The 72,089-nt window shown below is 40.4% G+C and overlaps 2 protein-coding genes across 2 annotated transcripts; both read left to right on the forward strand.

Annotated features, from left to right (window-relative positions):
* The first annotated feature begins 19,780 nt into the window (after positions 1–19,780).
* On the forward strand, positions 19,781–20,614 carry LOC131649109 (uncharacterized). The gene has a single exon (XM_058918852.1). The coding sequence runs from the start codon at positions 19,781–19,783 to the stop codon at positions 20,612–20,614; it is 834 nt and encodes a 277-aa protein (XP_058774835.1).
* Positions 20,615–26,477: 5,863 nt separating this feature from the next.
* On the forward strand, positions 26,478–32,684 carry LOC131649110 (uncharacterized). Its single transcript, XM_058918853.1, has 6 exons — positions 26,478–27,510; positions 28,477–28,641; positions 28,795–28,998; positions 29,278–29,531; positions 29,652–30,764; positions 32,625–32,684. The coding sequence occupies exons 1-6, from the start codon at positions 26,478–26,480 to the stop codon at positions 32,682–32,684; spliced, it is 2,829 nt and encodes a 942-aa protein (XP_058774836.1).
* The last annotated feature ends 39,405 nt before the right edge of the window (positions 32,685–72,089 follow it).

The following is a 72,089-nucleotide window of genomic DNA, read 5'->3' on the forward strand; positions in this document are numbered from 1 at the left end:
TCGCGTGTCTGAGTCCAGAATTTCAGATTTGATATGAAGGTAACTGCCATAGAGGAAGCTCAAGACATCAGCATCATGAAGCTGGACGAACTTATTGGTTCTCTCCAAACCTTTGAGTCAAGCATCTGTGAGCCTGTTGAAAAGAAGAACAAAAGCATCGCGTTTGTCACCAACACAGGTGATAATTCAAAAGAAAGCAATGGTGAAAGTGATGAGAATTTATCAGATGCCATAGCCATGCTTGGAAAACAATTCAACAGACTTATTAAAAGAGTTGATCAGAAGTCCAGACCCAATGTCAAGAACACTTCCTATGACATCAGTCAGACATATGACTCAGGCAAAAGGTTCAAAGCTGAGGAGAAGCCCTATCTAGGGAAAGGGGTTCAGTGTCATGGATGTGAAGGATTTTGACACATTAGAGCTGAATGTCCTACCTACCACAAGGAGCAAAAGAAAGGACTGACTGTTACTTGGTCTGACGAAGACTCAGATTCAGAAAAAGAAACTGCAAAACATGTCACAGTTTCAACAAGAATCTATGAATCTGATGATGATTCCAGTGATGATGAGCTAACCTTTGGTGAACTTGCTGCCTCGTACAAGAAGTTGTGAAGGGAGAATGCTGAAGTGTACAAACAAGTGGAGAAGCAAGAGATAATCATAAGAGAGCTAGAAACTGAGAAGAACAAACATCTTGCAACCATAGACTCCCTCAGTAGTGAAGTAAGCATGTTGAAGCACAAACTTGATCAAATGACCAAGTCATTGAAAATGCTGAGCAATGGATCTGATACTCTAGAAGAAATTCTGGAATCTGCACAAAGAACAGAAGACATGTCTGGAGTGGGATTTGTGGCTAAATAGGAATTAATCTCTGGACTCAGGAGAACAGAATCCAAGACTTGTGTGACTAACCAGATGTCAATCCAAATGTCACAACATCAAGGAAACATAAGAAGGAGGTACTCAAAGAAAAGGTTCCAGAAATGGAGGTGTCATCACTGTGGAAGATTTGGTCACATAAAGCCGTTATGTTTCAGACTATTTGGATATCCAGACCAAACTCAACAAGTCAAACTTGATCATGATACTTGTAACAGGAAGCAATCTGGGATAGCTAAGAATGTTGCTCTAATAGCACACACCGCTCTAAGAATGCCCACCAAAGAAGATTGGTACCTTGACAGTGGCTGTTCAAACCATATGACTGGAAGCACGAACTCACTAGTAAACCTCAAACCTGAGGGATCCAACTATGTGACTCTTGGTGATGGAGATGTAAGAGAAATCAAAGGTGTTGGCATGATAGAAGGCCAAAGTGTTCCTAACCTACATAATTTTCTACTTGTACAAGGACTGGCCACAAACCTTATAAGCATCAGCCAACTGTGTGATGAAGGAATGTATGTCAGATTCACTAAAGAAGAGTACATTGTTACCAACAAAGAAAATGAAGGACTCATGAAAGGAGTCAGATCTGAAAATAATTGTTATCTATAGGAGCCAAAATATTCCAAGTCACTAACTACTTATCCCATGACCAAAAGAAAAAATGAAGAAAAAGATCAAGAAAGAACCATTAAATCAGAAGCTCCTATTCCCAGAACAAGAATCCTGATAGAAGAAATGGATGAGTCTGATGATGAGATCTACATTGAAGAACTCACCAGCGAAGAACTAGCTGCTGGATACTCTGAGATGTGTGTACTAAATGGAGAATTGAGCAAGAGATTGACAATGTATGAAAATGCTTATGCTCTGTTACAAGAAGAAACAGTAAAACTCATGATGAACATTGTTGATCTAGAAGGAGAGGTGCAAGACACAAAGAAGGGAAAGAAGGCAAAACAAGAGGCTCAGCACATTCTTATCTCAGACAAAAGGTGCTATCAATGTGGTAAGTTAGGTCACCTGAGATTCTCTTGCCCTGAAACTCAGGAATCTTCCTATAGAAGTACACCTCAACAGGAAAACCTGACTAAAGAGAAGCCATCGCAACAAAACCCGTGGGTGAAAGCTAATCACTCAAGCCATCATATAGCCGAAGAGAAGGCTGTAAAGAAAGCAGGAAACTCCAGAAAAAGGAAATCCAGGCAAAACAAACATCACAAAAAGGATGTGGGTTTCTCAGTTACAGACAAGAACAAAACAGTCATGAAGGATATTGTAGAAGGAAGTGAGTTGACTCACTCAGCAGATCATGTCAATGTCAATACAGATGTTTTAACATCAAAATTTGTTGAGACCTCAATTGTGCAAATTGAGACAAACAAAGCATCCAGGATTGATGAATGTTCTTCAGTAAATATTCAAAGAATCATTCAAAGGGAAATCACTGCTCCAAATACTGTCCCAAGGAAGGTATCCATCAATAGTCAGCTGCAAGTCATTCTCTGGTATGGTGTGACAAGTTGTTTTAGCCCAAAATTTGGCAAAGGGGGAGATTGAAGGTGTTTTCATGTTGGCTGCATTATTGGTAAAACATACCTGGTTGATATTGTTTTATGCAGGTTGCATTTGTGTGAAGCTAATACAGTTTTTGTAGTGAATGTCATGATCGATGTCATGACATCCGTGTGTGACAGCAGAAGCTGTTATTGTTTATTAAATGTGTTTCCAGTTTTATCCTAATTATCAGTTTAGGAAATATTTTATTGAGTGCTGCATATTTCGTCCATAAGATCCTGTTGACAGCACATTTTTTAACAGACAGTTGGCGTGTGAATTAGGTTAACTTTGTTAACCCTAATGTGTTTCTTAAAAAGCCTAAGGCCTCAAACTGCATATAGAGGGTTCAAGAAGAGAGGAACCAGAACATGACTAATTTTAGGGAGCAAGGAAGATCTACTCAACACTTGAGGCCCCGTAACCCTCCATCAAAGAAGAAGCAGGTTTATGGTAACCAATCAGCTCAACCGCCCTATTGTCACAAGTGTAATAGGAAGCACACCGGGGAGTGCACCAACCCTTCAGTGACTTGTTACGAGTGTGGCGAGCCAGGTCACATATCCAGATTCTGCCCCAAGAAGAGAGTTCCTGAGAAGACTGCAGGTCGTGTTTACACGTTGGATTCAAGGAAGGCTAAGGGAAACCACAACCTCATTGCGGGTACGTGTTATGTTAACAATCAACCTTTATGTGTTTTATTTGATTGTGGAGCCACTCATTCTTTTGTCTCTACCGAGTGTGTTTACTGGCTTGGTTTGGAGGTTATTCCATTGCCTGATCCCATGATTATTTCTTCGGAAACGGATGATACCGTGGAAGCTCGACTAGTTTGTAAAGACGGTTCGGTGTCTTTTAATGGTCGTGACTATCCAATTAATCTGATTTGCTTACCCCTCAAGAGGCTTGACGTTATCCTAGGGATGGATTGGTTGTCTCTTAACTCGGTGTACATTGGTTGCAAAGAGAAGGTCATATTCATTCCTGCAGAAGAGACTTCTTCCGATGATGCAATTACCAAGTTGATAGAAGGTACGATCAGCGCGGTTAATTATCTCTTTTCTCAAGAAAGATCCTTTCTTTTAGTTCTTTCCAAGGAACCTTCTTTAAGAGTTGAATTGTCGGAGATTCCGGTGGTGCGCGAATTTCCTGATGTATTTCCTAAGGATATCACTTCTCTTCCTCCAGAAAGGGAAGTAGAATTCTCGATTGATCTTGTTCCTGGAACAACCCCAGTTTCCATAACTCCATATAGGATGTCTCCTATTGAACTCAGAGAACTGAAGAGCCAATTGGAAGAGCTTCTTGCTAAGCATTTTATCCAACCTAGTGTTTCTCCATGGGGAGCTCCTATTCTTTTGGTAAAGAAGAAAGACGGAAGTATGCGCTTGTGCATCGATTATCGTCAGTTGAACAAAGTTACCATAAAGAACAAATATCCTTTACCACGGATTGATGACCTCCTAGATCAGTTGAAAGGAGCCAGTGTGTTCTCGAAGATTGATCTTAGGTCAGGGTACCATCAAATCCGAGTGAAGAGCTCAGATGTACCTAAGACTGCATTCAGGACTCGATATGGTCACTACGAGTTTTTAGTTATGCCATTTGGTGTGACTAATGCTCCGGCAGTTTTCATGGATTACATGAATCGAATCTTTCAACCATATCTGGACCAGTTTGTAGTAATCTTCATTGACGACATCCTGGTGTATTCCCGTACTCCCGAAGATCATGAAGAGCATTTGCGGATTGTGTTATCTACTCTTCGGGAGAAGCAATTGTATGCCAAGTTCAGTAAGTGTGAATTTTGGCTATCCGAAGTAAGTTTCGTCGGTCATGTCATCTCAGGAGGAGGCGTGGCAGTGGATCCCTCTAAAGTAGAAGCAGTGGTGAATTGGGATCGACCAAAGAGTGTGACTGAAGTCAGAAGCTTCCTGGGTTTGGCAGGTTATTACCGAAGATTTATTATGGGGTTTGCTAAGCTAGCCTTACCATTGACGAAGCTTACCCGTAAGGAAGTTGCTTTTGAATGGAATTCCGAATGTGAGCAGAGTTTTCAGAAGCTTAAGAAGAAGTTGACTACTGCACCCGTATTAGTGATTCCGGATCCAAACCGATCCTATGAAGTGTTCTGCGACGCTTCTAAGAAAGGTTTAGGCGGAGTATTGATGCAAGACGGACAGGTGGTAGCTTATGCGTCTCGGCAGTTGAGATCTCATGAAGAGAATTACCCGACCCACGATCTTGAGCTTGCTGCAATAGTTTTTGCACTCAAGGTGTGGTGACATTATCTATATGGCGTTCACTTTGAGATGTTTAGTGATCATAAAAGCTTGAGATATCTTTTCGACCAGAAGGAGTTGAATATGCGACAAAGGAGATGGATGGAGTACCTTAAGGATTTTGACTTTGAATTGAAATACCATCCAGGAAAGGCTAACAAAGTGGCAGATGCCTTAAGTAGGAAGGAATTTCGAGTTGCTGAACTGATGATGTTAGAGCATGGATTGTTGGAGAAGTTTCGAAATCTTAACCTTCAGTTTGAATGGACACCCAATGGTGTGTTGATTAGTAACTTGAACATCCAGAATGAGCTACGAGGAAGAATTCAGATATCACAGGGGTATGATGAGCAATTGCAAGCAAGCGGAGGCATGCTTGATTTTGTGAGGGCACCTGATGGAGTAATCTTGTTCAAGCAACGAATGTGTATACCGAACGATTCTGAGTTGAAGCGTTTGATTCTTGATGAAGCACACAAGAGTAGATTTTCTATTCATCTTGGATCGACCAAAATGTATCAGGACTTGAAGAAAGACTTTTGGTGGCCGAGAATGAAGAAGGAGATTGCAGAATATGTGGCACAATGTTCCGTTTGCCAACAAGTTAAGATTGAACATCAGAGGCCAGGAGGAATGTTACAGCCACTGGAGATACCGATGTGGAAATGGGATTCTATCTCCATGGATTTCATTGTGGGATTACCTCGTACTCGAGGCGGACATGATTCTATATGGGTAATAGTGGACAGGTTGACTAAGTCTGCTCACTTTTTACCTGTAAAGACCACTCACAAGGTGATTCATCTTGCAAGGCTTTTCATAGCAGAGATTGTACGGTTGCATGGCGTGCCATCTAGTATAGTGTCCGATCGTGATCCAAAGTTCACTTCGAGATTTTGGAAGATGTTTCATAAGGAATTGGGGACTAAACTAGATATGGGTACATCCAACCATCCTCAGTCCGATGGGCAGACAGAGAGGACAATCTAGACGATAGAAGATATGTTAAGAGCTTGCATTCTAGAAGAAGGTGGGAGTTGGAAGGATCATTTACCGTTGGTAGAGTTCGCATATAATAACAGTTACCATGCTAGTTTGGGTATGGCTCCCTATGAGGCTCTATATGGGAGAAAATGTCGATCGCCACTATGTTGGGCCGTAGTGGGGGAGAAAAGTATTCTTGGACCGGAGATTATACAAGAAACCACCGCGAAATTCAAAATGATCCAGGATAATCATAAGAAAGCCCAAGGCCGACAGAAGAACTATGTGGACAAACGGAGGAGACCTTTAGAATTTGAAGTTGGTGATCATGTGTATTTGAAGGTCACTCCAAGATTGAGGTTGGGAGGACCGTTCAAAACGCGAAAGCTCTGTCCGAGGTATGTGGGACCATATCAGATTATGAGCCGGGTAGGTGAAGTGGCTTATCAGTTAGCACTACCACCCTCACTATCCGGGCTGCATGACGTATTCCACGTATCTCAGCTCCGAAAGTTCGTGCCAGATACTTTCCATCCTATTCTTCCAGATTCTGTTGAAGTAGAACCAGATCTTTCCTATGATCCTCAACCTTGCCGTGTCTTAGAGCGAGCTAGCAAGTCTCAAAGGAGTAAGGAGATACCTATCGTGAAAGTGATGTGGGATGAGACGCGTCCTGAGGAAGCTACGTGGGAGCTTGAGTCAGAGATGCGGGAATCCTATCCTCACTTGTTTCGGTAAGTTTTTTTTTGAATTCGAGGACGAATTCTATTTAAGGAGGGGAGAATGTAATACCCGGTATTATAATTGTCCAATTACCAATTCCAAATTAAATTGAGATGAGTAATGGACAAATATAATACACATTCTTACTAATGAGTCACATAAATCATGCCAATTAGTAAGAATGAGGGCATTATGGACATTTCCCACTTAAATGAGAATAAGGACTTGTTTGGTTCTTGGTGATATTCTAACCATTTGAACAAAACCAGAATTTGATAGAAAGAAGAGAAAGAAACGTGGAAGAGGGAGGAAGAGAAGAAGAAGCCTCCAAACTTGATTCAACTCAGCTCCATCCTTGCATGCACTAAATCTGTCCAAGCTCTGTCTCTATCATCATCTTCTATTCTGCTCTCAGCTCCATTCTCATCATCTTCTCAATCTCTAAGGTGAGTCCTTAGATAGAAACTATGGGCTTTGCATGTTGGGGTTTTATTTGGGGTTTAGGGATTGTGTGATGATTAATGAATCAATGAAGCTGAATATGTTGTATTGCCTTAAATCCTTGCTTGTTGGTGATTCTGAATTTTGTGCATGTTTTAAATTTGTGGGATTTGTTAGTAATGCAGGGGATGAACTTAGAAGCATTTTGGGACTGTCATAGAATCCTTAAAAATGCAGAAAAATGATTCTGGTACAGTGTAACCGGTTACGGGTTTTGGTGTAACCGGTTACGCTGTTGAAAACTGGGAAATCTGGGCATTTTGCGTATCCGTAACCGGTTACGGGTTCTGGTGTAACCGGTTACACTGGGCGAAATAGGAAAAATCAGCAATCTTTGGAAATTCGTAACTCCCTCTTCGTGTACCCGTTTGACGCGTACCATATACTGTTAGAAAGCTAATTAAGTGTACTATCTAGGAAAATTAGCATTAATGTCTTAATGTCATTTTTTGATATATCTGATATGCCTATCGTTAAGTGCGACAGTTTGGAACATATGTCAGTTATGCATAGATGAGCTGAAATGACTTTACTACTCTTAATTACCATGTCATGTTGATATGTGTGTGCTATATTGTGTTGTGACATGAACGATCTGTTAATGCCCGTTGTTTCGGTTAAACAATTGGGATTGTGTGCTTGCGTGTTTTGGCGCTTGATATGTGTGTATGCTAGAATCGAAACGGGCCGGGGGCTAGGTTGCGTTACATCCCGGGTTTGTGACCAATGGGACAGCCCCGATCATGTGATCTTGGGCTCACACCTGAGCTACCGTTGTAGTGTGCTTGTGAGGGTCTTGAGGCATTTTCCCACTTGGCGTTAACACACTTGCGTTCTCGGTATGGTGGCGTTGTGCGGCCAAGTAGGCCTAGGCATGACAGGTAAACCATCTCTTGTGGTGCCATGTAGGCTACATCACTAGGCTTTCGCCCGATGGACCCATGTGTCAAGATGGCGTATTGTACTCGGCGTTAACACATGTGCGTGAAGATGGTTAATGGGACGATGACGCCAATTAGGCTAAGGTAATCTCGCGACCATTTAGGCTTTTGCGAACCCGTCTAATCATCTTGCGGTGTGCTTGTACAAGTCTCTTGACAATAGGCATGGGCGTGATTCATCGAGGGTGTGTTTTTATAACCTAGTCGAGGCATTAACGCGTTTCTGGATTCCCCGTATGTGGATGCGGGTTTTGCATACTTGGTTGCTTATACAATTGTATATTTGTATTATTCATCCAATGGTGGATGAATTGATCGTTTGCTCAGTATTTGTACCGGAAGTGAGAATAACCCCGAATCCATGGTGGATTCGCTCATTTTTGTATGATCCCTATAGATCCGAGCGGACTAATAGGATAGGCGGACTCACTGAGATTTAGTAATCTCATCCCATTCCAATTATTTCTTTTCAGGTGGCTCGAGGCAAGATCGCGGTAAGGGAAAGATGGATTAGATCTTTTGGCGATGCTTGGATGTTTCTTTTAGTTCCTTATCGTGCTTACTAGTTATTGTATTTTGGATATGTACTGATATGATGTACTTATATTTTAGCCATGATACATTCGGCTTATGTATTCGTGTACTTCTATCTCCGCTGCAAACATTATGTAATTGTTGTCTTATGAACCATATTTAATACTTTATGCATATTATTCTAGACATATATGTGTGGGGTGTTACAGTTGGTATCAGAGCAGGTCGATCCTCGACCTTGCTAAGACGCATCATAATGCAGTACAATTCTGCCTCATATGTGTATGATCAGTATGATTCCTTATGTCTTATTTATGGCATTGAGCCTGATCAACTTGATTCCATGCGTAGGACAGACATGGAGATGGCTGAGCAACGCAGAGGTCCCAGAAGGCCCAGAACTAGGAATGTGGAGCCCGACCAAGGAACCGGAGGTGCAGGCGTGCCTTGGCAACAGATGATGCAGCAAAATAAGATGATGGCCCAAATGATGCAAGGCATGCAGGGACAACAACCTCCTACCCAAGTTCCCGTTCCTCAGGCTGCAGCTGGACCAGACTTTCGTGCTTTCTTCAGGATGGATCCTCCGGAGTTTGTTGGCGGACTTGACTCTCTTTTGGCCCATGATTGGCTAGCTGGTATGGAAAGGGTGTTCCAAGCTATTCAGTGTACTGAAAAAGAAAAGGTGATCTTTGCTACTCAGAAGATGAAGGGACCGGCTCTTAGGTGGTGGAACACTGCATCTACCTATTTCACCATACAAGAGATTCCTAAGGATTGGCAACACTTCAAAGTAGCATTCTTGGAGAAGTATTTCCCTAATAGTGTGAGGACTCAGAAGGAGCGAGAATTCCAGAACTTCAAGCAAGGTGACATGTCCGTTTCGGAATATGCAGAGAAGTTCGAAGACTTGGCTGATTACTCCCGACAAGCTGTTTATGCTCCAGATGAACTATGGAAGATTGACCAGTTCATGATGGGTTTAAGGGATGACATTGCTCATAGTGTATCCCAAAGAGAGTTCACTACTTATGCTGAGTGTTTGAGGCAATGCTATGTTGCTGAAAACAGTTTGAAGAGGGTTCAAGAAGAGAGGAACCAGAACAGGACTAATTTTAGGGAGCAAGGAAGATCTACTCAACACTTGAGGCCTCGTAACCCTCCATCAAAGAAGAAGCAGGTTTATGGTAACCAATCAGCTCAACCGCCCTATTGTCACAAGTGTAATAGGAAGCACACCGGGGAGTGCACCAACCCTTCAGTGACTTGTTACGAGTGTGGCGAGCCAGGTCACATATCCAGATTCTGCCCCAAGAAGAGAGTTCCTGAGAAGACTGCAGGTCGTGTTTACACGTTGGATTCAAGGAAGGCTAAGGGAAACCACAACCTCATTGCGGGTACGTGTTATGTTAACAATCAACCTTTATGTGTTTTATTTGATTGTGGAGCCACTCATTCTTTTTTCTCTACCGAGTGTGTTTACCGGCTTGGTTTGGAGGTTATTCCATTGCCTGATCCCATGATTATTTCTTCGGCAACGGATGATACCGTGGAAGCTCGACTAGTTTGTAAAGACTGTTCGGTGTCTTTTAATGGTCGTGACTATCCAATTGATCTGATTTGCTTACCCCTCAAGAGGCTTGACGTTATCCTAGGGATGGATTGGTTGTCTCTTAACTCGGTGTACATTGGTTGCAAAGAGAAGGCCATATTCATTCCTGCAGAAGAGACTTCTTCCGATGATGCAATTACCAAGTTGATAGAAGGTACGATCAGCGCGGTTAGTTATCTCTTTTCTCAAGAAAGATCCTTTATTTTAGTTCTTTCCAAGGAACCTTCTTTGAGAGTTGAATTGTCGGAGATTCCGGTGGTGCGCGAATTTCCAGATGTATTTCCTGAGGATATCACTTCTCTTCCTCCAGAAAGGGAAGTAGAATTCTCGATTGATCTTGTTCCTGGAACAACCCCAGTTTCCATCACTCCATATAGGATGTCTCCTATTGAACTCAGAGAACTGAAGAGCCAATTGGAAGAGCTTCTTGCTAAGCATTTTATCCAACCTAGTGTTTCTCCATGGGGAGCTCCTGTTCTTTTGGTAAAGAAGAAAGACGGAAGTATGCGCTTGTGCATCGATTATCGTCAGTTGAACAAAGTTACCATAAAGAACAAATATCCTTTACCACAGATTGATGACCTCCTAGATCAGTTGAAAGGAGCCAGTGTGTTCTCGAAGATTGATCTTAGGTCAGGGTACCATCAAATTCGAGTGAAGAGCTCAGATGTACCTAAGACTGCATTCAGGACTCGATATGGTCACTACGAGTTTTTAGTTATGCCATTTGGTGTGACTAATGCTCCGACAGTTTTCATGGATTACATGAATCGAATCTTTCAACCATATCTGGACCAGTTTGTAGTAATCTTCATTGACGACATCCTGGTGTATTCCCGTACTCCCGAAGATCATGAAGAGCATTTGCGGATTGTGTTATCTACTCTTCGAGAGAAGCAATTGTATGCCAAGTTCAGTAAGTGTGAATTTTGGCTATCCGAAGTAAGTTTCCTCGGTCATGTCATCTCAGGAGGAGGCGTGGCAGTGGATCCCTCTAAAGTAGAAGCAGTGGTGAATTGGGATCGACCAAAGAGTGTGACTGAAGTCAGAAGCTTCCTGGTTTTGGCAGGTTATTACCGAAGATTTATTATGGGGTTTGCTAAGCTAGCCTTACCATTGACGAAGCTTACCCGTAAGGAAGTTGCTTTTGAATGGAATTCCGAATGTGAGCAGAGTTTTCAGAAGCTTAAGAAGAAGTTGACTACTGCACCCGTATTAGTGATTCCGGATCCAAACCGATCCTATGAAGTGTTCTGCGACGCTTCTAAGAAAGGTTTAGGCGGAGTATTGATGCAAGACGGACAGGTGGTAGCTTATGCGTCTCGGCAGTTGAGATCTCATGAAGAGAATTACCCGACCCACGATCTTGAGCTTGTTGCAATAGTTTTTGCACTCAAGGTGTGGCGACATTATCTATATGGCGTTCACTTTGAGATGTTTAGTGATCATAAAAGCTTGAGATATCTTTTCGACCAGAAGGAGTTGAATATGCGACAAAGGAGATGGATGGAGTACCTTAAGGATTTTGACTTTGAATTGAAATACCATCCAGGAAAGGCTAACAAAGTGGCAGATGCCTTAAGTAGGAAGGAATTTCGAGTTGCTGAACTGATGATGTTAGAGCATGGATTGTTGGAGAAGTTTCGAAATCTTAACCTTCAGTTTGAATGGACACCCAATGGTGTGTTGATTAGTAACTTGAACATCCAGAATGAGCTACAAGGAAGAATTCAGATATCACAGGGGTATGATGAGCAATTGCAAGCGAGCGGAGGCATGCTTGATTTTGTGAGGGCACCTGATGGAGTAATCTTGTTCAAGCAACGAATGTGTATACCGAACGATTCTGAGTTGAAGCGTTTGATTCTTGATGAAGCACACAAGAGTAGATTTTCTATTCATCCTGGATCGACCAAAATGTATCAGGACTTGAAGAAAGACTTTTGGTGGCCGGGAATGAAGAAGGAGATTGCAGAATATGTGGCACAATGTTCCGTTTGCCAACAAGTTAAGATTGAACATCAGAGGCCAGGAGGAATGTTACAGCCACTAGAGATACCGATGTGGAAATGGGATTCTATCTCCATGGATTTCATTGTGGGATTACCTCGTACTCGAGGCGGACATGATTCTATATGGGTAATAGTGGACAGGTTGACTAAGTCTGCTCACTTTTTACCTGTAAAGACCACTCACAAGGTGATTCATCTTGCAAGGATTTTCATAGCAGAGATTGTACGGTTGCATGGCGTGCCATCTAGTATAGTGTCCGATCGTGATCCAAAGTTCACTTCGAGATTTTGGAAGATGTTTCATAAGGAATTGGGGACTAAACTAGATATGAGTACATCCAACCATCCTCAGTCTGATGGGCAGACAGAGAGGACAATCCAGACGATAGAAGATATGTTAAGAGCTTGCATTCTAGAAGAAGGTGGGAGTTGGAAGGATCATTTACCGTTGGTAGAGTTCGCATATAATAACAGTTACCATGCTAGTTTGGGTATGGCTCCCTATGAGGCTCTATATGGGAGAAAATGTCGATCGCCACTATGTTGGGCCGAAGTGGGGGAGAAAAGTATTCTTGGACCGGAGATTATACAAGAAACCACCGCGAAAGTCAAAATGATCCAGGATAATCATAAGAAAGCCCAAGGCCGACAGAAGAACTATGTGGACAAACGGAGGAGACCTTTAGAATTTGAAGTTGGTGATCATGTGTATTTGAAGGTCACTCCAAGATTGAGGTTGGGAGGACCGTTCAAAACGCGAAAGCTCTGTCCGAGGTATGTGGGACCATATCAGATTATGAGCCGGGTAGGTGAAGTGGCTTATCAGTTAGCACTACCACCCTCACTATCCGGGCTGCATGACGTATTCCACGTATCTCAGCTCCGAAAGTTTGTGCCTGATACTTTCCATCCTATTCTTCCAGATTCTGTTGAAGTAGAACCAGATCTTTCCTATGATCCTCAACCTTGCCGTGTCTTAGAGCGAGCTAGCAAGTCTCTAAGGAGTAAGGAGATACCTATCGTGAAAGTGATGTGGGATGAGACGCGTCCTGAGGAAGCTACGTGGGAGCTTGAGTCAGAGATGCGGGAATCCTATCCTCACTTGTTTCGGTAAGTTTTTTTTTGAATTCGAGGACGAATTCTATTTAAGGAGGGGAGAATGTAATACCCGGTATTATAATTGTCCAATTACCAATTCCAAATTAAATTGAGATGAGTAATGGACAAATATAATACACATTCTTACTAATGAGTCACATAAATCATGCCAATTAGTAAGAATGAGGGCATTATGGACATTTCCCACTTAAATGAGAATAAGGACTTGTTTGGTTCTTGGTGATATTCTAACCATTTGAACAAAACCAGAATTTGATAGAAAGAAGAGAAAGAAACGTGGAAGAGGGAGGAAGAGAAGAAGAAGCCTCCAAACTTGATTCAACTCAGCTCCATCCTTGCATGCACTAAATCTGTCCAAGCTCTGTCTCTATCATCATCTTCTATTCTGCTCTCAGCTCCATTCTCATCATCTTCTCAATCTCTAAGGATAGTCCTTAGATAGAAACTATGGGCTTTGCATGTTGGGGTTTTATTTGGGGTTTAGGGATTGTGTGATGATTAATGAATCAATGAAGCTGAATATGTTGTATTGCCTTAAATCCTTGCTTGTTGGTGATTCTGAATTTTGTGCATGTTTTAAATTTGTGGGATTTGTTAGTAATGCAGGGGATGAACTTAGAAGCATTTTGGGACTGTCATAGAATCCTTAAAAATGCAGAAAAATGATTCTGGTACAGTGTAACCGGTTACGGGTTTTGGTGTAACCGGTTACGCTGTTGAAAACTGGGAAATCTGGGCATTTTGCGTATCCGTAACCGGTTACGGGTTCTGGTGTAACCGGTTACACTGGGCGAAATAGGAAAAATCAGCAATCTTTGGAAATTCGTAACTCCCTCTTCGTGTACCCGTTTGACGCGTACCATATACTGTTAGAAAGCTAATTAAGTGTACTATCTAGGAAAATTAGCATTAATGTCTTAATGTCATTTTTTGATATATCTGATATGCCTATCGTTAAGTGCGACAGTTTGGAACATATGTCAGTTATGCATAGATGAGCTGAAATGACTTTACTACTCTTAATTACCATGTCATGTTGATATGTGTGTGCTATATTGTGTTGTGACATGAACGATCTGTTAATGGCCGTTGTTTCGGTTAAACAATTGGGATTGTGTGCTTGCGTGTTTTGGCGCTTGATATGTGTGTATGCTAGAATCGAAACGGGCCGGGGGCTAGGTTGCGTTACATCCCGGGTTTGTGACCAATGGGACAGCCCCGATCATGTGATCTTGGGCTCACACCTGAGCTACCGTTGTAGTGTGCTTGTGAGGGTCTTGAGGCATTTTCCCACTTGGCGTTAACACACTTGCGTTCTCGGTATGGTGGCGTTGTGCGGCCAAGTAGGCCTAGGCATGACAGGTAAACCATCTCTAGTGGTGCCATGTAGGCTACATCACTAGGCTTTCGCCCGATGGACCCATGTGTCAAGATGGCGTATTGTACTCGGCGTTAACACATGTGCGTGAAGATGGTTAATGGGACGATGACGCCAATTAGGCTAAGGTAATCTCGCGACCATTTAGGCTTTTGCGAACCCGTCTAATCATCTTGCGGTGTGCTTGTACAAGTCTCTTGACAATAGGCATGGGCGTGATTCATCGAGGGTGTGTTTTTATAACCTAGTCGAGGCATTAACGCGTTTCTGGATCTTTTGGTAAAGAAGAAAGACGGAAGTATGCGCTTGTGCATCGATTATCGTCAGTTGAACAAAGTTACCATAAAGAACAAATATCCTTTACCACAGATTGATGACCTCCTAGATCAGTTGAAAGGAGCCAGTGTGTTCTCGAAGATTGATCTTAGGTCAGGGTACCATCAAATTCGAGTGAAGAGCTCAGATGTACCTAAGACTGCATTCAGGACTCGATATGGTCACTACGAGTTTTTAGTTATGCCATTTGGTGTGACTAATGCTCCGACAGTTTTCATGGATTACATGAATCGAATCTTTCAACCATATCTGGACCAGTTTGTAGTAATCTTCATTGACGACATCCTGGTGTATTCCCGTACTCCCGAAGATCATGAAGAGCATTTGCGGATTGTGTTATCTACTCTTCGAGAGAAGCAATTGTATGCCAAGTTCAGTAAGTGTGAATTTTGGCTATCCGAAGTAAGTTTCCTCGGTCATGTCATCTCAGGAGGAGGCGTGGCAGTGGATCCCTCTAAAGTATAAGCAGTGGTGAATTGGGATCGACCAAAGAGTGTGACTGAAGTCAGAAGCTTCCTGGTTTTGGCAGGTTATTACCGAAGATTTATTATGGGGTTTGCTAAGCTAGCCTTACCATTGACGAAGCTTACCCGTAAGGAAGTTGCTTTTGAATGGAATTCCGAATGTGAGCAGAGTTTTCAGAAGCTTAAGAAGAAGTTGACTACTGCACCCGTATTAGTGATTCCGGATCCAAACCAATCCTATGAAGTGTTCTGCGACGCTTCTAAGAAAGGTTTAGGCGGAGTATTGATGCAAGACGGACAGGTGGTAGCTTATGCGTCTCGGCAGTTGAGATCTCATGAAGAGAATTACCCGACCCACGATCTTGAGCTTGTTGCAATAGTTTTTGCACTCAAGGTGTGGCGACATTATCTATATGGCGTTCACTTTGAGATGTTTAGTGATCATAAAAGCTTGAGATATCTTTTCGACCAGAAGGAGTTGAATATGCGACAAAGGAGATGGATGGAGTACCTTAAGGATTTTGACTTTGAATTGAAATACCATCCAGGAAAGGCTAACAAAGTGGCAGATGCCTTAAGTAGGAAGGAATTTCGAGTTGCTGAACTGATGATGTTAGAGCATGGATTGTTGGAGAAGTTTCGAAATCTTAACCTTCAGTTTGAATGGACACCCAATGGTGTGTTGATTAGTAACTTGAACATCCAGAATGAGCTACAAGGAAGAATTCAAATATCACAGGGGTATGATGAGCAATTGCAAGCGAGCGGAGGCATGCTTGATTTTGTGAGGGCACCTGATGGAGTAATCTTGTTCAAGCAACGAATGTGTATACCGAACGATTCTGAGTTGAAGCGTTTGATTCTTGATAAAGCACAGAAGAGTAGATTTTCTATTCATCCTGGATCGACCAAAATGTATCAGGACTTGAAGAAAGACTTTTGGTGGCCGGGAATGAAGAAGGAGATTGCAGAATATGTGGCACAATGTTCCGTTTGCCAACAAGTTAAGATTGAACATCAGAGGCCAGGAGGAATGTTACAGCCACTGGAGATACCGATGTGGAAATGGGATTCTATCTCCATGGATTTCATTGTGGGATTACCTCGTACTCGAGGCGGACATGATTCTATATGGGTAATAGTGGACAGGTTGACTAAGTCTGCTCACTTTTTACCTGTAAAGACCACTCACAAGGTGATTCATCTTGCAAGGCTTTTCATAGCAGAGATTGTACGGTTGCATGGCGTGCCATCTAGTATAGTGTCCGATCGTGATCCAAAGTTCACTTCGAGATTTTGGAAGATGTTTCATAAGGAATTGGGGACTAAACTAGATATGAGTACATCCAACCATCCTCAGTCCGATGGGCAGACAGAGAGGACAATCCAGACGATAGAAGATATGTTAAGAGCTTGCATTCTAGAAGAAGGTGGGAGTTGGAAGGATCATTTACCGTTGGTAGAGCTCGCATATAATAACAGTTACCATGCTAGTTTGGGTATGGCTCCCTATGAGGCTCTATATGGGAGAAAATGTCGATCGCCACTATGTTGGGCCGAAGTGGGGGAGAAAAGTATTCTTGGACCGGAGATTATACAAGAAACCACCGCGAAAGTCAAAATGATCCAGGATAATCATAAGAAAGCCCAAGGCCGACAGAAGAACTATGCGGACAAACGGAGGAGACCTTTAGAATTTGAAGTTGGTGATCATGTGTATTTGAAGGTCCCTCCAAGATTGAGGTTGGGAGGACCGTTCAAAACGCGAAAGCTCTGTCCGAGGTATGTGGGACCATATCAGATTATGAGCCGGGTAGGTGAAGTGGCTTATCAGTTAGCACTACCACCCTCACTATCCGGGCTGCATGACGTATTCCACGTATCTCAGCTCCAAAAGTTCGTGCCTGATACTTTCCATCCTATTCTTCAGATTCTGTTGAAGTAGAACCAGATCTTTCCTATGATCCTCAACCTTGCCGTGTCTTAGAGCGAGCTAGCAAGTCTCAAAGGAGTAAGGAGATACCTATCGTGAAAGTGATGTGGGATGAGACGCGTCCTGAGGAAGCTACGTGGGAGCTTGAGTCAGAGATGCGGGAATCCTATCCTCACTTGTTTCGGTAAGTTTTTTTTTGAATTCGAGGACGAATTCTATTTAAGGAGGGGAGAATGTAATACCCGGTATTATAATTGTCCAATTACCAATTCCAAATTAAATTGAGATGAGTAATGGACAAATATAATACACATTCTTACTAATGAGTCACATAAATCATGCCAATTAGTAAGAATGAGGGCATTATGGACATTTCCCACTTAAATGAGAATAAGGACTTGTTTGGTTCTTGGTGATATTCTAACCATTTGAACAAAACCAGAATTTGATAGAAAGAAGAGAAAGAAACGTGGAAGAGGGAGGAAGAGAAGAAGAAGCCTCCAAACTTGATTCAACTCAGCTCCATCCTTGCATGCACTAAATCTGTCCAAGCTCTGTCTCTATCATCATCTTCTATTCTGCTCTCAGCTCCATTCTCATCATCTTCTCAATCTCTAAGGTGAGTCCTTAGATAGAAACTATGGGCTTTGCATGTTGGGGTTTTATTTGGGGTTTAGGGATTGTGTGATGATTAATGAATCAATGAAGCTGAATATGTTGTATTGCCTTAAATCCTTGCTTGTTGGTGATTCTGAATTTTGTGCATGTTTTAAATTTGTGGGATTTGTTAGTAATGCAGGGGATGAACTTAGAAGCATTTTGGGACTGTCATAGAATCCTTAAAAATGCAGAAAAATGATTCTGGTACAGTGTAACCGGTTACGGGTTTTGGTGTAACCGGTTACGCTGTTGAAAACTGGGAAATCTGGGCATTTTGCGTATCCGTATCCGGTTACGGGTTCTGGTGTAACCGGTTACACTGGGCGAAATAGGAAAAATCAGCAATCTTTGGAAATTCGTAACTCCCTCTTCGTGTACCCGTTTGACGCGTACCATATACTGTTAGAAAGCTAATTAAGTGTACTATCTAGGAAAATTAGCATTAATGTCTTAATGTCATTTTTTGATATATCTGATATGCCTATCGTTAAGTGCGACAGTTTGGAACATATGTCAGTTATGCATAGATGAGCTGAAATGACTTTACTACTCTTAATTACCATGTCATGTTGATATGTGTGTGCTATATTGTGTTGTGACATGAACGATCTGTTAATGCCCGTTGTTTCGGTTAAACAATTGGGATTGTGTGCTTGCGTGTTTTGGCGCTTGATATGTGTGTATGCTAGAATCGAAACGGGCCGGGGGCTAGGTTGCGTTACATCCCGGGTTTGTGACCAATGGGACAGCCCCGATCATGTGATCTTGGGCTCACACCTGAGCTACCGTTGTAGTGTGCTTGTGAGGGTCTTGAGGCATTTTCCCACTTGGCGTTAACACACTTGCGTTCTCGGTATGGTGGCGTTGTGCGGCCAAGTAGGCCTAGGCATGACAGGTAAACCATCTCTTGTGGTGCCATGTAGGCTACATCACTAGGCTTTCGCCCGATGGACCCATGTGTCAAGATGGCGTATTGTACTCGGCGTTAACACATGTGCGTGAAGATGGTTAATGGGACGATGACGCCAATTAGGCTAAGGTAATCTCGCGACCATTTAGGCTTTTGCGAACCCGTCTAATCATCTTGCGGTGTGCTTGTACAAGTCTCTTGACAATAGGCATGGGCGTGATTCATCGAGGGTGTGTTTTTATAACCTAGTCGAGGCATTAACGCGTTTCTGGATTCCCCGTATGTGGATGCGGGTTTTGCATACTTGGTTGCTTATACAATTGTATATTTGTATTATTCATCCAATGGTGGATGAATTGATCGTTTGCTCAGTATTTGTACCGGAAGTGAGAATAACCCCGAATCCATGGTGGATTCGCTCATTTTTGTATGATCCCTATAGATCCGAGCGGACTAATAGGATAGGCGGACTCACTGAGATTTAGTAATCTCATCCCATTCCAATTATTTCTTTTCAGGTGGCTCGAGGCAAGATCGCGGTAAGGGAAAGATGGATTAGATCTTTTGGCGATGCTTGGATGTTTCTTTTAGTTCCTTATCGTGCTTACTAGTTATTGTATTTTGGATATGTACTGATATGATGTACTTATATTTTAGCCATGATACATTCGGCTTATGTATTCGTGTACTTCTATCTCCGCTGCAAACATTATGTAATTGTTGTCTTATGAACCATATTTAATACTTTATGCATATTATTCTAGACATATATGTGTGGGGTGTTACAGTTGGTATCAGAGCAGGTCGATCCTCGACCTTGCTAAGACGCATCATAATGCAGTACAATTCTGCCTCATATGTGTATGATCAGTATGATTCCTTATGTCTTATTTATGGCATTGAGCCTGATCAACTTGATTCCATGCGTAGGACAGACATGGAGATGGCTGAGCAACGCAGAGGTCCCAGAAGGCCCAGAACTAGGAATGTGGAGCCCGACCAAGGAACCGGAGGTGCAGGCGTGCCTTGGCAACAGATGATGCAGCAAAATAAGATGATGGCCCAAATGATACAAGGCATGCAGGGACAACAACCTCCTACCCAAGTTCCCGTTCCTCAGGCTGCAGCTGGACCAGACTTTCGTGCTTTCTTCAGGATGGATCCTCCGGAGTTTGTTGGCGGACTTGACTCTCTTTTGGCCCATGATTGGCTAGCTGGTATGGAAAGGGTGTTCCAAGCTATTCAGTGTACTGAAAAAGAAAAGGTGATCTTTGCTACTCAGAAGATGAAGGGACCGGCTCTTAGGTGGTGGAACACTGCATCTACCTATTTCACCATACAAGAGATTCCTAAGGATTGGCAACACTTCAAAGTAGCATTCTTGGAGAAGTATTTCCCTAATAGTGTGAGGACTCAGAAGGAGCGAGAATTCCAGAACTTCAAGCAAGGTGACATGTCCGTTTCGGAATATGCAGAGAAGTTCGAAGACTTGGCTGATTACTCCCGACAAGCTGTTTATGCTCCAGATGAACTATGGAAGATTGACCAGTTCATGATGGGTTTAAGGGATGACATTGCTCATAGTGTATCCCAAAGAGAGTTCACTACTTATGCTGAGTGTTTGAGGCAATGCTATGTTGCTGAAAACAGTTTGAAGAGGGTTCAAGAAGAGAGGAACCAGAACAGGACTAATTTTAGGGAGCAAGGAAGATCTACTCAACACTTGAGGCCTCGTAACCCTCCATCAAAGAAGAAGCAGGTTTATGGTAACCAATAAGCTCAACCGCCCTATTGTCACAAGTGTAATAGGAAGCACACCGGGGAGTGCACCAACCCTTCAGTGACTTGTTACGAGTGTGGCGAGCCAGGTCACATATCCAGATTCTGCCCCAAGAAGAGAGTTCCTGAGAAGACTGCAGGTCGTGTTTACACGTTGGATTCAAGGAAGGCTAAGGGAAACCACAACCTCATTGCGGGTACGTGTTATGTTAACAATCAACCTTTATGTGTTTTATTTGATTGTGGAGCCACTCATTCTTTTTTCTCTACCGAGTGTGTTTACCGGCTTGGTTTGGAGGTTATTCCATTGCCTGATCCCATGATTATTTCTTCGGCAACGGATGATACCGTGGAAGCTCGACTAGTTTGTAAAGACTGTTCGGTGTCTTTTAATGGTCGTGACTATCCAATTGATCTGATTTGCTTACCCCTCAAGAGGCTTGACGTTATCCTAGGGATGGATTGGTTGTCTCTTAACTCGGTGTACATTGGTTGCAAAGAGAAGGCCATATTCATTCCTGCAGAAGAGACTTCTTCCGATGATGCAATTACCAAGTTGATAGAAGGTACGATCAGCGCGGTTAATTATCTCTTTTCTCAAGAAAGATCCTTTATTTTAGTTCTTTCCAAGGAACCTTCTTTGAGAGTTGAATTGTCGGAGATTCCGGTGGTGCGCGAATTTCCTGATGTATTTCCTGAGGATATCACTTCTCTTCCTCCAGAAAGGGAAGTAGAATTCTCGATTGATCTTGTTCCTGGAACAACCCCAGTTTCCATCACTCCATATAGGATGTCTCCTATTGAACTCAGAGAACTGAAGAGCCAATTGGAAGAGCTTCTTGCTAAGCATTTTATCCAACCTAGTGTTTCTCCATGGGGAGCTCCTGTTCTTTTGGTAAAGAAGAAAGACGGAAGTATGCGCTTGTGCATCGATTATCGTCAGTTGAACAAAGTTACCATAAAGAACAAATATCCTTTACCACAGATTGATGACCTCCTAGATCAGTTGAAAGGAGCCAGTGTGTTCTCGAAGATTGATCTTAGGTCAGGGTACCATCAAATTCGAGTGAAGAGCTCAGATGTACCTAAGACTGCATTCAGGACTCGATATGGTCACTACGAGTTTTTAGTTATGCCATTTGGTGTGACTAATGCTCCGACAGTTTTCATGGATTACATGAATCGAATCTTTCAACCATATCTGGACCAGTTTGTAGTAATCTTCATTGACGACATCCTGGTGTATTCCCGTACTCCCGAAGTCATGAAGAGCATTTGCGGATTGTGTTATCTACTCTTCGGGAGAAGCAATTGTATGCCAAGTTCAGTAAGTGTGAATTTTGGCTATCCGAAGTAAGTTTCCTCGGTCATGTCATCTCAGGAGGAGGCGTGGCAGTGGATCCCTCTAAAGTATAAGCAGTGGTGAATTGGGATCGACCAAAGAGTGTGACTGAAGTCAGAAGCTTCCTGGTTTTGGCAGGTTATTACCGAAGATTTATTATGGGGTTTGCTAAGCTAGCCTTACCATTGACGAAGCTTACCCGTAAGGAAGTTGCTTTTGAATGGAATTCCGAATGTGAGCAGAGTTTTCAGAAGCTTAAGAAGAAGTTGACTACTGCACCCGTATTAGTGATTCCGGATCCAAACCGATCCTATGAAGTGTTCTGCGACGCTTCTAAGAAAGGTTTAGGCGGAGTATTGATGCAAGACGGACAGGTGGTAGCTTATGCGTCTCGGCAGTTGAGATCTCATGAAGAGAATTACCCGACCCACGATCTTGAGCTTGTTGCAATAGTTTTTGCACTCAAGGTGTGGCGACATTATCTATATGGCGTTCACTTTGAGATGTTTAGTGATCATAAAAGCTTGAGATATCTTTTCGACCAGAAGGAGTTGAATATGCGACAAAGGAGATGGATGGAGTACCTTAAGGATTTTGACTTTGAATTGAAATACCATCCAGGAAAGGCTAACAAAGTGGCAGATGCCTTAAGTAGGAAGGAATTTCGAGTTGCTGAACTGATGATGTTAGAGCATGGATTGTTGGAGAAGTTTCGAAATCTTAACCTTCAGTTTGAATGGACACCCAATGGTGTGTTGATTAGTAACTTGAACATCCAGAATGAGCTACAAGGAAGAATTCAAATATCACAGGGGTATGATGAGCAATTGCAAGCGAGCGGAGGCATGCTTGATTTTGTGAGGGCACCTGATGGAGTAATCTTGTTCAAGCAACGAATGTGTATACCGAACGATTCTGAGTTGAAGCGTTTGATTCTTGATGAAGCACACAAGAGTAGATTTTCTATTCATCCTGGATCGACCAAAATGTATCAGGACTTGAAGAAAGACTTTTGGTGGCCGGGAATGAAGAAGGAGATTGCAGAATATGTGGCACAATGTTCCGTTTGCCAACAAGTTAAAATTGAACATCAGAGGCCAGGAGGAATGTTACAGCCACTGGAGATACCGATGTGGAAATGGGATTCTATCTCCATGGATTTCATTGTGGGATTACCTCGTACTCGAGGCGGACATGATTCTATATGGGTAATAGTGGACAGGTTGACTAAGTCTGCTCACTTTTTACCTGTAAAGACCACTCACAAGGTGATTCATCTTGCAAGGCTTTTCATAGCAGAGATTGTACGGTTGCATGGCGTGCCATCTAGTATAGTGTCCGATCGTGATCCAAAGTTCACTTCGAGATTTTGGAAGATGTTTCATAAGGAATTGGGGACTAAACTAGATATGAGTACATCCAACCATCCTCAGTCCGATGGGCAGACAGAGAGGACAATCCAGACGATAGAAGATATGTTAAGAGCTTGCATTCTAGAAGAAGGTGGGAGTTGGAAGGATCATTTACCGTTGGTAGAGCTCGCATATAATAACAGTTACCATGCTAGTTTGGGTATGGCTCCCTATGAGGCTCTATATGGGAGAAAATGTCGATCGCCACTATGTTGGGCCGAAGTGGGGGAGAAAAGTATTCTTGGACCGGAGATTATACAAGAAACCACCGCGAAAGTCAAAATGATCCAGGATAATCATAAGAAAGCCCAAGGCCGACAGAAGAACTATGCGGACAAACGGAGGAGACCTTTAGAATTTGAAGTTGGTGATCATGTGTATTTGAAGGTCCCTCCAAGATTGAGGTTGGGAGGACCGTTCAAAACGCGAAAGCTCTGTCCGAGGTATGTGGGACCATATCAGATTATGAGCCGGGTAGGTGAAGTGGCTTATCAGTTAGCACTACCACCCTCACTATCCGGGCTGCATGACGTATTCCACGTATCTCAGCTCCAAAAGTTCGTGCCTGATACTTTCCATCCTATTCTTCAGATTCTGTTGAAGTAGAACCAGATCTTTCCTATGATCCTCAACCTTGCCGTGTCTTAGAGCGAGCTAGCAAGTCTCAAAGGAGTAAGGAGATACCTATCGTGAAAGTGATGTGGGATGAGACGCGTCCTGAGGAAGCTACGTGGGAGCTTGAGTCAGAGATGCGGGAATCCTATCCTCACTTGTTTCGGTAAGTTTTTTTTTGAATTCGAGGACGAATTCTATTTAAGGAGGGGAGAATGTAATACCCGGTATTATAATTGTCCAATTACCAATTCCAAATTAAATTGAGATGAGTAATGGACAAATATAATACACATTCTTACTAATGAGTCACATAAATCATGCCAATTAGTAAGAATGAGGGCATTATGGACATTTCCCACTTAAATGAGAATAAGGACTTGTTTGGTTCTTGGTGATATTCTAACCATTTGAACAAAACCAGAATTTGATAGAAAGAAGAGAAAGAAACGTGGAAGAGGGAGGAAGAGAAGAAGAAGCCTCCAAACTTGATTCAACTCAGCTCCATCCTTGCATGCACTAAATCTGTCCAAGCTCTGTCTCTATCATCATCTTCTATTCTGCTCTCAGCTCCATTCTCATCATCTTCTCAATCTCTAAGGTGAGTCCTTAGATAGAAACTATGGGCTTTGCATGTTGGGGTTTTATTTGGGGTTTAGGGATTGTGTGATGATTAATGAATCAATGAAGCTGAATATGTTGTATTGCCTTAAATCCTTGCTTGTTGGTGATTCTGAATTTTGTGCATGTTTTAAATTTGTGGGATTTGTTAGTAATGCAGGGGATGAACTTAGAAGCATTTTGGGACTGTCATAGAATCCTTAAAAATGCAGAAAAATGATTCTGGTACAGTGTAACCGGTTACGGGTTTTGGTGTAACCGGTTACGCTGTTGAAAACTGGGAAATCTGGGCATTTTGCGTATCCGTAACCGGTTACGGGTTCTGGTGTAACCGGTTACACTGGGCGAAATAGGAAAAATCAGCAATCTTTGGAAATTCGTAACTCCCTCTTCGTGTACCCGTTTGACGCGTACCATATACTGTTAGAAAGCTAATTAAGTGTACTATCTAGGAAAATTAGCATTAATGTCTTAATGTCATTTTTTGATATATCTGATATGCCTATCGTTAAGTGCGACAGTTTGGAACATATGTCAGTTATGCATAGATGAGCTGAAATGACTTTACTACTCTTAATTACCATGTCATGTTGATATGTGTGTGCTATATTGTGTTGTGACATGAACGATCTGTTAATGCCCGTTGTTTCGGTTAAACAATTGGGATTGTGTGCTTGCGTGTTTTGGCGCTTGATATGTGTGTATGCTAGAATCGAAACGGGCCGGGGGCTAGGTTGCGTTACATCCCGGGTTTGTGACCAATGGGACAGCCCCGATCATGTGATCTTGGGCTCACACCTGAGCTACCGTTGTAGTGTGCTTGTGAGGGTCTTGAGGCATTTTCCCACTTGGCGTTAACACACTTGCGTTCTCGGTATGGTGGCGTTGTGCGGCCAAGTAGGCCTAGGCATGACAGGTAAACCATCTCTAGTGGTGCCATGTAGGCTACATCACTAGGCTTTCGCCCGATGGACCCATGTGTCAAGATGGCGTATTGTACTCGGCGTTAACACATGTGCGTGAAGATGGTTAATGGGACGATGACGCCAATTAGGCTAAGGTAATCTCGCGACCATTTAGGCTTTTGCGAACCCGTCTAATCATCTTGCGGTGTGCTTGTACAAGTCTCTTGACAATAGGCATGGGCGTGATTCATCGAGGGTGTGTTTTTATAACCTAGTCGAGGCATTAACGCGTTTCTGGATTCCCCGTATGTGGATGCGGGTTTTGCATACTTGGTTGCTTATACAATTGTATATTTGTATTATTCATCCAATGGTGGATGAATTGATCGTTTGCTCAGTATTTGTACCGGAAGTGAGAATAACCCCGAATCCATGGTGGATTCGCTCATTTTTGTATGATCCCTATAGATCCGAGCGGACTAATAGGATAGGCGGACTCACTGAGATTTAGTAATCTCATCCCATTCCAATTATTTCTTTTCAGGTGGCTCGAGGCAAGATCGCGGTAAGGGAAAGATGGATTAGATCTTTTGGCGATGCTTGGATGTTTCTTTTAGTTCCTTATCGTGCTTACTAGTTATTGTATTTTGGATATGTACTGATATGATGTACTTATATTTTAGCCATGATACATTCGGCTTATGTATTCGTGTACTTCTATCTCCGCTGCAAACATTATGTAATTGTTGTCTTATGAACCATATTTAATACTTTATGCATATTATTCTAGACATATATGTGTGGGGTGTTACAGTTGGTATCAGAGCAGGTCGATCCTCGACCTTGCTAAGACGCATCATAATGCAGTACAATTCTGCCTCATATGTGTATGATCAGTATGATTCCTTATGTCTTATTTATGGCATTGAGCCTGATCAACTTGATTCCATGCGTAGGACAGACATGGAGATGGCTGAGCAACGCAGAGGTCCCAGAAGGCCCAGAACTAGGAATGTGGAGCCCGACCAAGGAACCGGAGGTGCAGGCGTGCCTTGGCAACAGATGATGCAGCAAAATAAGATGATGGCCCAAATGATGCAAGGCATGCAGGGACAACAACCTCCTACCCAAGTTCCCGTTCCTCAGGCTGCAGCTGGACCAGACTTTCGTGCTTTCTTCAGGATGGATCCTCCGGAGTTTGTTGGCGGACTTGACTCTCTTTTGGCCCATGATTGGCTAGCTGGTATGGAAAGGGTGTTCCAAGCTATTCAGTGTACTGAAAAAGAAAAGGTGATCTTTGCTACTCAGAAGATGAAGGGACCGGCTCTTAGGTGGTGGAACACTGCATCTACCTATTTCACCATACAAGAGATTCCTAAGGATTGGCAACACTTCAAAGTAGCATTCTTGGAGAAGTATTTCCCTAATAGTGTGAGGACTCAGAAGGAGCGAGAATTCCAGAACTTCAAGCAAGGTGACATGTCCGTTTCGGAATATGCAGAGAAGTTCGAAGACTTGGCTGATTACTCCCGACAAGCTGTTTATGCTCCAGATGAACTATGGAAGATTGACCAGTTCATGATGGGTTTAAGGGATGACATTGCTCATAGTGTATCCCAAAGAGAGTTCACTACTTATGCTGAGTGTTTGAGGCAATGCTATGTTGCTGAAAACAGTTTGAAGAGGGTTCAAGAAGAGAGGAACCAGAACAGGACTAATTTTAGGGAGCAAGGAAGATCTACTCAACACTTGAGGCCTCGTAACCCTCCATCAAAGAAGAAGCAGGTTTATGGTAACCAATCAGCTCAACCGCCCTATTGTCACAAGTGTAATAGGAAGCACACCGGGGAGTGCACCAACCCTTCAGTGACTTGTTACGAGTGTGGCGAGCCAGGTCACATATCCAGATTCTGCCCCAAGAAGAGAGTTCCTGAGAAGACTGCAGGTCGTGTTTACACGTTGGATTCAAGGAAGGCTAAGGGAAACCACAACCTCATTGCGGGTACGTGTTATGTTAACAATCAACCTTTATGTGTTTTATTTGATTGTGGAGCCACTCATTCTTTTTTCTCTACCGAGTGTGTTTACCGGCTTGGTTTGGAGGTTATTCCATTGCCTGATCCCATGATTATTTCTTCGGCAACGGATGATACCGTGGAAGCTCGACTAGTTTGTAAAGACTGTTCGGTGTCTTTTAATGGTCGTGACTATCCAATTGATCTGATTTGCTTACCCCTCAAGAGGCTTGACGTTATCCTAGGGATGGATTGGTTGTCTCTTAACTCGGTGTACATTGGTTGCAAAGAGAAGGCCATATTCATTCCTGCAGAAGAGACTTCTTCCGATGATGCAATTACCAAGTTGATAGAAGGTACGATCAGCGCGGTTAATTATCTCTTTTCTCAAGAAAGATCCTTTATTTTAGTTCTTTCCAAGGAACCTTCTTTGAGAGTTGAATTGTCGGAGATTCCGGTGGTGCGCGAATTTCCTGATGTATTTCCTGAGGATATCACTTCTCTTCCTCCAGAAAGGGAAGTAGAATTCTCGATTGATCTTGTTCCTGGAACAACCCCAGTTTCCATCACTCCATATAGGATGTCTCCTATTGAACTCAGAGAACTGAAGAGCCAATTGGAAGAGCTTCTTGCTAAGCATTTTATCCAACCTAGTGTTTCTCCATGGGGAGCTCCTGTTCTTTTGGTAAAGAAGAAAGACGGAAGTATGCGCTTGTGCATCGATTATCGTCAGTTGAACAAAGTTACCATAAAGAACAAATATCCTTTACCACAGATTGATGACCTCCTAGATCAGTTGAAAGGAGCCAGTGTGTTCTCGAAGATTGATCTTAGGTCAGGGTACCATCAAATTCGAGTGAAGAGCTCAGATGTACCTAAGACTGCATTCAGGACTCGATATGGTCACTACGAGTTTTTAGTTATGCCATTTGGTGTGACTAATGCTCCGACAGTTTTCATGGATTACATGAATCGAATCTTTCAACCATATCTGGACCAGTTTGTAGTAATCTTCATTGACGACATCCTGGTGTATTCCCGTACTCCCGAAGATCATGAAGAGCATTTGCGGATTGTGTTATCTACTCTTCGGGAGAAGCAATTGTATGCCAAGTTCAGTAAGTGTGAATTTTGGCTATCCGAAGTAAGTTTCCTCGGTCATGTCATCTCAGGAGGAGGCGTGGCAGTGGATCCCTCTAAAGTATAAGCAGTGGTGAATTGGGATCGACCAAAGAGTGTGACTGAAGTCAGAAGCTTCCTGGTTTTGGCAGGTTATTACCGAAGATTTATTATGGGGTTTGCTAAGCTAGCCTTACCATTGACGAAGCTTACCCGTAAGGAAGTTGCTTTTGAATGGAATTCCGAATGTGAGCAGAGTTTTCAGAAGCTTAAGAAGAAGTTGACTACTGCACCCGTATTAGTGATTCCGGATCCAAACCGATCCTATGAAGTGTTCTGCGACGCTTCTAAGAAAGGTTTAGGCGGAGTATTGATGCAAGACGGACAGGTGGTAGCTTATGCGTCTCGGCAGTTGAGATCTCATGAAGAGAATTACCCGACCCACGATCTTGAGCTTGTTGCAATAGTTTTTGCACTCAAGGTGTGGCGACATTATCTATATGGCGTTCACTTTGAGATGTTTAGTGATCATAAAAGCTTGAGATATCTTTTCGACCAGAAGGAGTTGAATATGCGACAAAGGAGATGGATGGAGTACCTTAAGGATTTTGACTTTGAATTGAAATACCATCCAGGAAAGGCTAACAAAGTGGCAGATGCCTTAAGTAGGAAGGAATTTCGAGTTGCTGAACTGATGATGTTAGAGCATGGATTGTTGGAGAAGTTTCGAAATCTTAACCTTCAGTTTGAATGGACACCCAATGGTGTGTTGATTAGTAACTTGAACATCCAGAATGAGCTACAAGGAAGAATTCAGATATCACAGGGGTATGATGAGCAATTGCAAGCGAGCGGAGGCATGCTTGATTTTGTGAGGGCACCTGATGGAGTAATCTTGTTCAAGCAACGAATGTGTATACCGAACGATTCTGAGTTGAAGCGTTTGATTCTTGATGAAGCACACAAGAGTAGATTTTCTATTCATCCTGGATCGACCAAAATGTATCAGGACTTGAAGAAAGACTTTTGGTGGCCGGGAATGAAGAAGGAGATTGCAGAATATGTGGCACAATGTTCCGTTTGCCAACAAGTTAAGATTGAACATCAGAGGCCAGGAGGAATGTTACAGCCACTGGAGATACCGATGTGGAAATGGGATTCTATCTCCATGGATTTCATTGTGGGATTACCTCGTACTCGAGGCGGACATGATTCTATATGGGTAATAGTGGACAGGTTGACTAAGTCTGCTCACTTTTTACCTGTAAAGACCACTCACAAGGTGATTCATCTTGCAAGGCTTTTCATAGCAGAGATTGTACGGTTGCATGGCGTGCCATCTAGTATAGTGTCCGATCGTGATCCAAAGTTCACTTCGAGATTTTGGAAGATGTTTCATAAGGAATTGGGGACTAAACTAGATATGAGTACATCCAACCATCCTCAGTCTGATGGGCAGACAGAGAGGACAATCCAGACGATAGAAGATATGTTAAGAGCTTGCATTCTAGAAGAAGGTGGGAGTTGGAAGGATCATTTACCGTTGGTAGAGTTCGCATATAATAACAGTTACCATGCTAGTTTGGGTATGGCTCCCTATGAGGCTCTATATGGGAGAAAATGTCGATCGCCACTATGTTGGGCCGAAGTGGGGGAGAAAAGTATTCTTGGACCGGAGATTATACAAGAAACCACCGCGAAAGTCAAAATGATCCAGGATAATCATAAGAAAGCCCAAGGCCGACAGAAGAACTATGCGGACAAACGGAGGAGACCTTTAGAATTTGAAGTTGGTGATCATGTGTATTTGAAGGTCCCTCCAAGATTGAGGTTGGGAGGACCGTTCAAAACGCGAAAGCTCTGTCCGAGGTATGTGGGACCATATCAGATTATGAGCCGGGTAGGTGAAGTGGCTTATCAGTTAGCACTACCACCCTCACTATCCGGGCTGCATGACGTATTCCACGTATCTCAGCTCCGAAAGTTCGTGCCCGATACTTTCCATCCTATTCTTCCAGATTCTGTTGAAGTAGAACCAGATCTTTCCTATGATCCTCAACCTTGCCGTGTCTTAGAGCGAGCTAGCAAGTCTCAAAGGAGTAAGGAGATACCTATCGTGAAAGTGATGTGGGATGAGACGCGTCCTGAGGAAGCTACGTGGGAGCAGGGCCGGTCCTTTGAATTTGGGTGCCCTGGGCGAATTAAAAGAGTGGTGTCCCAAAAATTGTTTTTAACAATAAATACATAAGGACAAAAGAAATAATTGGATAAAAACACATTTTCATTTGACATTGTGCTAAAATGAATACAAGTATGGATCTTTGAATCAATGTTTATACTACATAAAAACATAAATCACTATAAAGAGACTTATTCTTCTTCTTCTTCTTGATCCGATCTTTTTTTCTATAAAAAAGTTTATCAAACCTTTAAAATTATTTAAATATCGTCCTCTTAGTATTTTTTTTATTGCAAAATCATTAATAATTTGCTCATACTCAAGGTTCTTCAAAAAATTATTTTCAATTGAAATCAACGCAAGACTATTTAATCTATCTTGTGACATAGTAAATCTCAAATAAGATTTTAATAATTTTAATTCAGAAAAACTTCTTTCAGCAGATGCAACACTGACAGGAATAGTCAATATTATTCTATAAGTTATGCGTGCATTAGGAAAAAAATTAAAAGTATTTAAGGAACTCAATATCATATAGCTTGATTTTGATTCAATTGTTAAAACTTTTCTAATAACTTTAAATTCTTCAAACAAAATTCCACCATCAAGATCAAGAGAATCGTCATGTTTTAAACAAGTTTCACGATGTTTACAACATGCTTTCAAGTCTCTACCAGATAATGATCTAAGCCTTTCAATACTAAACAAGAATTCAAAAATATTTTCATATGTGCTATACTGCTCAAATCTTCTATCAAGTGAATCAATTGTTTGATCTACAATATATAAGAAATAATTATTTCGGAAAGACTCTTCAGCAAACTCAAGATTCAGTTGCGTGAGTTGAGACGAATTTTCCTCATAGTGTTTTTTTAGGGGATTTTCATCATAATATTAATTGATTTTATTTTAGGGGAATTAATTGATTTTATTCTACTTTATATTTTATTTATGGGAAATTACATTCTTTTATTAATTTCGACATTGTAGTGCCTCTATAATTTTGTTATTCAGTATTTTTCAAATATAAAATTCTAGCAAGTATTTTTATATTAGGGGTAAAAAAAAAATTTTGGTGCCCCTAAAATTATGGGGCCCTGGGCTCCCGCCCCACGAGCCCGTGCTCAGGGCCACCCCTGCGTGGGAGCTTGAGTCAGAGATGCGGGAATCCTATCCTTACTTGTTTCGGTAAGTTTTTTTTTGAATTCGAGGACGAATTCTATTTAAGGAGGGGAGAATGTAATACCCGGTATTATAATTGTCCAATTACCAATTCCAAATTAAATTGAGATGAGTAATGGACAAATATAATACACATTCTTACTAATGAGTCACATAAATCATGCCAATTAGTAAGAATGAGGGCATTATGGACATTTCCCACTTAAATGAGAATAAGGACTTGTTTGGTTCTTGGTGATATTCTAACCATTTGAACAAAACCAGAATTTGATAGAAAGAAGAGAAAGAAACGTGGAAGAGGGAGGAAGAGAAGAAGAAGCCTCCAAACTTGATTCAACTCAGCTCCATCCTTGCATGCACTAAATATGTCCAAGCTCTGTCTCTATCATCATCTTCTATTCTGCTCTCAGCTCCATTCTCATCATCTTCTCAATCTCTAAGGTGAGTCCTTAGATAGAAACTATGGGCTTTGCATGTTGGGGTTTTATTTGGGGTTTAGGGATTGTGTGATGATTAATGAATCAATGAAGCTGAATATGTTGTATTGCCTTAAATCCTTGCTTGTTGGTGATTCTGAATTTTGTGCATGTTTTAAATTTGTGGGATTTGTTAGTAATGCAGGGGATGAACTTAGAAGCATTTTGGGACTGTCATAGAATCCTTAAAAATGCAGAAAAATGATTCTGGTACAGTGTAACCGGTTACGGGTTTTGGTGTAACCGGTTACGCTGTTGAAAACTGGGAAATCTGGGCATTTTGCGTATCCGTAACCGGTTACGGGTTCTGGTGTAACCGGTTACACTGGGCGAAATAGGAAAAATCAGCAATCTTTGGAAATTCGTAACTCCCTCTTCGTGTACCCGTTTGACGCGTACCATATACTGTTAGAAAGCTAATTAAGGGTACTATCTAGGAAAATTAGCATAAATGTCTTAATGTCATTTTTTGATATATCTGATATGCCTATCGTTAAGTGCGACAGTTTGGAACATATGTCAGTTATGCATAGATGAGCTGAAATGACTTTACTACTCTTAATTACCATGTCATGTTGATATGTGTGTGCTATATTGTGTTGTGACATGAACGATCTGTTAATGCCCGTTGTTTCGGTTAAACAATTGGGATTGTGTGCTTGCGTGTTTTGGCGCTTGATATGTGTGTATGCTAGAATCGAAACGGGCCGGGGGCTAGGTTGCGTTACATCCCGGGTTTGTGACCAATGGGACAGCCCCGATCATGTGATCTTGGGCTCACACCTGAGCTACCGTTGTAGTGTGCTTGTGAGGGTCTTGAGGCATTTTCCCACTTGGCGTTAACACACTTGCGTTCTCGGTATGGTGGCGTTGTGCGGCCAAGTAGGCCTAGGCATGACAGGTAAACCATCTCTAGTGGTGCCATGTAGGCTACATCACTAGGCTTTCGCCCGATGGACCCATGTGTCAAGATGGCGTATTGTACTCGGCGTTAACACATGTGCGTGAAGATGGTTAATGGGACGATGACGCCAATTAGGCTAAGGTAATCTCGCGACCATTTAGGCTTTTGCGAACCCGTCTAATCATCTTGCGGTGTGCTTGTACAAGTCTCTTGACAATAGGCATGGGCGTGATTCATCGAGGGTGTGTTTTTATAACCTAGTCGAGGCATTAACGCGTTTCTGGATTCCCCGTATGTGGATGCGGGTTTTGCATACTTGGTTGCTTATACAATTGTATATTTGTATTATTCATCCAATGGTGGATGAATTGATCGTTTGCTCAGTATTTGTACCGGAAGTGAGAATAACCCCGAATCCATGGTGGATTCGCTCATTTTTGTATGATCCCTATAGATCCGAGCGGACTAATAGGATAGGCGGACTCACTGAGATTTAGTAATCTCATCCCATTCCAATTATTTCTTTTCAGGTGGCTCGAGGAAAGATCGCGGTAAGGGAAAGATGGATTAGATCTTTTGGCGATGCTTGGATGTTTCTTTTAGTTCCTTATCGTGCTTACTAGTTATTGTATTTTGGATATGTACTGATATGATGTACTTATATTTTAGCCATGATACATTCGGCTTATGTATTCGTGTACTTCTATCTCCGCTGCAAACATTATGTAATTGTTGTCTTATGAACCATATTTAATACTTTATGCATATTATTCTAGACATATATGTGTGGGGTGTTACAGTTGGTATCAGAGCAGGTCGATCCTCGACCTTGCTAAGACGCATCATAATGCAGTACAATTCTGCCTCATATGTGTATGATCAGTATGATTCCTTATGTCTTATTTATGGCATTGAGCCTGATCAACTTGATTCCATGCGTAGGACAGACATGGAGATGGCTGAGCAACGCAGAGGTCCCAGAAGGCCCAGAACTAGGAATTTGGAGCCCGACCAAGGAACCGGAGGTGCAGGCATGCCTTGGCAACAGATGATGCAGCAAAATAAGATGATGGCCCAAATGATGCAAGGAATGCAGGGACAACAACCTCCTACCCAAGTTCCCGTTCCTCAGGCTGCAGCTGGACCAGACTTTCGTGCTTTCTTCAGGATGGATCCTCCGGAGTTTGTTGGCAGACTTGACTCTCTTTTGGCCCATGATTGGCTAGCTGGTATGGAAAGGGTGTTCCAAGCTATTCAGTGTACTGAAAAAGAAAAGGTGATCTTTGCTACTCAGAAGATGAAGGGACCGGCTCTTAGGTGGTGGAACACTGCATCTACCTATTTCACCATACAAGAGATTCCTAAGGATTGGCAACACTTCAAAGTAGCATTCTTGGAGAAGTATTTCCCTAATAGTGTGAGGACTCAGAAGGAGCGAGAATTCCAGAACTTCAAGCAAGGTGACATGTCCGTTTCGGAATATGCAGAGAAGTTCGAAGACTTGGCTGATTACTCCCGACAAGCTGTTTATGCTCCAGATGAACTATGGAAGATTGACCAGTTCATGATGGGTTTAAGGGATGACATTGCTCATAGTGTATCCCAAAGAGAGTTCACTACTTATGCTGAGTGTTTGAGGCAATGCTATGTTGCTGAAAACAGTTTGAAGAGGGTTCAAGAAGAGAGGAACCAGAACAGGACTAATTTTAGGGAGCAAGGAAGATCTACTCAACACTTGAGGCCTCGTAACCCTCCATCAAAGAAGAAGCAGGTTTATGGTAACCAATCAGCTCAACCGCCCTATTGTCACAAGTGTAATAGGAAGCACACCGGGGAGTGCACCAACCCTTCAGTGACTTGTTACGAGTGTGGCGAGCCAGGTCACATATCCAGATTCTGCCCCAAGAAGAGAGTTCCTGAGAAGACTGCAGGTCGTGTTTACACGTTGGATTCAAGGAAGGCTAAGGGAAACCACAACCTCATTGCGGGTACGTGTTATGTTAACAATCAACCTTTATGTGTTTTATTTGATTGTGGAGCCACTCATTCTTTTTTCTCTACCGAGTGTGTTTACCGGCTTGGTTTGGAGGTTATTCCATTGCCTGATCCCATGATTATTTCTTCGGCAACGGATGATACCGTGGAAGCTCGACTAGTTTGTAAAGACTGTTCGGTGTCTTTTAATGGTCGTGACTATCCAATTGATCTGATTTGCTTACCCCTCAAGAGGCTTGACGTTATCCTAGGGATGGATTGGTTGTCTCTTAACTCGGTGTACATTGGTTGCAAAGAGAAGGCCATATTCATTCCTGCAGAAGAGACTTCTTCCGATGATGCAATTACCAAGTTGATAGAAGGTACGATCAGCGCGGTTAATTATCTCTTTTCTCAAGAAAGATCCTTTATTTTAGTTCTTTCCAAGGAACCTTCTTTGAGAGTTGAATTGTCGGAGATTCCGGTGGTGCGCGAATTTCCTGATGTATTTCCTGAGGATATCACTTCTCTTCCTCCAGAAAGGGAAGTAGAATTCTCGATTGATCTTGTTCCTGGAACAACCCCAGTTTCCATCACTCCATATAGGATGTCTCCTATTGAACTCAGAGAACTGAAGAGCCAATTGGAAGAGCTTCTTGCTAAGCATTTTATCCAACCTAGTGTTTCTCCATGGGGAGCTCCTGTTCTTTTGGTAAAGAAGAAAGACGGAAGTATGCGCTTGTGCATCGATTATCGTCAGTTGAACAAAGTTACCATAAAGAACAAATATCCTTTACCACAGATTGATGACCTCCTAGATCAGTTGAAAGGAGCCAGTGTGTTCTCGAAGATTGATCTTAGGTCAGGGTACCATCAAATTCGAGTGAAGAGCTCAGATGTACCTAAGACTGCATTCAGGACTCGATATGGTCACTACGAGTTTTTAGTTATGCCATTTGGTGTGACTAATGCTCCGACAGTTTTCATGGATTACATGAATCGAATCTTTCAACCATATCTGGACCAGTTTGTAGTAATCTTCATTGACGACATCCTGGTGTATTCCCGTACTCCCGAAGATCATGAAGAGCATTTGCGGATTGTGTTATCTACTCTTCGGGAGAAGCAATTGTATGCCAAGTTCAGTAAGTGTGAATTTTGGCTATCCGAAGTAAGTTTCCTCGGTCATGTCATCTCAGGAGGAGGCGTGGCAGTGGATCCCTCTAAAGTATAAGCAGTGGTGAATTGGGATCGACCAAAGAGTGTGACTGAAGTCAGAAGCTTCCTGGTTTTGGCAGGTTATTACCGAAGATTTATTATGGGGTTTGCTAAGCTAGCCTTACCATTGACGAAGCTTACCCGTAGGGAAGTTGCTTTTGAATGGAATTCCGAATGTGAGCAGAGTTTTCAGAAGCTTAAGAAGAAGTTGACTACTGCACCCGTATTAGTGATTCCGGATCCAAACCGATCCTATGAAGTGTTCTGCGACGCTTCTAAGAAAGGTTTAGGCGGAGTATTGATGCAAGACGGACAGGTGGTAGCTTATGCGTCTCGGCAGTTGAGATCTCATGAAGAGAATTACCCGACCCACGATCTTGAGCTTGTTGCAATAGTTTTTGCACTCAAGGTGTGGCGACATTATCTATATGGCGTTCACTTTGAGATGTTTAGTGATCATAAAAGCTTGAGATATCTTTTCGACCAGAAGGAGTTGAATATGCGACAAAGGAGATGGATGGAGTACCTTAAGGATTTTGACTTTGAATTGAAATACCATCCAGGAAAGGCTAACAAAGTGGCAGATGCCTTAAGTAGGAAGGAATTCGAGTTGCTGAACTGATGATGTTAGAGCATGGATTGTTGGAGAAGTTTCGAAATCTTAACCTTCAGTTTGAATGGACACCCAATGGTGTGTTGATTAGTAACTTGAACATCCAGAATGAGCTACAAGGAAGAATTCAGATATCACAGGGGTATGATGAGCAATTGCAAGCAAGCGGAGGCATGCTTGATTTTGTGAGGGCACCTGATGGAGTAATCTTGTTCAAGCAACGAATGTGTATACCGAACGATTCTGAGTTGAAGCGTTTGATTCTTGATGAAGCACACAAGAGTAGATTTTCTATTCATCCTGGATCGACCAAAATGTATCAGGACTTAAAGAAAGACTTTTGGTGGCCGGGAATGAAGAAGGAGATTGCAGAATATGTGGCACAATGTTCCGTTTGCCAACAAGTTAAAATTGAACATCAGAGGCCAGGAGGAATGTTACAGCCACTGGAGATACCGATGTGGAAATGGGATTCTATCTCCATGGATTTCATTGTGGGATTACCTCGTACTCGAGGCGGACATGATTCTATATGGGTAATAGTGGACAGGTTGACTAAGTCTGCTCACTTTTTACCTGTAAAGACCACTCACAAGGTGATTCATCTTGCAAGGCTTTTCATAGCAGAGATTGTACGGTTGCATGGCGTGCCATCTAGTATAGTGTCCGATCGTGATCCAAAGTTCACTTCGAGATTTTGGAAGATGTTTCATAAGGAATTGGGGACTAAACTAGATATGAGTACATCCAACCATCCTCAGTCCGATGGGCAGACAGAGAGGACAATCCAGACGATAGAAGATATGTTAAGAGCTTGCATTCTAGAAGAAGGTGGGAGTTGGAAGGATCATTTACCGTTGGTAGAGTTCGCATATAATAACAGTTACCATGCTAGTTTGGGTATGGCTCCCTATGAGGCTCTATATGGGAGAAAATGTCGATCGCCACTATGTTGGGCCGAAGTGGGGGAGAAAAGTATTCTTGGACCGGAGATTATACAAGAAACCACCGCGAAAGTCAAAATGATCCAGGATAATCATAAGAAAGCCCAAGGCCGACAGAAGAACTATGCGGACAAACGGAGGAGACCTTTAGAATTTGAAGTTGGTGATCATGTGTATTTGAAGGTCACTCCAAGATTGAGGTTGGGAGGACCGTTCAAAACGCGAAAGCTCTGTCCGAGGTATGTGGGACCATATCAGATTATGAGCCGGGTAGGTGAAGTGGCTTATCAGTTAGCACTACCACCCTCACTATCCGGGCTGCATGACGTATTCCACGTATCTCAGCTCCGAAAGTTCGTGCCCGATACTTTCCATCCTATTCTTCCAGATTCTGTTGAAGTAGAACCAGATCTTTCCTATGATCCTCAACCTTGCCGTGTCTTAGAGCGAGCTAGCAAGTCTCTAAGGAGTAAGGAGATACCTATCGTGAAAGTGATGTGGGATGCGACGCGTCCTGAGGAAGCTACGTGGGAGCTTGAGTCAGAGATGCGGGAATCCTATCCTCACTTGTTTCGGTAAGTTTTTTTTTGAATTCGAGGACGAATTCTATTTAAGGAGGGGAGAATGTAATACCCGATATTATAATTGTCCAATTACCAATTCCAAATTAAATTGAGATGAGTAATGGACAAATATAATACACATTCTTACTAATGAGTCACATAAATCATGCCAATTAGTAAGAATGAGGGCATTATGGACATTTCCCACTTAAATGAGAATAAGGACTTGTTTGGTTCTTGGTGATATTCTAACCATTTGAACAAAACCAGAATTTGATAGAAAGAAGAGAAAGAAACGTGGAAGAGGGAGGAAGAGAAGAAGAAGCCTCCAAACTTGATTCAACTCAGCTCCATCCTTGCATGCACTAAATCTGTCCAAGCTCTATCTCTATCATCATCTTCTATTCTGCTCTCAGCTCCATTCTCATCATCTTCTCAATCTCTAAGGTGAGTCCTTAGATAGAAACTATGGGCTTTGCATGTTGGGGTTTTATTTGGGGTTTAGGGATTGTGTGATGATTAATGAATCAATGAAGCTGAATATGTTGTATTTCCTTAAATCCTTGCTTGTTGGTGATTCTGAATTTTGTGCATGTTTTAAATTCGTGGGATTTGTTAGTAATGCAGGGGATGAACTTAGAAGCATTTTGGGACTGTCATAGAATCCTTAAAAATGCAGAAAAATGATTCTGGTACAGTGTAACTGGTTACGGGTTTTGGTGTAACCGGTTACGCTGTTGAAAACTGGGAAATCTGGGCATTTTGCGTATCCGTAACCTGTTACGGGTTCTGGTGTAACCGGTTACACTGTGCGAAATAGGAAAAATCAACAATCTTTGGAAATTCGTAACTCCCTCTTCGTGTACCCGTTTGACGCGTACCATATACTGTTAGAAAGCTAATTAAGTGTACTATCTAGGAAAATTAGCATTAATGTCTTAACGTCATTTTTTGATATATCTGATATGCCTATCGTTAAGTGTGTTAGTTACCAAATGGTGTTAATATCTTGGGTAATTTTTGGTAATTTTCAAGTCTTTTGTGATTAATAATAGTATTTAATTATCATTTGGTATATATATATATATATTCTTATATTTATATTATTGTCGAATAGTTCTTATCTTTGCAATTTGTGTTGGATTTTATAGTTTTCGTTAGATAAATGGAAGCTTGGACCATGGAAAAAGGCTTTGAAGAAATTCCAAGACCAAAAACCAAGGATTGCTGGAAAAAGGTACCGCGCTAAGCGAGGTGTAGGCCCGCTAAGCTCGGTTTTGAAGAAAAGAAGGAAGTTCTGGCAGAAACTGCCGTGCTAAGCGAGGTCTGGAGCCCTCTTAGCGCGGTTGGGCGGTTTAGCTAATTTTGAGTAGCGCGCTTAGCCGGCTGCACCGCGCTAAGCGCGGTCTGCGTAACTCAGTTTTGTTGTTTAAGGGCCAGAAGTGTTTTGAAAGGATATATCACATTCCTAAGACCAAAAAGAGCATATTTTACTGTAGCAAGTCAAGAATTGGAGATTCGAAGCTTTGATCGTCGATTAATCGCCGTAGATGCTTGTTGATCTTCATCCTTTCCTTCTTGAGCAAGCTACCATTCTCATGGATAGCTAAATCTCTTTGGTATCAAGATAAGATGTAATCTTCCTAGCCTTTTGTATGTTTTTCTTGTGAATATATTATGTATGAACAAGTGAAGATCAATATAGATGGTTTAGTTTGTTTATTAAAGCTTTTCTTTGGTATAAGTGTTTGAGACATCAATATTTGTATCTAGACCTAACTTTATCATCTATCAAACTATAAATTGCAGACATGGATTTAGCGTTTGATGTTTACTTAGTATCGGTTTTAAAAACGTTATTTGTATTGTTTAAACGGTGGAGAAATCGTCGGTTAAACAATACGGTAAATCTAACTATATCATCTATATAGATGGTTTAGTTTGTTTATTAAAGCTTTTCTTTGGTATAAGTGTTTGAGACATCAATATTTGTATCTAGACCTAACTTTATCATCTATCAAACTATAAATTGCAGACATGGATTTAGCGTTTGATGTTTACTTAGTATCGGTTTTAAAAACGTTATTTGTATTGTTTAAACGGTGGAGAAATCATCGGTTAAACAATACGGTAAATCTAACTATATCGTTGCGGACACGGACGATATAGGCGTCGATACGTAATTATATTGATCGTTACCGAGTTCATATACGTATATTTATAAGGAGACATACAAATTTAGGTCGATGAAATCAAATCTTGATACATTTTCTTTAACTTAGAACTTTCATTAATTTACTCTTTGCTACTAAAGTGATTGAATGATCTTTTGCAAACCCAAAACTAAAGTAACATTAACTCAAGACAAAATAGGCTATAGAACGGCGGTGATATCGCAATAATCCCTGTGGATACGATATAAACGAAAAGTACACCACAATACTCTTTCAACAAAATGGCGTCGTTGCCGGGGATTATTGTTTAGATATTGCAAGCATTGCAATAGTTTGTTTTGTATTGAGTCTTATAATTAATATCTTGTTTATAAATTTATTTTCCTTGTGTTTGTTAATTTTCTTGGTTAGTTTTTCAGATTACAGTTTATGCGAGGACGTATACCTGCAGATCAACTCCTTTTTGATCCTGAGATTGAGAGGACTGCACGTAGAGAGAATAGCAAAACTCGTAGGAGGAGACAACTAGCTAGGGAAAGAAGACAACAACAAGAGGCATCTTCTTCTTCGACTCCGGTTGAAAACTTAGTTGAGGAAGAAATGGCTGCGGATCCTAATGTTCCAGCTCGAGGGCCTTGTGTTAATAGCCCTCGACTCAATGCACAATTTGCTCGTGATCAAGCCAATGGAAGAAACTCCGAGATGAAAACGGGGTTACTTCAATTACTTTATCAGAATCCTTTCACAGGAGCAGATCACGAGGATCCTTTTACTCATCTAACAAAGTTCTATGAGATCGCCGGAACCATTGGTGTTCCGGAGGCCGAAGAAGAACAGGTTTTCAGGAGACTGTTTCCTCATTCCTTGATAGGAAAAGCTAAGGAATGGTACCTTGATCAACCAAACAATGTCATGACAAATTGGAACGAGTTAGAAGAAAAGTTTTTGGATCGGTTCTTTCCTCACAATAGGTTCATGGAAGCGAAAACTTCTATAGCGGTGTTCTCCCAAGGTCCGAGTGAATCTCTCAATGAAGCTTGGGAGAGGTTCAAGTCTATGGTTAGAAAATGTAAAGGGCATGGGTTTGATGAATTGTCTCAAATCCGTATCTTTAGAAATGGACTCCAACCTCAACCAAAAACTCGTTTAGATGCGACCGCGGGTGGTTCGTTGATGTCAAAAACAGCTGCTGAAGCAATTGCTATCATTGATAGGATGGATTTAAATGATCATCAAGGGCAACACAACCGTAGTGCATCGCAAAGAAAACCAGGAGTTCTTGAATTGAATACTGGTGATATCGCAATAATCCCTGTGGATACGATATAAACGAAAAGTACACCACAATACTCTTTCAACAAAATGCAATACTTGCTCAAAACAAGTTATTGACTCAACAAGTAGAATTGCTCACTCAACAAATGTCAAAACTCCCTCAACAAATCAAAGAGATACATGGAATCCCTCCTAAAAATCAACAAGTGATGTGTTGTGAATTGTGTAGGGGTGACCATCAAACTGGTTTTTGTCCTCCACCGGATGAAGAGGTGAATTATGTGTCTAATCCTAATCAAGGTTATGGTGGGAGACAACAACAACAACCTTACAACAATAACCAAGGTTACCAACAAAGAGGTAATCAAGGTTATCAAGGATGGAGGCCGGATGCGGGTCCATCAAATCGTCCAAGTCCTTATCAAGGTGGTTACAACCAACAACTTTAACAACCTCAACAAACAAAGCTTTCAATAGAGGACACTCTTAGCCAATTCATGCAATTGCAAATTGCAAGCCAAAAGAGTACGGATGCCGCAATAAAGAACGTTGAAACTCAAGTCGGGCAATTGTCAAAGCAACTTGCCGATCAAAACAAAGGTCCTTTTCCAACTACTACACAAGAAAATCCTCGTGAGCATTGTAAGTCAATTCTAACTCGTAGCGGTAGAAATATTGATATGGTTGTGGGAGAGATAGTTGAGGAAGAAATTGTTGAAAGTGAAAAAGATAGGGTGATTGAAGTAGAAAAAAATGTTGAGGGTGATTTAGTTGAAAATAAGAAAGAGAAAGAATTAGTGGAAAAAGAAACTCTTGAGAAAGTAGTAGAAAAAGAGAGAAAAAATTGAGTGTGAGTGATAAGGGAAAGAAGAAGGATGATTCTATACAAGTGAAGAAATTACCTTACCCTCCCGGTCCGTCAAAGAAAGAAGATGCAAAGCACTATGCTCGGTTCTTGGACATCTTTAGCAAGTTGCAAATCAATGTTCCTTTTTTCGAAGCATTAGAGAAAATGCCGATGTACTCTAAATTTATCAAAGACATCATCACTAAGAAGAGAAGATTCTTGGATCCGGAGGTAGTCACGGTGAGCTCTTGTTGTAATGCGTTAATTCAACGCACTACACCGATTAAATCAAATGATCCTGGACGGGTAACCTTGCCGGTGTCTATTGGAAATGTTCAAATAGGCAAAGGATTGGTGGATACCGGTTCTATCATTAATTTGATCCCATTGTCTATGGTGAGAAGGTTAGGAATTAATGACTAGAAGTTGACTAGAATGACACTATCATTAGCAGATAAGTCCACAGCTCATCCTCATGGAGTTGCGGAAGACTTGCTTGTCAAGGTTGACAAATTTTGGTTTCCTGTTGACTTTGTCGTCATAGACATGGAAGAAGATCCTGATATACCTTTGATCTTAGGAAGGCCTTTTATGAAGACAGCCCAAATGATGATAGATATTGATGATGGCTTAATGAAATTAAGGTACCAAGATGAAGAATTATGTCTTGATCTCTTTGAAGCCATGAAGCATCTGAGTGATGATGATGATTGTTTTAGAATCGATGCTACCGAAAGGGCTATTATGAAAGTGGAGAATCAAATGCACTTGTCGAATCCTCTTGAGAAGACTTTAATGGAAGCTCTTGAAGTTCTCACCAAAGATCAAGAGAAAGAAATTGAAGATTGCTTGAGAAATTTAGAGGTTTTTGATGAGATGAATCCATTTGAAACTCAAATTGAAGAGTTGAAAGATGAACCTAAAGTTGAAGAGCAAAAGGTGGAGTTGAATGTGTTACCTTCTCACTTGAAATACGTGTTTCTAGGTGACAATTCTACTAAGCCGGTTATCATTAATAGTGGTTTGTCTAGCAAGGAAGAGCATCGATTGAAGGAAGTTTTGATTAAGAATCAAGAAGCAATAGGATGGGTTTTATCCGACTTGAAGGGTATTAGTCCGGCCTATTGTATGCATAAGATTATGTTAGAAGATGATTTTCGGCCCGTGGCACAACCTCAAAGGCGATTGAATCCAGCCATGAAAGAAGTTGTTAGAAAAGAGGTTGTGAAGTTATTAGAGGCGGGGATGATTTATCCCATATCCGATAGCAAATGGGTGAGCCCGGTGCATGTGATTCCTAAGAAGGGTGGATTGACGGTTGTGAGAAATGAGAAGAACGAGTTGATTCCTTCGAGAACGGTGACCGGGTGGCGTATGTGTATTGATTATCGGAGGTTGAACCAAGCAACAAGAAAAGATCACTTTCCATTACCTTTTATGGATCAAATGTTAGAAAGGTTAGCCGGAAGAAACTTCTATTGTTTTTTGGATGGTTATTCAGGATACAATCAAATATCAGTGAATCCGGCGGACCACGAGAAAATGCCTTTACATGTCCTTTTGGCGTTTTTGCATACCGAAGAATGCCATTTGGACTATGTAATGCTCCTGCAACATTTCAAAGGTGCATGCAAGCTATCTTTTCTGATTTGATCGAGAAAAGCATCGAGGTGTTCATGGATGATTTTTCTGTGTACGGGTCGTCATTTGACTTGTGCTTGAAAAACCTTGATGAGGTGATGGAAAGATGTATTGAAACAAATTTGGTTCTCAACTGGGAGAAGTGCACTTTCATGGTAACTGATGGGATAGTCCTTGGCCACAAGGTATCTTCAAAGGGGCATGAGGTCGATCCGGCAAAAATCGAAGTTATTGAAAAGCTTCCCCCTCCGGTGAATGTGAAAGGCATAAGGAGCTTCTTGGGACATGCTGGGTTTTATCGAAGATTCATCAAGGATTTCTCCAAGGTCGCAAAGCCTTTGAGTAATTTGCTCAACAAAGGTATGGAATTTAATTTTGATGAATCATGTCTAAAAGCTTTCCTAGAACTCAAAGAAAATTTGACCACCACACCCATAATTGTCGCTCCTAATTGGTCGTTTGAGTTTGAACTCATGTGCGATGCTAGTGACTATGCGGTTGGTGCGGTCTTAGGCCAAAGGAAGAACAAACATTTCCATGCTATACATTATGCGAGCAAAGTTTTAAATGAGGCACAGGTAAACTATGCCACTACCGAAAAAGAATTGCTCGCAATTGTATTTGCATTGGAGAAGTTTCGTTCTTACCTTATTGGTTCTAAAGTGGTGTGTTACACTGATCATGCCGCAATCAAATATCTTCTCACCAAGCCTGATTCAAAACAGGGGCTTATTAGGTGGATTCTTTTGCTTCAAGAATTTGATCTTGAAGTGAGAGATAAGAAAGGTACTGAAAATTTGATTGCGGATCATTTATCTTGGTTAGGGAATACCGAGGTGATAAACAATGAAAAAGAAGTGAGGGAAGAATTCCCTGATGAAAAACTGTACATGATACAAGAAGTTAGACCCTGGTTCGCAGATATGGCTAATCACAAAGCATCTGGCTGGATACCAGAGGATCTAACTTGGAATCAAAGAAAAAAGTTTTTGAACGATGCCAATTTTTATGTTTGGGATGAGCCTCACTTGTTTAAGTTGAGTAGTGACAATCTTTTGAGAAGATGTGTCGCGGATGAGGAAACAAAAAGCATTTTGTGGCATTGCCACAATTCGCCGTATGGTGGTTATTTCAATGGTTTGCGTACGGCCACAAAAGTCCTTCAATCGGGATTTTGGTGGCCTACTTTGTTCAAAGATGCTTACCACCATGTTGCCTCATGCGACAGTTGTCAAAGAACTGGTGGAAGAGGGAAAAGAGAGGAAATGCCCCTCCAAAGTATTGTAGAAGTAGAAGTATTTGATTGTTGGGGCATTGACTTTGTTGGACCATTCCCTTCCTCTATGTCAAATGAATACATCTTGGTAGCTGTGGATTACGTGTCTAAGTGGGTTAAAGCAATTGCTTCACCCAAAGCGGATGGTAAGACCGTGATCAAATTTCTGAAGAAAAATATATTTTCGCGGTTTGGCTCGCCAAGAGTGTTAATTAGTGATGGTGGATCTCATTTCTGTAATGCCCCGCTTGAGAAAGTGTTGGAGCAATATGGAGTAAAGCACAAGGTAGCTACTCCATATCATCCACAAACTAATGGGCAAGTTGAGAGGACCAATAGAGAGATTAAGAGAATTCTTGAAAAAACTGTTTCTAGCTCTAGGAAGGATTGGTCGATGAAGCTTGATGAAACCTTGTGGGCATATCAGACCGCTTTCAAAGCACCGATCGGTCATACACCATTCCAAATGGTGTATGGTAAAAGTTGTCACCTTCCCGTAGAATTAGAACATAAGGCATATTGGGCCTTGAAACTTTTAAATTTTGACCAAAAGTTGTGTGGGGAGAGAAGAAAAATCCAACTAAATGAGTTGGAAGAGATGAGATTGCATGCCTACAAGTCTAATTCAATTTACAAGGAAAAGACCAAATTCTATCATGATAGTAAGATTAGAATTAAGGACTTTAAGGTAGGGCAATTAGTGTTACTCTTCAATTCCCGGTTAAGACTTTTTCCGGGAAAGTTGAAGTCGAAATGGTCCGGACCGTTTTTGGTCAAAGATGTGAGAAGCCAAGGGGCTATTGTGATAGAGGACCAAAAATCAAAGCAAGAATGGATAGTTAACGGTCAGAGGTTGAAGGTTTATCGAGGAAGCGATTTTAATCGTGAAACTTGTGTTTTATCGTTTGGTGATCCTTGATTGCCTTTGACCGTCGAGCTGACCGACGTTAAACAAAGCGCTTATTGGGAGGCACCCCAATTTGTAAATATTCAGCTTGTTTTATGTATTTTTTTTACCGTTTATGTTTTTTGCGTTCTGGTCGAGCCAAAATCAGTCTACCGGTAAAGTTACACTTGCTGGTAGAAGAAAATTTTTTCTGTGTTCTGTCAGGGGCGCTTAGCGCGCTTTTGAGAATTTGGAACCCCAAGTTCCATTAGCTTTCGCGCTTAGCGCGCTTCAGAGCCCGCTTATCGCGGGTTGGTTTTCAAAAAAAAAAAATATTTTCACGTTTAGGCCCTTTTGTCTTAAGACCCGGCCCAGAACGAGTTTAGAGAGGAGAAGTTAGGGTTTTGAAGCATTTTGCCTCATTTCCACCATTTTTCTTCTCTTAAACTTCTTTTTGCTTTTGCTCTTCATTTTGTTTTTGATCCTAAGTGTTTCTTTCACCATTTCCTTTGCTAGTTCTTCATCATCACCAAGGTAATTTCTCCATTTCCTTTGCTATTTCATTATGTTTGTTTTATATATATATTAAGGTTTAAATTGATTTTAGGAATATATGATGTGGTTAGGGTTAGTAAGTTGAAAACTTAGTGGTAGAATCTAATTTCTAGTACCTTGCATGAGTTGAAAATCAATTTTGGGTGCTGGAAATGTTAGGAGAGAACCCTGGTTCGCAGGGAATTTTTTCTGCAAATCGCAGAGCCCGCTTAGCGCGGTAGGCGCGCTTAGCGCGATCTGGGAGTTTCAGAAAAATTCCCTATTCTGCCTGCTTTTGTTTGATGCAGGGGGAGTGATCCTTTGCTGTGATACTTACCTTGGCTGTTTATTTTTTTTTATTATTGTGTTAACATTGAGGTTTTGTGTTGCCATTTCCTTGATTATTTCAGATGGGACCAAAATTCTTAGGCTCTAAGAAGCGAAAGACCGGAACCGAAGGTGGCAGCTCTTCTCAAGCACCTAGGGCTATTCCGTTTAATCAAAACTGATTTAAGAGTCATGTCCAATAGGAAAGGTACAAGAAACTAGAGGTTAGGACATGGTGACCAGAGCGAATTGTTAGAATCAATCCTGAGGGAACCTATGGGTGGTGTTATAACACCCTTGAGGAGTATGGTTGGCTTAAACTTTGTGAGCCTGCACCTAAGTTTCACTTGGAGATTGTGAGAGAGTTTTATGCTAATGCCGTGCCAAATGAGGAATTTCCGGTTGAAGGTGTGGCCTATGAGTTCAAAACTTGGGTGCATGGAAAGGAAATCGACTTTTCTCGTCAGACAATCCATGAATTTCTTGGAACTCCATTGCCTTTTGAGGATGATGAGCTGTGTGGTTATCATGTGCAATTGGCACGGGGAAATTTTGATTGGGAGCATCTGAGGGAGGTTTTGTGTATGAGTGGGCATTCTTATGATCTTAATCCTTCAGGGCAGCCCCAAAAGTTCTCTAGAAAAGTGTTGACTACTAATGCTCAGATTCTCATGTCAGTGGTCCTTCATAATTTGAGGCCTAGGAGTCACACTTCTTCTTTTCCTGCTGAGTCTGCTTCTTTGGTTGCTCAGATGATAGAGCATGAGTCGATTGATATTACTTGCATTATTGCGAATGAGCTGAAGAGGGTTGCTTTGAGTGGAACTCGGCATGGTGATCGTGCTCCCTGCAAGTTGATCTTTCCTGGTCTGATCATGAATCTATGCAAGAAGGCTAGAGTGCAGATTCCTTCTGAGGGTCTTGTGTCTATTGACACTTTTATTGATGATACTTTTATTGAGCATTATTGTTTATCCAGGTTGACTGCTGTTCCTGTTGCTGCTGCTCGCCCTGCTCGCCGCCGTAGTGATCCTGATAGAGAGGAGAACTTGGCATTTCATATGGCGCATCAAAGAGCTTTCATGTTTTTGCATGACTCTATGTCTCAGTTGAGGTTGCAGATGATGGAGCCCAATGTGGCTCATCCGTGGAGTTCTCGCCAAGACTTGGTTGATTATGCTAATTGGCTTGAGGTCAGTCCATTTCTTGAGGAGGAGGAAGGTGGCGAGGATGAGAATGTGGAAGAAAATCTCCAGGATGAGGATGAGTAGTTTTTCTTTTGGTTGATGCTTAGTATTACTATTAGTATGTTTAGTGCTAGTTTTTATTTTTATTTTGACTTAGCTTTGTTATGTTTTGTTCCATCCTTTTAAAGGATGAGGTATTTTGAACCTTAGGCATTACTATGCCTTTTTGGATATTTTGACACCTTTTGGTGTTTGTTTTTAATTTATTAAGTTTTTAGTTTAATTGCTTTATATTTCTATATACTTTTGTAATTTTGTTTTAAATTTTTGTTGTTGTCCTTGTGAAAGTGTTTCCTTGAGGAAGCAAGTTTTGTACAACCAATTGGGGCGGTGATGATATAATGTGAAATTAGTACGTGCAAGGTACATTTTTATCGTTTCTTTAATATACCATGAATTAGATGCTTTTAATTATACACATTAGATGTCACATTTTCTTTAACAAAAATAGTTCAATAATGAATCATTGTAGTACTAAAATTAGTGTGAGGAGCCTTTCCATTGTATATATATTTATATTATTGTGGATACCAACAATGTGCGCTTAACTCGTGTTTATTATGTTTAATCTTGCGTTTTTTATTTAATTGTGTAAAGCATGAAAGTGATCAAAGCATTTTGTTTCGCATTACGAGTATAACTTCTCTGCCAAATATAACCTACCCGGTGAGTGTGTGAGTATTTGATAACCTCTTTGAGCCTTTTTGCCAAGATTCAATCGGTATCATTTCCTTGTTTATATTTGCCGATTTTTGATCTGAATCTTGATGACTTTCTTTTAACCTTGAAGAGTACCATGAAATGTGGTTAGGAATGATTCCTTTTCGCCTTAGAATAGAGAGCATTCGTGATTATGTGGTGGTAATATTCAAGTTGGGGAGAATAAAAAATTTTGGTTGTATTGGTGATGAGAAGAAAATATGTGATTGCTTAAGAGAGAAAGAGAAAAAGAAAAAGAAAAAGAAAAAAGAAAAAAGAAAAAGAAAAGAGCTTTGTATATAGCTAGTTTCCTTTAAATTAAAAAGATGAACTCTTGAGCAATAAATTTGTGTGATTGGTTGATAAGGATATGTGGATGTAATTGTATTTGAATGCTCTCTTAGGTATTGACCCTTTCGTTTCAATGGCCTTGAGAAATGACACTTCCTTGTTAACCAAGCCAAACTACAACCCTAAAGTCTTTGTGATTCTTGCTTTTACGCTTTTTATATAAATGTTGTGTAGATGAATGCATAATTAATTCTGGATGATCTAAAGTGATTGAATGATCTTTTTCTACTAAAGTGATTGAATGATCTTTTGCAAACCCAAAACTAAAGTAACATTAACTCAAGACAAAATAGGCTATAGAACGGCGGTGATATCGCAATAATCCCTGTGGATACGATATAAACGAAAAGTACACCACAATACTCTTTCAACAAAGTGCGACAGTTTGGAACATATGTCAGTTATGCATAGATGAGCTAAAATGACTTTACTACTCCTAATTACCATGTCATGTTGATATGTGTGTGCTATATTGTGCTGTGACATGAACGATCTGTTAATGCCCGTTGTTTCGGTTAAACAATTGGGATTGCGTGCTTGCGTGTTTTGGCGCTTTATATGTGTGTATGCTAGAATCGAAACGGGCCGGGGGCTAGGTTGCGTTACATCCCGGGTTTGTGACCAATGGGACAGCCCCGATCATGTGATCTTGGGCTCACACCTGAGCTACCGTTGCAGTGTGCTTGTGAGGGTCTTGAGGCATTTTCCCACTTGGCGTTAACACACTTGCGTGCTCGGTATGGTGGCGTTGTGCGGCCAAGTAGGCCTAGGCATGACAGGTAAACCATCTCTAGTGGTGCCATGTAGGCTACATCACTAGGCTTTCGCCCGATGGACCCATGTGTTAAGATGGCGTATTGTACTCGGCGTTAACACATGTGCGTGAAGATGGTTAATGGGACGATGACGCCAATTAGGCTAAGGTCATCTCGCGGCCATTTAGGCTTGTGCGAACCCGTCTAATCATCTTGCGGTGTGCTTGTACAAGTCTCTTGACAATAGGCATGGGCGTGATTCATCGAGGGTGTGTTTTTAAAACCTAGTCGAGGCATTAACGCGTTTCTGGATTCCCCGTATGTGGATGCGGGTTTTGAATACTTGGTTGCTTATACAATTGTATATTTGTATTATTCATCCAATGGTGGATGAATTGATCGTTTGCTCCGTATTTGTACCGGAAGTGAGAATAACCCCGAATCCATGGTGGATTCGCTCATTTTTGTATGATCCCTATAGATCCGAGCGGACTAATAGGATAGGCGGACTCACTGAGATTTAGTAATCTCATCCCATTCCAATTATTTCTTTTCAGGTGGCTCGAGGCAAGATCGCGGTAAGGGAAAGATGGATTAGATCTTTTGGCGATGCTTGGATGTTTCTTTTAGTTCCTTATCGTGCTTACTAGTTATTGTAATTTGGATATGTACTGATATGATGTACTTATATTTTGGCCATGATACATTCGGCTTATGTATTCGTGTATGTTATACCCCAAAATTTGCCCGCATCTTTTTCAGAAAGAAGGCAACAGACTTCTGTCTAAAAATTGGGAGTTTCATATAATCTTGGATTTTATTTCATAAATATCCTGATTTCATGAATACTCGATTTTTAGAATTTTTTCTTATACGGTATTTTGGTTCGCTGTTGAATTTATTCTTACATAAACGCCAAGTACTGTTTATCACTTCACACACGCTGTTTATTTGAGATTTATTTGCAGATAAATAGTACTGACGCAATTGGTACAAAATTAAATTTTTGCAGGCGCAGAGTCCGGGGATTCAGACTGTACTGGTAACAAGCAAATTATTATTAGGTTTTTGTTTCCCACTAATTTTTGTACTATATTCTATTATTTTCAAAATCTTTTCCTTTCTTTTCAAATCTCTTTCTTTCAAAATCAAATCCTAACTTTATTCTACACATCTCTCTTTTTCAAACCCTACCACACACTTTCTTTCAAATCCTACTACCACTCAAATTTTCCTTTTTGTACGGAATCACTTCATTCCCCAACGTCTCTATCCTTCTTTTCACTCTATAAATACCTCTCATTTTTTCCATAAATTCTCACATCAAATTTCAACTCATCCCTCAAATTTCTACCTCCTATTTATTTTCTCTTCTTCCCCGGCAAAAATGGCAAAGTGAGTGGATACACTGTTTCTTATAGTCATCACTGTTTCTACGGTGATCATGTCTTTCTCCTGTCTGCATAGTCCTGAGAAATGCGGACCTGCCATGTTTACACTTCCGATTATCTATATGCTGTTGTTTATAGCATGGATTTTTAATCGTCATTTTTAAAGTTTGTCGTATCTTTTGTTTTCAAATAATGTACCGTTTATTTGTCGTACTGTTCATTATATTATGTAATATTTGTACTGTCAGTATTAAATGTCGTACTATTTGTCGTACTGTAGTTTAATTATCCAGATAATATTTTGTGTGTTTTCTGCCAGTTAAATATTTATTTTTCTGTGCCTTAAATATTTTTCAAGGTTATTATCGGTAATTTCGTTCGCGTACAGTATATTTATTTATTATGTCTGTGTTTTTCTAACCACTCATGTAAATAAATTTTTACCATTAACACAACAAAAAAAAAACAAAAAAAAAATTAACTTTGACTGTTGAATTTTCACTTTAACTGCTACGTTAATGCCTGAACAGTCAGTTGACAGTCAAACCCGCTGACAGTGCAATTCTCCGTGTTTTGTACCATCAATCAAATCAATCTTTTGCATTTCAAAATTCCAAGATTTTTGTTCTAGAAGTATTCTGATAATCACATGATCAGCAGAGACTCAGCACTGCACAAAAATCTGGTACGCTTAACTGTCTCCTACACAAACAGTCCTTAACTAGGGTTTTTGTTATTTTCAGGAGAACAAGTTTTTTGAGACCTCAAATGGATTTCATGGATCTCCATATATCTCAAAGTACCACCATACAAATTTTCAAACTTCAATTCACTCAGACGCACAGTCAGCAGCTCAAACAGTCAACAGACGACCAGTTTGACCGAAAAGTCAACAGACAGTCAAAAATGAAATTTTTTGTCAACATCCATATTTTGTCAAAATATTCATCATTTGATCATTGGTTGATCATAATTCATCAAGGAAAGATCAAAAATTAACAAAACCCTAAGTTTCAAAATTAGGGTTTTCTCCTAAAAAGTCAACTGAACTTTGACTGACCATAACTCTCTCCTCGGTCATTCAAAAAATTCCAACCAAAGCTTGTTTTGAAGGAAATTCAATTATATTTCAAATGCAATTGCTCCCATGGTCATTGGATTCACCATTTGAAAAATATGAGCTCAGACATTACAGGTCATTTTCAAAGTCAACAAAAAGTGGTTTTTTGTCAAAGGCCATAACATCAAGATAACTTCTCCAAATGAAAAAAAGTTTCCAAAGTGGCTTGTAGAGGACATCTTGAGGTTTCTAAAAAGTACAAGAACTCCTTCATATGATAAAAATTGAGGGATTTATGCCTTGTTGAAGTTGGCTATTTTTTGGGAAAATGCATGAAACCAACATTGATCAAAAATGTTTTTTTTTCAAAAGGGGCCAAGTTTTCATGATCCAAACATGATTCTAATGTTGCTAAGGGCCTCCCACGACCAACCTAAGGCCCATAACATTTTATTTCTTTTTTTGGTTTAATTTTATTACATTTAAAATTAAATTGAAAAAGAAATGGTGCAAGATAATGTTATGTTGCTTTGATATCAAGCTAGAGCCCTCAAAATTGATTCAACTCTGCCCCAAAGAGATGGTACAACAGGAGGTTGAAGAAAATTAAGCCATGGTTGCTTGAATTCAAAGCTACATATTATTAAAAAAGTCAAAAATTCAACAAAGCCATCTAAGCTTCTTAGCTTGGTTTTTAAGCACTCCATGGCCTATAAATGAAGAGGAATACTTCAGTAAGCAAGGGGAGACGAAAATACATCAAAGGGATAGCCAAAAAAACTCAAAAATATCAAACACTTTGTAATTTTCGTTTTACAATTTCTAGCTTACATCAATAAAAAATAATCATTCAAATCATCCTCTGGGATCATATAGAGTAAGATTGATGCACTAAACAAGTCCTACTATACTCCAAATACGTGTATCATCATCTTCATGTTCATAACTACATAGCTTTCGTTTTCCAAATTTTTACGTGAAATAACTTAATCTAATCTTTGATTTAAGTTTCTGACATCATTTAGAGTAAATCCAATGTAGCTCATGCAAGGTTTCACCCCTCAAACGCAATCTACCATTGTTGGTTGTCCAAACTTGAAAGGCTTCAAGATGCGTCTTCCAGGCACTTTTAATAAAAACTAACACCACCAATGAACTCCCAGCATGCCATTTAGTGGATCTGGGTTGTTCTTGTTAATTTATTTTCATGTTTTTGTAGGTTTTAAAAGAGAAAAAATTTGAAACCAAAACCGTTGCCAAAAACCTTGGAAAACCGTGGCCAAAGGTTTTGGGACGATGATGAATAGTCCCTTGGACTAGTTGACCTCCACGCGCTTCAAGCTGATTGGCTCGTCAACATTCAACTCTCCTCTCTCAGCTTCTTATTGGTCCAGGCGTGCGTGTGGGTCCCAGCTTGACTTATACAAATTATGAAGGATCACACGCATGTAGTCCGCACAAGTTTACCATGCTCTCTCCAATCTGATCCATTGATCTCCACAAAAAATACATCCAAGGTTCACAAACACGCATGCACACCCTGGAGCCTCAGCTCCTCACCACACAGGATCTTTACTTTAATATTTTTAATTGCTTTTTTTTAATATAACTTACAAAATTAATTTAAAATAGTTTTAAAAATCAAAAAAATATAATAAAAATATTTTTAGGTTTATAAAATAATCTATTAATTTTTGACATAAAAATATTTTATTTTTCTTAATAATTAAAATATTTTGTTTAATTAATTAGTATATATTTATATATTAGCTTTTTAATTATTTCAACCAATCAAAAAATCAGAAAAAAATTTGTTCTTTTTATTAAATTTAGTTTATATATTATAGACTAATTTTGTACATATTTAGAATATTTTTCTCTTTAAGTTTTAATTATTTGTATAATTATATGTTAATTTAACTTAATAATTTTCAAAACAACTTCAAAAATCCAAAAAAAATTAGTTTTTATTTTAAAATTAATTAACAAGCAATATGAACATATTTTAGACTTAATTTTTTAGGTTTAAATTTTATTTCTAATACATAGCATTTTAATTAAATTAATTATGCATTAATTCTAATTAAAATCAATCATACAAAAATCCAAAAATATTTCTTTTATCTTATTGCAATTTAATATCCTAGATAAAGTGTATAGGTTGTCAAAATCATGTAAATAGCGTAGTTTACATTTCCCGCACAATCGATGTAATAGCGTAGATTTACTTTCCGCATTTTACATTCCCGCATTTTAATTCCAGTACGTATAAAACTGCGTGTATGTCAAAGATAAAAACCGAAGCGTTAGATCACTAACTTCAAAGATAAAAATATCTGAATCAAAAAACACAATCACACTTGCACCTCTTAGGGTAATCCCTCTGTTACTCTTTTCAAAATCCAAATTCTACTGTTTCAAATGCAAAATTGAACCTTTGTTTACATCCGGTAAAAGGAGAATTTTCTAAAGGAAATAGGAAAAGACCTTATAAACTTAGGGTAGACCTCTTAATTGCTTGCTCAAATCAAAACAAACAAATGTCTCATATATCATTGTTTTTCAAAATAAAACTTTCAAAAAAGACAATACTTGGCATATATCCAAACAAGGATCATTACGAAGTTAACGTTCTTTTTTTCAAAACATCCTTCGAAAGGTAAAACACTTTGTATACATCCGCACAAGGATCATTACAAAGTCAATTTACAAAATGAATTTTAAGACCACATACAAGCATTTCAAGGCAAGACAAATGATTCAAAACGAGTGAGCTAAGCAATTAAGAGCCCATGGATAACCATGGAAACAAAGGGTGCTAACACCTTCCCTTTGTATAACCTACCCCCTTACCCAAAATCTCTTAAAGGTCTTTTTCTGTTTCTTTTATAAACCTTTCCTTAATTGGATAAAATAAAAGTCGGCGGCGACTCTCTGATTTTCAAAACTCAAAAACAAAAGAAGAGTCAGTTCGTATCTCTCACACGAGAGGTAGTAAAAAACCGAGTGCACGACAGTGTACTTCTATCTCCGCTGCAAACATTATGTAATTGTTGTCTTATGAACCATATTTAATACTTTATGCATATTATTCTAGACATATATGTGTGGGGTGTTACAGCACGAGTGTGTGTCTCTTGAATGAAGCTTTTAAGCAGATCAAGGTGTGTTTTTGAAGATTGTCTTCTATCTGTAATTGTTTGTGTTTATGTGTAATCACTGCTGTGATTGAGGGGGAGTGGAATGGAGATATTCCATATCTAGGTAGAACCTAGGTAGAAGGGTCATTGGGTAGTGATTAAGTGAGAAGTTGTAAACGGGGGAGTTTAGCTTTGAATTGATACTACTGATAGTGGACTTCATCCCTGGCTTGGTAGCCCCCAGAGTAGGTTTTTTGAGCCGAACTAGGTAAACAATTATGTGTGTACTTTATTGTTATTATGCTGTTTTGTTATTACTGTCTGTGCTGCATAATTGTGGATGTCATAACATCCAGTTTAACATCGAGCATGTGTTACTAGAATTTTCAATTGGCATCAGAGCAGGCACCCTACCTGTTTACATCTGGGTGAGATCTAGGGATAACAAAATTCTGGTACTATGGAGAAGGAACTGTTAATGTTTGGAAATAGACCACCTATCCTAGATGGCTCTAACTATGACTACTGGAAACCTCGTATGGTAGCAGTCATTAAGTCAGTGGACAGCAAGGCCCGGAGAGCTGTTGAAAGTGGATGGAAACATCCTGAGAAAATTCTGGAAGATGGAACCACTGTTCTAATTCCTGGAACTCAATGGAGCAAATATGAAGAAGAGATAGCTTTGGGAAATTCCAAGGCTAGCAGTTTGAGAACTTGCAAAGCAAGTTGGGACTCTGCATCCTTGAAGAACCATAAAGTCAACAACAAAAAAATATTAAAAAATACAGGTGGAGAAGACACTTCTGTTGGATTTGGCAACTTTTGTGGCCAAACAGGGGGAGAAGTAATATATGTCACCCCAAAAAACCAAGAATGGTGGTTGTGTGTGATCAACAATTCTAATTTGCATATTTTTGTATTGATCTATTTGTGCTTGTGCTACTCTTGTGGTTGTCTGTCTGTTTTTGTCTAAGCACTGTGTGCATACTGGTGATATATGTTGTATGTTTGTATTAGCTTGTTTTATTGTGTTTTGGTTATCTTGTGTCCGCTGTAAGTTATTCTCTGGTACGGTGTGACAGGTTGTTTTAGCCCAAAATTTGGCAAAGGGGGAGATTGAAGGTGTTTTCATGTTGGCTGCATTATTGGTAAAACATACATGGTTGATATTGTTTTATGCAGGTTGCATTTGTGTGAAGCTAATACAGTTTTTGTAGTGAATGTCATGATCGATGTCATGACATCCGTGTGTGACAACAGGAGCTGTTATTGTTTATTAAATGTGTTTCCAGTTTTATCCTAATTATCAGTTTAGGAAACATTTTATTGAGTGCTGCATATTCCGTCCAGAAGATCCTGCTGACAACACATTTTGTAATAGACAGTTGGCGTGTGAATTAGGTTAACTTTGTTAACCCTAATGTGTTTCTTAAAAAGCCTAAGGCCCAAGACTGCATATAAAAAGGACTGCAATCCTAGTTTGGAACGCAGACAAAAGATTTTGTATTGTGAAGAACTATTGTTCTGTTACTTCTCGTGTGATCCATGCAATTGAATTTGATGATTGCGTTGGAATTAGTTTGTATTTGTGTAATGTCACTCTAAGCTTTTAAGCACGAGTGTGTGTCTCTTGATTGAAGCTTTTAAGCAGATCAAGGTGTGTTTTTGAAGATTGTCTTCTATCTGTAATTGTTTATGTTCATGTGTAATCACTGATGTGATTGAGGGGGAGTGGGATGGAGATATTCCATATCTAGGTAGAACCTAGGTAGAAGGGTCATTGGGTAGTGATTAAGTGAGAAGTTGTAAACGGGGGAGTTTAGCTTTGAATTTATACTACTGATAGTGGACTTCATCCCTGGCTTGGTAGCCCTCAGAGTAGGTTGTTTGAACCGAACTGGGTAAACAATTATGTGTGTACTTTATTGTTATTATGCTGTTTTGTTATTACTGTCTGTGCTGCATAATTGTGGATGTCATAGTATCCAGTTTGACATCGAGCGTGTGTTACTAGAATTTTCAATTGGCATCAGAGCACGCACCCTGCCTGTTTACATCTGGGTGAGATCTAGGGATAACAAAATTCTGGTACTATGGAGAAGGAACTGTTAGTGTTTGGAAACAGACCACCTATCCTGGATGACTCTAACTATGACTACCGGAAACCTCGTATGGTAGCAGTCATTAAGTCAGTGGACAGCAAGGCCCGAAGAGCTATTGAAAGTGGATGGAAACATCCTGACAAAATTCTGGAAGATGGAACCACTGTTCTAATTCCTGGAACTCAATGGAGCAAATATGAAGAAGAGATAGCTTTGGGAAATTCCAAGGCCCTAAGTGCACTATTCAATGGTATTGACAAGAACATTTTCAGACTTGTACAACACTGTGAGCTGGCTAAAGAAGCTTGGGATATTCTCAAAACATCACAAGAAGGCACGTCCAAGGTAAAGATGTCGAGACTTCAAATGCTTATCACCAAGTTTGAAAATCTCAAGATGAAAGAGGATGAAACCATTTATGCGTTTTACATGAATGTCCGCGAGATTTCAAACAACTCAGAAGCCTTAGGAGAAAAAACGACTGAAGAAAAACTGGTAAGGAAGATCCTCAGATCACGGCCTAAGCGATTTGATATGAAGGTAACTGCCATAGAGGAAGCTCAAGACATCAGCATCATGAAGCGGGACGAACTTATTGGTTCCCTCCAAACCTTTGAGTCAAGCATCTGTGAGCCTGTTGAAAAGAAGAACAAAAGCATCGCGTTTGTCACCAACACAGGTGATAATTCAAAAGAAAGCAATGGTGAAAGTGATGAGAATTTATGAGATGCCATAGCCATGCTTGGAAAACAATTCAACAGACTTATTAAAAGAGTTGATCAGAAGTCCAGACCCAATGTCAAGAACACTTCCTATGACATCATTCAGACATATGAATCAGGCTAAAGGTTCAAAGCTGAGGAGAATCCCTATCTAGGGAAAGGGGTTCAGTGTCATGGATGTGAAGGATTCCGACACATTAGAGTTGAATGTCCTACCTACCACAAGGAGCAAAAGAAAGGACTGAATGTTACTTGGTCTGACAAAGACTCAGATTCAGAAAAAGAAACTGCAAAACATGTCACAGTTTCAACAAGAATCTATGAATCTGATGATGTTTCCAATGATGATGAGCTAACCTTTGATGAACTCGCTGCCTCGTACAAGAAGTTGTGTAGGGAGAATGCTGAAGTGTGCAAACAAGTGGAGAAGCAAGAGATAATCATAAGAGAGCTAGAAACTGAGAAGAACAAACATCTTGCAACCATAGACTCCCTCAGTAGTGAAGTAAGCATGTTGAACCACAAACTTGATCAAATGACCAAGTCATTCAAAATGCTGAGCAATGGATCTGATACTCTAGAAGAAATTCTGGAATCTAGACAAAGAACAGAAGACATGTCTGGAGTGGGATTTGTGGCTAAATAGGAATTAATCTCTGGATTCAGGAGAACAGAATCCAAGACAATTGTGACTAACCAGATGTCAATCCAAATGTCACAACATCAAGGAAACATAAGAATGAGGTACTCACAGAAAAGGTTCCAGAAATGGAGGTGTCATCATTGTGGAAGATTTGGTCACATAAAGCCGTTATGTTTCAGACTATTTGGATATCCAGACCAAACTCAACAAGTCAAACTTGATCATGATACTTGTAACAGGAAGCAATCTGGGATAGCTAAGAATGTTGCTCTAATAGCACACACCGCTCTAAGAATGCCCACCAAAGAAGATTGGTACCTAGACAGTGGCTGTTCAAACCATATGACTCGAAGCACGAACTCACTAGTAAACCTCAAACTTGAGGGGTCCAACTATGTGATTCTTGGTGATGGAGATGTAAGAGAAATCAAAGGTGTTGGCATGATAGAAGGTCAAAGTGTTCCTAACCTACATAATGTTCTACTTGTACAAGGATTGGCCACAAACCTTATAAGCATCAGCCAACTGTGTGATGAAGGAATGTATGTCAAATTCACTAAAGAAGAATGCATTGTTACCAACAAAGAAAATGGAGAAGTCATGAAGGAGTCAGATCTGAAAATAATTGTTATCTATGGGAGCAAAAATATTCCAAGTCACTAACTACTTATCCCATGACCAAAAGAAAAAATGAAGAAAAAGATCAAGAAAGAACCATCAAATCGGAAGCTCCTATTCCCAGAACAAGAATCCTGATAGAAGAAACGGATGAGTCTGATGATGAGATCTACATTGAAGAACTCACCAGCGAAGAACTAGCTGCTGGATACTCTGAGATGTGTGTACTAAATGGAGAATTGAGCAAGAGATTGACAATGTATGAAAATGCTTATGCTCTGTTACAAGAATAAAGAGTAAAACTCATGATGAACATTGTTGATCTAAAAGGAGAGGTACAAGACACAAAGAAGGGAAAGAAGGCAAAACAAGAGGCTCAACACACTCTTATCTGAGACAAAAGGTGCTATCAATGTGGTAAGTTAGGTCACCTGAGATTCTCTTACCCTGAAACTCAGAAATCTTCCTATAGAAGTACACCTCAACAGGAAAACCTGACTAAAGAGAAGCCATCGCAACAAAAGCCGTGGGTGAAAGATAATCCCTCAAGCCATCATATAGCCGAAGAGAAGGCTGTAAAGAAAGCAGGAAACTCCAGAAAAAGGAAATCCAGGCAAAACAAACATCACAAAAAGGATGTGGGTTTCTCAGTTACAGACAAGAACAAAACAATCATGAAGGATATTGTAGAAGGAAGTGAGTTGACTCACTCAGCAGATCATGTCAATGTCAATACAAATGTTTTAACATCAAAATTTGTTGAGAGCTCAATTGTGCAAATTGAGACAAACAAAGCATTCGGGATTGATGAATGTTCTTCAGTAAATATTCAAAGAATCATTCAAAGGGAAATCACTGCTCCAAATACTGTCCCAAGGAAGGTATCCGTCAATAGTCAGGATCCCCTGAGAAAGAAGATTCTAGAGATAGACCAAGTCTCAAAATTATGGATGGAAAGAGCACTAGAATCACAGCCACACTTGAAAGATCAAGAAAGCAAGGAGAGCAGGGTTCTTATAATCACACCTAAAGATGCTAAGCTAATGACAGGTATGATTCCTACAAATCTGTTGAACTGGTTTAAATTAAGCTGGACACACCTTGGTGTATCTCACCAAAATATAGAGTGGAATGTCGTAACCATGCCATACTACATCAAAAAAAAGGTGGAGGACAAATGGAACCTCGTGCAAAAGTTAACTATTGATCTAGATATTGCCAACAAGCTAGATATCCAGGGGGACTCTCAGCTGACATCCCACCACAATAGCACTAGTGTGATCACAGAGTGGAATTTTCCCTCAGAAACAGGTTTAGAGCTAACTCACAATGTTGAGATTCCTCAACAATCTCGGTTCATCTCACTTGAAACAATACCTTGTCCACACACTCATACAAAAGGGACTAACCATGTAAGAACCCTGAATGATGCAGGTATGCGAATGGTACACATGATGCAGATTAGAGATGATCCTAACAAGAGTGACGAGCAGTTTGAGAACTTGCAAAGCAAGTTGGGACTCTGCATCCTTGAAGAACCATAAAGTCAACAACAACAAAATATTAAAAAATACAGGTGGAGAAGACACTTCTGTTGGATTTGGCAACTTTTGTGGCCAAACAGGGGGAGAAGTAATATATGTCACCCCAAAACAACAAGAATGGTGGTTGTGTGTGATCAACAATTCTAATTTGCATATTTTTGTATTGATCTGTTTGTGCTTGTGCTACTCTTGTGGCTGTCTGTCTGTTTTTGTCTAAGCACTGTGTGCATACTGGTGATGTATGTTGTATATTTGTATTAGCTTGTTTTATTGTGTTTTGGTTATCTTGTGTCCGCTGCAAGTTATTCTCTGGTATGGTGTGACAGGTTGTTTTAGCCCAAAATTTACCAAAGGGGGAGATAGAAGGTGTTTTCATGTTGGCTGCATTATTGGTAAAACATACCTGGTTGATATTGTTTTACGCAGGTTGCATTTGTGTGAAGCTAATACAGTTTTTGTAGTGAATGTCATGATCGATGTCATGACATCCGTGTGTGACAGCAGGAGCTGTTATTTTTTATTAAATGTGTTTCCAGTTTTATCCTAATTATCAGTTTAGGAAACATTTTATTGAGTGATGCATATTCCGTCCAGAAGTTCCTGCTGACAGCACATTTTGTAATAGACAGTTGGCGTGTGAATTAGGTTAACTTTGTTAACCCTAATGTGTTTCTTAAAAAGCCTAAGGCCCAAGACTGCATATAAAAAGGACTGCAATCCTAGTTTGGAACGCAGACAGAATATTTTGTATTGTGAAGAACTATTGTTCTGTTACTTCTCGTGTGATCCAAGCAATTGAATTTGATGATTGCGTTGGAATTAGTTTGTATTTGTGTAATGTCACTCTAAGCTTTTAAGCACGAGTGTGTGTCTCTTGATTGAAGCTTTTAAGCAGATCAAGGTGTGTTTTTGAAGATTGTCTTCTATCTGTAATTGTTTGTGTTTATGTGTAATCACTGCTGTGATTGAGGGGGAGTGGAATGGAGATATTCCATATCTAGGTAGAACCTAGGTAGAAGGGTCACTGGGTAGTGATTAAGTGAGAAGTTGTAAACGGAGGAGTTTAGCATTGAATTGATACTACTGATAGTGGACTTCATCCCTGGCTTGGTAGCCCCCAGAGTAGGTTGTTTGAACCGAACTGGGTAAACAATTATGTGTGTACTTTATTGTTATTATGCTGTTTTGTTATTACTGTCTGTGTTGCATAATTGTGGATGTCATAACATCCAGTTTGACATCAAGCGTGTGTTACTAGAATTTTCAATTGGCATCAGAGCAGGCACCCTGCCTGTTTACATCTGGGTGGGATCCAGGGATAACAAAATTCTGGTACTATGGAGAAGGAACTGTTAGTGTTTGGAAACAGATCACCTATCCTGGATGGCTCTAACTATGACTACTGGAAACCTCGTATGGTAGCAGTCATTAAGTCAGTGAACAGCAAGGCCCGGAGAGCTGTTGGAAGTGGATGGAAACATCCTGAGAAAATTCTGGAAGATGGAACCACTGTTCTAATTCATGAAACTCAATGGAGCAAATCTGAAGAAGAGTTAGCTTTGGGAAATTCCAAGGCCCTAAGTGCCCTATTCAATGGTATTGACAAGAACATTTTCAGACTTGTACAACACTGTGAGCTGGCTAAAGAAGCTTGGGATATTCTCAAAACAGCACATGAAGGCACGTCCAAGGTAAAGATGTTGAGACTTCAAATACTTACCACCAAGTTTGAAAATCTCAAGATGAAAGAGGATGAAACCATTTATGCGTTTTACATGAATGTCCGCGAGATTTCAAACAACTCAGCAGCCTTAGGAGAAAAAATGACTGAAGAAAAACTGGTAAGGAAGATCCTCAGATCACTGCCTAAGCGATTTGATATGAAGGTAACTGCCATAGAGGAAGCTCAAGACATCAACATCATGAAGCTGGACGAACTTATTGGTTCTCTCCAAAGCTTTGAGTCAAGCATCTGTGAGCCTGTTGAAAAAAAGAACAAAAGCATCGCGTTTGTCACCAACACAAGTGATAATTCAAAAGAAAGCAATGGTGAAAGTGATGAGAATTTATCAGATGCCATAGCCATGCTTGGAAAACAATTCAACAGACTTATTAAAAGAGTTGATCAGAAGTCCAGACCCAATGTCAAGAACACTTCCTATGGCATCAGTCAGACATATGACTCAAGCAAAAGGTTCAAAGCTGAGGAGAAGCCCTATCTAGGGAAAGGGGTTCAGTGTCATGGATGTGAAGGATTCTGACACATTAGAGCAGAATGTCCTACCTACCACAAGGAGCAAGAGAAAGGACTGACTGTTACTTGGTCTGACGAAGACTCAGATTTAGAAAAAGAAACTGCAAAACATGTCACGGTTTCAACAAGAATCTATGAATCTGATGATGATTCCAGTGATGATGAGCTAACCTTTGATGAACTCGCTGCCTCGTACATGAAGTTGTGTAGGGAGAATGCTGAAGTGTGCAAACAAGTGGAGAAGCAAGAGATAATCATAAGAGAGCTAGAAACTGAGAAGAACAAGCATCTTGTAACCATAGACTCACTCAGTAGTGAAGTAAGCATGTTGAACCACAAACTTGATCAAATGACCAAGTCATTCAAAATGCTGAGCAATGGATCTGATACTCTAGAAGAAATTCTGGAATCTGGACAAAGAACAGAAGACATGTCTGGAGGGGGATTTGTGGCTAAATAGGAATTAATCTCGGGACTCAGGAGAACAGAATCCAAGACTTGTGTGACTAACCAGATGTCAATCCAAATGTCACAACATCAAGGAAACATAAGAAGGAGGTACTCAAAGAAAAGGTTCCAGAAATGGAGGTGTCATCACTGTGGAAGATTTGGTCACATAAAGTCGTTATGTTTCAGACTATTTGGATATCCAGACCAAACTCAACAAGTCAAACTTGATCATGATACTTGTAACAGGAAGTAATCTGGGATAGCTAAGAATGTTACTCTAATAGCACACACCGCTCTAAGAATGCCCACAAAAGAAGATTGGTACCTTGACAGTGGCTGTTCAAACCATATGACTGGAAGCACGAACTCACTAGTAAACCTCAAACCTAAGGGATCCAACTATGTGACTCTTGGTGATGGAGATGTAAGAGAAATCAAAGGTGTTGGCATGATAGAAGGCCAAAGTGTTCCTAACCTACATAATGTTTTACTTGTACAAGGACTGGCCACAAACCTTATAAGCATCAGCCAACTGTGTGATGAAGGAATGTATGTCAAATTCACTAAAGAAGAGTGCATTGTTACCAACAAAGAAAATGAAGAAGTCATGAAAGGAGTCAGATCTGAAAATAATTGTTATCTATGGGAGCCAAAATATTCCAAGTCACTAACTACTTATCCCATGACCAAAAGAAAAAATGAAGAAAAAGATCAAGAAAGAACCATCAAATCGGAAGCTCCTATTCCCAGAACAAGAATCCTGATAGAAGAAACGGATGAGTCTGATGATGAGATCTACATTGAAGAAGTCACCAGCGAAGAACTAGCTGCCGGATACTCTGAGGTGTGTGTACTAAATGGAGAATTGAGCAAGAGATTGACGATGTATGAAAATGCTTATGCTCTGTTACAAGAAGAAAGAGTAAAATTCGTGATGAACATTGTTGATCTAGAAGGAGAGGTGCAAGACACAAAGAAGGGAAAGAAGGCAAAACAAGAGGCTCGACACACTCTTATCTCAGACAAAAGGTGCTATCAATGTGGTAAGTTAGGCCACTTGAGATTCTCTTGCCCTGAAACTCAGGAATCTTCCTATAGAAGTACACCTCAACAGGAAAACCTGACTAAAGAGAAGCCATCGCAACAAAAGCCGTGGGTGAAAGCTAATCACTCAAGCCATATTATAGCCGAAGAGAAGGCTGTAAAGAAAGCAGGAAACTCCAGAAAAAGGAAATCCAGGCAAAACAAACATCACAAAAAGGATGTGGGTTTCTCAGTTACAGACAAGAACAAAACAGTCATGAAGGATATTGTAGAAGGAAGTGAGTTGACTCACTCAGCAGATCATGTCAATGTCAATACAGATGTTTTAACATCAAAATTTGTTGAGAGCTCAATTGTGCAAATTGAGACAAACAAAGCATCCGGGATTGATGAATGTTCTTCAGTAAATATTCAAAGAATCATTAAAAGGGAAATCACTGCTCCAAATACTGTCCCAAGGAAGGTATCCATCAATAGTCAGGATCCCCTGAGAAAGAAGATTCTAGAGATAGACCAAGTCTCAAGATTCTGTATGGAAAGAGCACTAGACTCACAGCCACACTTGAAATATCAAGAAAGCAAGGAGAGCAGGATTCTTATAATCACAACTAAAGATGCTAAGCTAATGACAGGTATGATTCCTACAAATCTGTTGAACTGGTTTAGATTAAGCTGGACACACCTTGGTGTATCTCACCAAAATATAGAGTGGAATGTCGTAACCATGCCATACTACATCAAAAAAGGTGGATGACAAATGGAACCTCGTGCAAAAGTCAACTATTGATCTAGATATTGCCAACAAGCTAGATATCCAGGGGGACTCTCAGCTGACATCCCACCACAATAGCACTAGTGTGATCACATAGTGGAATTTTCCCTCAGAAACAGGTTTAGAGCTAACTCACAATGTTGAGATTCCTCAACAATCTCGGTTCATCTCACTTGAAACAATACCTTGTCCACACACTCATACAGAAGGGACTAACCCTGTAAGAACCCTGAGTGATGCAAGTATGCGAATGGTACACATGATGCAGATTAGAGATGATCCTAACAAGAGTGACGAGCAGTTTGAGAACTTGCAAAGCAAGTTGGGACTCTGTATCCTTGAAGAACCATAAAGTCAACAACAAAAAATATTAAAAAATTCAGGTGGAGAAGACACTTCTGTTGGATTTGGCAACTTTTATGGCCAAACAGGGGGAGAAGTAATATATGTCATCCCAAAACAACAAGAATGGTGGTTGTGTGTGATCAACAATTCTAATTTGCATATTTTTGTATTGATCTGTTTGTGCTTGTGCTACTCTTGTGGCTGTCTGTCTGTTTTTGTCTAAGCAGTGTGTGCATACTGGTGATGTATGTTGTATGTTTGTATTAGCTTGTTTTATTGTGTTTTGGTTATCTTGTGTCCGCTGCAAGTTATTCTCTGGTATGGTGTGACAGGTTGTTTTGGTTATCTTGTGTCGATGACATGATTGCAAAATCCAACACTGAGGAAGAACATTTGGGTCATTTACACAAGTTGTTTGACAGACTCAAGAAATACAAGTTGCGACTGAACCCAAATAAGTGTACCTTTGGAGTAAGATCCGGCAAACTCTTAGGTTTCATCGTCAGCAGCAAAGGTATTGAGGTTGATCCCGCCAAGGTTAAAGCCATTCAAGAAATGCCTATACCTCGTACCGAGAAACAAGTCAGAGGATTCTTGGGACGTCTAAATTACATCGCCCGATTTATTGCCCACATGACTACTACTTGTGTGCCGATCTTCAAACTGTTGAAGAAAGATCAAGTGGAAAGGTGGAATGACAAATGCCAGTTAGCCTTTGACAAAATCAAAGAATATCTCCAAAAACCTCCAATCTTGTTGCCACCTGTGGAAGGCAGACCTCTGATAATGTACCTAACTGTGTTAGAAGACTCAATGGGGTGTGTACTAGGACAACATGACGAATCCGGCCGAAAGGAGCACGCAATCTACTATCTTAGCAAAAAGTTTACCGATTGTGAAACAAGATACTCACTACTCGAAAAAACTTGTTGTGCCTTAGCTTGGGCGGCTCGCCGACTAAGACAGTACATGCTAAATCACACCACTTTCCTAATCTCCAAGATGGATCCCATCAAATACGTGTTCGAAAAACCTGCTCTCTCTGGAAGAATAGCGAGATGGCAAATGATCTTAACAGAATATGACATTCAATACACTTCACAAAAAGCAATCAAAGGAAGTGTGGTAGCTGATCATCTAGCTCATCAAGCAGTGGATGATTATCAAGCATTGAACTTTGACTTCCCTGACGAAGACATTATGCTAGTCAATGACTACAAACAACCAGGACCAGAAGGAGGACCCGAGCTAGGATCCCGGTGGACTATGGTTTTTGACGGAGCTTCTAATGCACTTGGCAATGGCATTGGAGCTGTGATCATTTCCCCCGCAGGAGGTCATACACCATTCACTGCCAGGTTATGCTTCAATTGCACTAACAATATAGCCGAATACGAAGCATGTATTCTGGGTCTTAAAGCTGCAATCGATCTAAGAATCAAATTCCTGGAAGTCTACGGAGACTCGGCCTTGGTAATCTACCAAGTCAAAGGGGAATGGGACACGAAGCACCCGAATCTAATTCCTTACAAAGAATATGTGCTGAGTTTGATTCCTTACTTCGAAGAAATCACTTTCGAACACATCCCACGCGAGGAAAATCAACTAGCTGATGCTTTAGCTACCATGTCATCCATGTTCAAAGTCCGGTGGGACAACGAGGCGCCTATGATCACCATTTACAGGCAAGATGTGAAGGATAGAAAAACACTTAGAAAGGGGGGGGTTTGAATAAGTGTAGCTTTAAAAACTTGACAGATAAAAATAAATTGCACAGTTATTTTTATCCTGGTTCGTTGTTAACTAAACTACTCCAGTCCACCCCCGCAGAGATGATTTACCTCAACTGAGGATTTAATCCACTAATCGCACGGATTACAATGGTTCTCCACTTAGTCAGCAACTAAGTCTTCCAGAGTCTTCTGATCACACACTGATCACTCCAGGAACAACTGCTTAGATACCCTCTAAGACTTTCTAGAGTATTCTGATCCACACGATCACTCTAGTTACAACCTGCTTAGATAACCTCTAAGACTTCCTAGAGTATTCTGATCCACACGATCACTCTAGTTCCTTACAACTTAATGTAATCAATTCTAAGAGTATTACAATTGCTTCTTAAAAGCTATAATCACAAACTGTGATATTTCTCTTAACGTTTAAGCTTAATCTCACTAATATATTACAACAGCAATGTAGTGAGCTTTGATGAGGATGAAGATTCTGAGCTTTGAATAGAACAGAGTTTCAGCAAGTTAATATGAGTTGTTTTGTTCAGAATCGTTAACCTTGCTTCTCATCAGAACTTCATATTTATAGGCGTTGGAGAAGATGACCGTTGAGTGCATTTAATGCTTTGCGTGTTCCGTACAGCATCGCATTTAATGTTATACGCTTTTGTCAACTACCTCGAGCCTTGTTCACGCTGTGTCTACTGACGTTGCCTTTAATAGCTTTTAACGTTCCTTTTGTCAGTCAGCGTAGCTTGCCACTTGTACTTCCTTCTGATCTGATGTTTGTGAATACAACGTTTGAATATCATCAGAGTCAAACAGCTTGGTGCAAAGCATCTTCTGATCTTCTGACCTTGAAGTGCTTCTGTGCGTGATACCATCAGAACTTCAGTGCTTCTGATCTCATGTTCTTCTGATGCTTCTATAGACCCATGTTCTGATTCTGCTTCGACCATCTTCTGATGTCTTGCCAGACCATGTTCTGATGTTGCATGCTGAACCCTTGAGACAAAGCTTCTGAGCGCTGAATTATGCATACTCTTTATATATTTCCTGAAAAGGAAATTGCATTGGATTAGAGTACCATATTATCTTAAGCAAAATTCATATTATTGTTATCATCAAAACTAAGATAATTGATCAGAACAAATCTTGTTCTAACAATCTCCCCCTTTTTGATGATGACAAAAACATATATAAATGATATGAATTTGCGATCAGAAAGAGCAGACGGCAAAAGACAAATTACACAGCTATAGCATATGAATATGTCTCCCCCTGAGATTAACAATCTCCCCCTGAGATAAATAATCTCCCCTTGAAATAAATACTCGAAGAACTTTAATAAAAGACTTCCCTGATTATTTCGGTAGAGACGATCACATAAGCTTCTGTCTTCAGAGAATTCATAGCTTCTGACTTCTGCTTCCATTGGACAGCTTCAGAACTAGAATTTCTTTAGATCCCTAGAACACTCACAGCTTCTGATTCCTGCTTCCATCTAGGACAGCTTCAGAACTTGAATTTCTTTGATCTTCAGAACATTCACAGCTTCTGATTTCTGCTTCCATTTAGGACAGCTTCAGAACTCGAATTTCTTTGATCTTCAGAACATTCACAGCTTCTGATTTCTGCTTCCCTCGGATAGCTTCAGAGCTTTGAATTTCTACCAACATCACTTCATGCTAGATTTGTATCAGAACATTGTTGAATGTACCAGAGCATCATCAGAGCATCTCTACATCCTGAAATGTTACAGAACAAAAACTAAACGACAAAAGTCAGCATGAACGAGTCAGAACATAAAATGTATATTCGAACACATGATATGTATCAGAGCCATATAGGCTAAAATAATGTATCAGAGCAAATAGAATTTTTTCAGAGCAAATAGACAAATATGGATCAAATTCTATTATCAGTGCTTCTGATTCATTCTTCTTTCTTGCTTCTGATTTCTGAAGCTTGACAGCACTCAGCTTGCTTCAGTTTCCATGAGCTTATTCTTTTTACAGAATAACACTTCTTATGGTTTTGCTTCTTGTGTTTGCTTTGAAGATTTTCTTCACTTCTTTATACCTGCAAAACACTTAAACCATATAGAACTTGCAGTTCTTGTTAGTAAAAACAACTGATTAAATCAAATCATTTATCACATATTTCTCCCCCTTTTTGTCATATCATCAAAAAAGCATAAGAGATTCAGATGCAAAGCAAGAGACAAAAGGAAAGAAACACAAATAACTTTTCATTGATTTTCAACAAGAAAGATTACAAAAGAAGATGTTTAACAAGCAGATGCAACAAGGAAAGAAAACTACTAAGACCAAAGACTAAGACCCTAGCTAAGACAAAATCTGTGCCAGCATGTCTTGAACCCTGTCATTAGTTGCAGTTTTCCTTGCCATGAAGGAGTGAAACGCATCATTGACTGCTTCTTGGGCTTCCAGGCGAGGGGTCAGGGAGACTTGATTCTGATGCAGATCTTCCACAATCTTTATCAGAGACAACATTCTCAGCAGGTGAAAATGAAGAGATTTCTTTGTAATGGGTTGAGGGAGAGGAAAGGTTAGATGAGGAGGAAGTTGAGTCTTGAAGGTAAAAAGATGAGGAAGAAGATGGAGATGATGGAGGGCTTTCACCAGGGGGTTGAAACACACGTCTAGAATAGTTTCCAGATAACTTTGCTTCGAATGGATTCACCTTTAGAGGGTCATAGGTGATCTTTATCTTTTTGGGTTTGGAAGAAGATGTTTCAACAGCTTTTCTCTTTTTGTTTTGATCATTTTCATGGTTTCCTGGGCTTGATGAAGAGTTCATGATGGATTTGTAGATAATGAATAGCTAGGGTTTGATATGAATGCAAAAAGATAGAGAAGGAAAACAAAGACAGAGTGTAATAGAGAAAATATAAGAGGGAAGGAGAAGCGTTTGAAGAGTATAAAAAGAAAACTGAAAGAGAGTAAATGATGAAAAGCATTTAATGTTACGTGACGTGAGGAGAGATAATAATGACAAAAGACGTGATTTGCACAGTTACCTAAGTAGACGTCCCCTCAACTGCACGCACGCTTGTCCAGGAATAGTGAACACGTGTTTACCATCTGGATAGCCAGTTACAGCTGTTTTGCTTTTGAAGAGATTCTGAATCAACTTAGACAATGAAACGTTAGTAATAACTGAATCACAATTTCTAATTGATTTCAATCAGAACTTCTTAAAAAAGATTTCATTTCAGAAGATACCCATACATAAGAACTTCTCATCTTCTCATTCTGGGCTTGTTTCTGAAGACCCATTTTGTACCGATTATATTGAATCCATCTGGTCTAGGAACAAGATCCCAAACATCATTCCTTGTAAACTGATTCAGTTCTTCTTGCATAGCAATTATCCAGTCTGGATCTTCTAGAGCATGATCAACAGAAGTTGGCTCGATCAAAGATACAAGGCCTAATTGACAGTCTGCATTGTTCTTAAGGAATGCTCTTGTTCTGATTGGATCATCCTTCTTTCCAAGAATGACATCTTCTGAATGACCAGAGATGAGTCTGGATGATC

Source organism: Vicia villosa, linkage group LG2, assembly GCF_029867415.1.
Source record: "Vicia villosa cultivar HV-30 ecotype Madison, WI linkage group LG2, Vvil1.0, whole genome shotgun sequence".
NCBI classification, from domain to species: Eukaryota; Viridiplantae; Streptophyta; class Magnoliopsida; order Fabales; family Fabaceae; genus Vicia; species Vicia villosa.

What these genes read in the sequence shown, in the direction of transcription:
- LOC131649110 (XM_058918853.1), top strand. Translation starts at nt 26,478, where the DNA reads ATGGCTGAGCAACGCAGAGGTCCCAGAAGGCCCAGAACTAGGAATGTG. An exon ending in AAACCACAACCTCATTGCGG is followed by an intron (nt 27,511 to 28,476) that starts GTACGTGTTATG and finishes ATGCTCCGACAG; the next exon opens with TTTTCATGGATTACATGAAT. An exon ending in TTGTGAGGGCACCTGATGGA is followed by an intron (nt 29,532 to 29,651) that starts GTAATCTTGTTC and finishes AAAATGTATCAG; the next exon opens with GACTTGAAGAAAGACTTTTG.
- LOC131649109 (XM_058918852.1), top strand. Translation starts at nt 19,781, where the DNA reads ATGGCTGAGCAACGCAGAGGTCCCAGAAGGCCCAGAACTAGGAATGTG.